General features: G+C 40.9%; 1 long non-coding RNA gene across 2 annotated transcripts; it reads left to right on the top strand.

Annotated features, from left to right (window-relative positions):
• The first annotated feature begins 11,394 nt into the window (after positions 1-11,394).
• Positions 11,395-52,022, top strand: LOC143650887 (uncharacterized). Of its 2 annotated transcripts, none has more exons than XR_013159719.1 (4): positions 11,395-11,682; positions 12,984-13,128; positions 50,400-50,521; positions 51,453-52,022. It is a non-coding gene; the product is annotated as an uncharacterized LOC143650887 (long non-coding RNA). The 2 variants fall into 2 exon arrangements; XR_013159718.1 differs by lacking the exons at positions 50,400-50,521; positions 51,453-52,022 and adding exons at positions 37,661-37,708; positions 38,214-38,608.
• The last annotated feature ends 20,067 nt before the right edge of the window (positions 52,023-72,089 follow it).

The raw sequence follows: 72,089 nt of genomic DNA, 5'->3' as shown, positions 1-72,089 counted from the left end.
AACCCTCAAATATACACTAACCCTACACCAATATGCCGCCCTAAACTTAACCCTAACACCAACCCTAATAATAACCCTAACCTTGACCCTAGTGCCAACCCAAACACCAACGCTAACCCGAACCCTAACTCTAACCCCAATGTCAACCCTAAACACAACCGAAAACTTTATACCAGCCTTACACCTAACCACACCCCTAAACTTAAACCTAACACCAACCCTAACCGTAACCCTTACCCTAACCTTAACCCCAACACTAGCCCCAGCCCAAACAGCAATGCTATCTTCAAACCTAACCCCAACCCCAACACCTACCCTAAAACCAACCCTCAAATTTATACAAACCCTACACCCAACTGCAGCTCTAAACTTAAACCCAAAACCAACCCTAGCCCTATCACTATCCATAACCCTAACACTACCCCAACCTAAACACCAGTGCTTACCCAATCCCTAAACCCAAACCCAACACCAACCCTAACCCCAACCCTCAACTTTATACAAACCCTACACCCAACCGCAGTCATAAACTTATCATGAACATCAACCCTAAACCTAACTTTAACAGTAACCCAAACCCTAACTCTAGCCCCAACCCTACAATCAATAACAACCCGAACCCTAACCCCAACCCCAACCCCAGACCTAAACACTACCCTCAATGTTATACAAACCCTACACCCAAATGGGTTCCTAAACAAAACCCAAACCCCAACCCTAACCCTAACCCAAACCCTAACCCTAACCCTAACTCTAACACTGAGTTAGCCTTAACATAATTTCCATCAGGAACTGAGTAATGTACTTGGTCCACATGCAGCCATACATATTTTTAGGTCAAAATGGTATTGTCCAACATATCTCCCCATATTCTTGCTGAAAAAAAGTTGGTGAAAGGGTTTGGAGAACTGAGTGAAATTCTGGTTCCATTCATATGGACACACATCTTGTGTGAAAACTCCGGTTTTCACTGAAAACTCAACAATTGCTATTGAAATCACTTACCTAATACTATTTTGAAGGCTAAGGGACATACGGAATCCATTCACTTCCATGCACCTATTGGACTGAAAGTAATTTCTTCAGAGAACACTATCCTTAACCTATCCTAAATCTAGCACTAGCACACCCTGTAAATGTACAACAACCTCAAAACCAACATTCAACACAAACCTACATGAAATTCTCACCAATCTTATTCCCACCCTAAATTGAATCCAAATCCTAACCCTAGCCTAAGCCGAACTTTAACCCACAACCAAACACTAATGCTTGCCAAACCTTAACCCTGAACTTAACCCTGAGGCTAACACTAACATGACTATAATCTGTTTCAAAACCGATAATTAATAACATCTGCTCAGATTTCCAAGCATTTTTCATGAAAAACACCATTGCAAAGTAATGTTCCCAAGGTAAATAGGAGAACACTTTGTAAAAGTGTTATGAAAGCTCTTTGACTTACCAGCTTCACTCACTTTCAAGCAATTTAGTCAGAGAAAAACAGCATTTCTATGGAGCACTCACCTTCAGCAATGCAAACCATTACCTAAACGTGTTTTGTAAACTTAGAATGGTCCTGGTGCCATTCACTGGGATAGGATTTTTTTCATAGAACTGCAATATTTCAGGGAACCCTCAGTTTAACTTTATTTAAACATGACACTTAGGCAATCAGAAACATAACACAAACCAATACCACAAAGAAACCATATCAGCACAAATCTCAACATCCAAACACTGTCCTGAAATCGACCCCAAGCCTAACTTCAACCCAAACACTCACACTAAACCGATCCTAAACCTAAACCAAACCCTATACTTAACCCTAACACCAACCCTAACCTAAACCTAACCCTAACAGTAGCCCTAACACTAACACTACCCCTAAAGCTACAACAAAATCAAAACCAGCAGAAAACCCAAACCAACCCCAAGCTTCACACCAATCTTAATCCCACCCTAACCATAATCCAAATCCTAACACTTGCCTAAACCTAACCCTAACCCACAACCTAACACTAATGTTATCCCTACTTTAACCCTAAACCTAACCCTGAGCCTAACACTGACACCAATATAATCTCTTTCAAAACCCAGTAATCATATGTTCAGACATTTCCATGCATTTTTAATGGAAAACAGCAGTGAAAAGTAATGTTACCTAATAAAATATGAGAACAGTTTAGGGTAAATGTGTTTTGAGAGCTCATTGATATACCACTTCCATTCACTTTCAAGCAATTTTTTGGTGAAAAACATTTCTGAAGAACCCACAACTACAACTATGTGAACCATTATCTAAACATGTTTTGAAAACTTAGAATTGTCTTGGTTCCTTTAACTTGCATAAGGTTTTGTACTAAAACTACAATATTTCAGAGAATCCTTACCCTAAACTTAACTAAAACATAACACTAACACAAACAAAAACACAAACCAGAAAACCAAAACAATAACACCAGCACAAATCCGAACCTCCAAACCCAGTCCCAGAATCAACCACAAGCCTAACTTCAACCAAAACCCTCAGCCTAACCCTATCCAAATTTAACCCTAACCTTAACCCTAACCTAGCCCCAACCCTAACCCCACACTTAACCCTACCCTTAACCCCAACCCAAACCCCAACCTTAACCCCAACACTAACTGTAACCCTAATCTTTCCCCAACCCCAACACTAACCCCAATCCTAACCCAAACCCTAACCCTAACCTAACTCTAACACTGAGCCTAGCTTTAATTTAATTTGTTTCAGAAACTGAGTAATGTACTTGGTCTATACACATCCATTTATATTTTTAGTGTAAAACAGCATTGTCAAAAATATCTCACCTAATTCTATTTGAAAAAAGTTTGCAAATGTGTTTTGAGAATTGAATGATGTACTGGTTCCATTCACTTCCATGCACATTTTTGCATGAAAAACAGCATTCTCGCAGAACACTCAACTAGTGCAATGCAAGATCATTACCTAAGACTGTTTTGAAAACAGAGTAAAATTATGGCTCCATTCGCTTCTAGGCACTTTTTGAGTCAAAATCAGTGTTTTCATTGGACACTCATTTAATGCTGGGTGAAACCTGTTTGTAAATCATTTCACAAATCTGAGGGATAGAATGGCTACATTAAACTTTTTAAAGTGAAGAACAGCATTGTTACAGAAAATTCTTCTTGTGCTCTTGAAAACTGGTAAGTTCTGGAAACATTCTCAAATACTGCCTCCATTCACCTCCATTCAGTTTTCTAAGTGAAACTCAGCAATTTCCAGAACACACCCCAATATATGATAATCCCAAACCTTATTACAACACCAACATCAACCATAACCTAAACCTAACCCTAAGACTAACCCTAACCCAATCTAAACCAAAACCCTAACACTCGACCTGACATAATCTGATTCCAAAACTGAGTAACATACTTCCTTGATTCATTTCCATGCGTTTTTATAGTGTAAAACAGGATTGTCAAGGAAATCACTCGTGGTACTATGTGAAACAAGTATATAAATGTGTTTTGAGAGCTGAGTGACACACTGGCTCCATTCATTTTGATGAATGCTTTGCTTGAAAAATTCCATTTTCACAGAAAAGTCAACAATTGCTATGCAAAACCCTTACCAAATAGTGTTTTGAAGCCTACGAGACTTAATGGATCCATTCAGTTCCATTCACTTTTTGGACTGAAAGTACTTTCTTAAGAGAACACTAACCTTAATCTAAACCTAAAACTAACACTACCCTAAACCTACAACCTCAAAACCAACAACAAAACCAAACCAACCCTAAGCTTCCCACCAATCTGAATCCCACATTAACCATAATCCAAATCCTAACTTTAGCCTAAATTTAACCCTAACCCACAACCTAACACTAATGCTATCGCTACCTCAACCCTAAATCTAACCCTGAGCCTAACCCTAACATTTAACATAATTCAATGTAAAAACCAAATAATGATACTATATGCAGACATTTCCGTGCAACTTTAATGGAAAACAGCATTGCAAAGTAATGTTTTCTAGTAAAATATGAGGACAGTTTGTAAATGTGTTTTGAGAGCTCATTGACTTATGAACTCCATCAACTTCCAAGCAATTTTTTTGGTGAAAAACAGCTTTTATGCAGAGCCCTCAACTACAGCTATGAGAACAACTACCTAAACCTGTTTTGAAAACTTAGAAATGTCTTGGTACCATTAACTTACATAAGGTTTTGTACAAAAAGTACAATATTTCAGGGAACCCTTACCCTAAACTTAACTTAAACATGACATTAAGGAAAACAGAAACACAAAATCAAATCAAAACCCAAAAATACCAATACCAACACAAATCCCAACCTCCAAACCCAGTCCTAATATCAACCCCAAACCTAAGTTCAACCCAAACCCTCATCCTAATCTTAACCCTAATGCTAACCCTAACCTTAAACCTAATCCTAATCTTAACCCTAATCCTAACCTAACCCTGACCCTAACCTTAACTTTACCTGAACCCTAACCCTAAACCTAACACTAACCCTAACCCTAACTTAACCCTAATCTGAACCCTAACCTTAACACTAACCCTATCCCTATTCCGAACCTGAACCCAAACCCGAACCCAAATCTGAACCCTAACCCAAACCTTAGCCATAGCCCAAATCCAAAACCTAACCCGAACCCTAACCTGAACCCAAACCCTAACCCTAACCTGTAGAGAAGCCTTACTTTGATCTGAACCAGTTGCTCCCATGAATATGTCAGTGAAGTTTCAAAGAGCCATCCAGTGAAGCCCTTGCTCTCTGGGAGCCTTGAGTGAAGAACTGCTGCCATCAACCGAAAAAGAAGCCAAGGGGAAAGGCACAGCCCCGGGGCAGCCACAGCACATAGGACTGTGGGGAAATGTAACCTTAAACACCCTGAGAATGTGTGGTCAGAGACTAGTGAGCAGGATCAAGTTCTGGAAGGGTCAAGAAAACTGAATTCAGGCAGATGCTATTTCAGTGGCCTCAGACACCACATGACTCACAAAGTTTTGAAAAAAGTTAAGTACTTAATTTGCATTAATTCGATCTTGACAGCACTAATATAATCTCCATCTCAAACTACACATGAAACCAGTCATCTTAAAAATTGTAAAAATTCAAACACATATAATTTCTTTAAACAGCCTTGTTTTTAACTACTTAGTTATGCTGACTTTTAAAAAATATTTTTATTGACGAATCATAACATACTACTGTAAAGTTTCTAGAAGAAATTGTAGGGAAACATTTTCAGGGCCTAGAAATAGGAGGTAGCTTCCTAAACTTTATGCACAAAAGCACAAGCAACAAAAGATAAAATAGATAAATGGGAATTCAGGAGCAAATGCTTTTGCGCTCCAAATACTTTGTTAAGAAGGTGAAGAGGCAGCCAACTCAAAGTGAGAAAATATTTAGAAATCACACAGATAAAGGTTTGATATCCTGTATACAACTCAACAACAAAAGAACCCAATTATAAAATGTGCTGAAAATATGAACTTTTTTTCTGAAAAGCAAATATAGATGGTTAAAAAGCACATGAAGAGTTGCTCATTTTCATTGGCTATTAGAGAAATGCAGATCAAGACTACAATGAGATACCACCTCACACCTATAAAAATGTCTGCTATTAAACAAGCAGAAAACTGCAAATGCTGGAGAGGATGTGGAGAAACTGGAACATTTATGCACTGATTGTGGGAATGCAAAATGGTATAGCTGCTATGGAAGACAGTTGGGTGGTTCCTTAGAAAACTAAATATCAAGTTGCCCTATGACCCTTGGTCATATACCTAGAAGATACATGCCTATGCTTGGTATATATCTAGAAGAGCTGAAAGCAGCGACACAAACAGACATTTGTACAATGATGTTCATAGTAGCATTATTCACAATTGCCAAAAGATGGAAACAATTCAAGTGCCCATCAACAGATGAGTGGATTAATAAGACGTGGTATAGAGATACAGTGGAATATTATGCATCAGTAAGACAAAATGACATCCTGAAGTACATGACAAGATGGATGAGCCTTGAAGACATAATACTGAGTGAAGTAAGCCAGATACAAAAGGACAGATACTGTATGATTCCACTTTTATGACTATGGTAAAGGTAAAATCATAGGCTTATAATATAGAATATAGGTGACTTAAAGATACACAGAGGCTAGACGTGGGTGAACCATTAGTTAATGAGGTTGAACTACAATGTAAGGGAATAGATAGAAGTGAAGGTGGTTCTCTAGTGGGTCTAGAAGTAATATTACCATATTGAAGATGAACATGATAGAAAGGGATTGTATAGACTTGTGTCCCACTGATTAACACTACAAATAGAAATACATTCTTGCATGAACTACTGCAAAAGTATGAGTCTTGTACAAAGAGTGTATAAATTTGGGGTATGGGGAACAACTGCTATTGCTGTTATGAGCTGCTTAACAGGAAAGCATCAATAGTACCACAGTAACACCCGGAGTAAATAATGGGGGAAGGGACAAGAGAAAAGGGGGGGTGTTAGATTTTCTGTTTGGCGAGGATGCTTTTTGGTGTTCTAGTTTACTAGCTGCTAGAATGCTAGAATGTTGGAATGCACATGGCAAACTGCTGTCATCTGTTGGCTTCCTCTCCAGCTCCCTGAATACGTTTTCCTTTTTCATCTCCTAAAGTCGCTGGCTGGTGGACTCTGCTTCTCATGGCTGCATCATTCTACTCTCTCTGAATCTCTCACATTCTCCAAAATGTTTCCTCTTTTATAGGATTCCAGTAAATTAATCAAGACCCACCCAAGGGTGGAGACATGTCTCCACCTAATCCAGTTTAACAACCACTCTTGAGTCACATCTCCAGAGAGCTGATCTAATTAGTTTCAAATATACAGTACTGAATAGGGATTAGAAGAAGCGGCTGCTTTTACAAAATGGGATTATGATTAAAACATGGCTTTTCTAGGGTAGACACATCCTTTCAATCCAGCACAATTGGTTACCTTTCTTTGGGGGACAATAAAATTATCTAAAATTGAGAGTGCTGATGGACTGTACATGATGCCCGATGAATGCAAGTGGCTGAACAATGCACTGACAGAGTAGATTGACAAATGATGGTGTATACATATGATCAAGTAGTGTGCTGCTACAAAAAGGAATGAAGTCGTGAGGCATGCTACCTTGTGAATGAACGTGTGGGACATTTAATGAGGCAAAACAAGCCAGGAACAAAAGAGCAATTATTGTATAGATTCACTTAAAAAATAGTTATAACAGGCCTAGTTTGTAGACTCTTACAGCAGTCATATTTAGCCCAGAGTGATAATTATTATTTCTGGATTTTGAGAGGCTGTTCTATATATGTATAACTTGGTATTTAGAGCTAAGAATGAAGCTGATCAGGTCGGGATTATGGTAATTCAGAATACACGGGTAAGGAAGACAGTGCCTATTCTTTAGAACTTCATCTATTCCTTGAGATCAAAGAAAGAAGGATTTATGTTGTCCAGAACCTAAATTTTCCATAGCACGCAATCTAACTCAACTTGTCTGGATAGATCATTTATACAATCCAAACACAGGGAGCCCAGAATAAGAGTAAGGGTCTTTAATCCTGCATAGCCTAATGTAATGCCTGGATACATCCCAAAGTATCTTAAGCAGATAATTAAAAAGTATTGGCAAAGACCCCTTGAAGGATGTTACAACTGATGAAAGCATAAATTATTATAATAACTATAGTCCAGTTTAACTCAGCACTCACTTTTCATGTTGTGCAGTTCCAGATTTTAAAAATTTTTTTAAGAAAGCAAACAGTACACTTAGAATCACTAAAAATGGATGTCTTAGTTGGCATAACGGTAGGCAGCTTTAATTAAAGTACCCATGTAATCACTGCAAAGCCCGTGTTTGCTGCTGGAAGCCCCCAGCCCCTGCAGGCCAGCACCTGTGGTCCCTGCCCGTGCTGTGTGAGGGTCCCTCTCCCTGAGCCTAGGAATGAGAAACAACAGAAGCAAGTGGCAGTTCTATTGAGGTGTGGTCAACCTGCCACAGGTCCCCCAGGGGAGGCATAATTTAGGGACAGGACCTGGTGGAGAGAGCAGAACCGCATGGAGCTTGCAGGTGGGCTGCAGACACAGGGGTTGGTTCCCAGATGGGACAGCCCCAAAAGCCAAGGAGGGGTCCCTAGTGGTCCACAGAGCCTGTTCCTGAGGTCAGTTGCTTCATCTCCTCTTCATCCATGCCCAAGTGTACGGGGGCAGTGAGCACAGGGTAGAGGTTGGTAGCAGTTAACCAGGATAGAGGTTCAGCTGGGGATGCTCTTAGCGGCTGGGTGGACAGGTCAGGGCTGGGGTCTAGGCTGTGCTCTAACAGGGGCTGCAGTGACCCTGGATCTGGCTGAAGGACATGATTGTTCCACTGGCTCACAGAAAACTGCAGCCTACACTCAGATGGCAGGTGCTGTGGCTGGTCCCCAGATAGAGGTTTGTGTGGCTAGGGGGCCTCATCTGAGGTCCTAACCCTAAACCTAAACCCTAAACCCTAACTCTTAACCCCTAATCCCTAACCTTCACAACTGGTCTTATCTGTGAATGGTAGAGTTACTTTCTTAGTGGGAACCATTCTGATTTCTAGAAGCCAGTCATGGTGGAAGAGCAACCAAGGAAAAGAGTGAGTAAAAACTTGAGAGAGAACTAAGCTTGGTTACTTCAGGCATAGAAGAGAATCTAGTGAGGCTGGAACAGAGAAGCGGTCAGGAGCCAAACCTTCAGGGTCTAAGTAAGGTCTGTACCAGGGGGCCAGACTTCATGCTGGAGTCTAGGTACACTGAGGTCATTGGATCAGGAGGAAGATGATCTGACTTACATGACTGCTGCTGTTGCAGTGGAACAGCAGGAGGCCAGAATGGATGTAAGGAAGACTATTGCCAGGAGGCAAATGCAGTAGTCAGGGTGAGAGATGTGGCCAGATCTCAAATGCGTAACAATATAGAAAAATCTTTGCAAATTTGAGGTTTATTTTGAAGACAGAGAGGATGTAAGTAGTTGAAGTATTAGACATACAGAGTGGGAAAAAGAGCAACTGAGGACACACCTGGGGTCCACATATCTATTTGGTCTGGAATATAAGCTTGGAAGTCTTCAGTGAAGATGACATCAAACTTGAGGATTAAGTCACCTTAAGAGTCTGATTCAAAAATGTACAGGGCCTGAACTGAGCCCTGGAATAGCCTATCTTCACAGAGATGGCCTACTGACACCTAACCAGTTTTTGATTGGAAGTACTAGGGGTGGGAAGCTCTTTGTTCGTAATAACAGAGCCACTAAATGTGATGCTCACTCAGGAAAAGAAACAAAAGACACACTTTCAAGGACTGTGAGTCTAGACCCAGCAGTGTCAGCTGCCCTGTCTGTACTTCTCTGACACAAATGGTTAGTACTCTTTACTCATTAATCTTTTTTCAATTAAAAAATAGAGATTTATTACAATGATGTGGCATGACATAAAGCAATCCACTGACAGGGAATCCTTTCAAAAATAAGCACCAGTGTTCAATTACGTTATCAAAAATGTAGTTAAGCTAATCAAATATGAAATAGAATATTTTTTTAATAACATACTAAACACTTCATTTAATTGTAGAGGTTTTTCTAAATGCACTTCTGCCTTCTGGCAGGATGGATATTTCATAAGAAAACCTACAAGTGATGTCTGTGCTTCTCCATCAGTGACACCATATACTGGTCTTATTTCTGCCCAACAAACATAACATCAGATTCACCAACCAGCTAAGAATGGACCAAGCCCACATCAACCCAAAACAACATTCCTGGAAGAGTTCTGTACTACAACAACCTCCCATAACCACTCTAGGGAGAGGCTTTGTTCCAGGATGAGGGGCACAAGCTAAAAGAAATTGAACTTAAACTCTTCATCAGGAGTATCCAGGAAGGCCTTGGCTGCCCCCACTTGGCAGGGCCAGCAGACCCTTTGGCTCTTCTTCTGGTGGCCTCATCTACAGGCCTTACCTGTGCCAAATGGACTGCTGTAGAGGGAAGGAAAAAGAGTTAGAACTGAAAAATAACAGCTAACACTAACTGTGTTCTTATAATTTCCTTAAGATTTTAATATCCTTGGAAAACTTAATATAAATCAACTAACTGATTTCTGGAACTCATGAGGTAGGTATTATCACCACTCCCAACTTTAGAGTCAAGCAACTAATGTACAGAAAGAACTTGCCAAAGGTGTGACAGCTACTAAGCGGAAGGCCCAGAAACTGAACTCAGGGTGTGTAGCTGTGTCACTGAACTAAATGGTCAGCAGAGAAAGCCAAGGTAAAAATAGGTGAGGCTTTCCCCTACCTTAGGAACAGGATCTGGCTGTTTCCTCACCCCCCAGGACCTTTTGCCCTGGTCCAAGCCCTAGTTATGCGTTCCTGAGTGGTCCAGGCTTTTCTCTCCCTTTTCCCCTGGGTTTCCCTAAGCCCACTTCCTTCCATGCACCAGCCCTATGCTCTGAGTTTCTTCCATTTCACCACTAGTCTTCCCCTCCACACTTTTGAACTAGGCCATCCTGAATCAATCACATTCCAGCCCCTTACTGGCCCTGAGAGCACACAGGGCCTCCCTCTGTTATTCTTCCATCTGAGCCCTGTAGTCTCTGAACAAGGAGCGCATGAGCTGCCTCTTCCCAGACAGGGGGGTTCTTTCACTGCAGTGTCTGGATTGCTCCAGTAGCCTGCTCTTCTGTGGGTAAGAAACACCAGTGACTTTCTCTCTTCTCATCTCCCATCACCCTACCACAAAGGCACCAATTCCATCCCCAGGCAGCACCTGCAGGCAATACCGCTGTCCCCACCTGCTTCCCCCCAACTCAACAGGAGGGCTCCTCACTCCGTTTTAGGCTGGGTCTCTGGGTCCTGAGACCAAGCTCTAACTGCTCCACACACCAGGCTAGTTCCTGGGCCAGCTGCTCAGCCTGTGATGGTTTTGGCGATCCGGGGATGGAGAGGAGTAGCTGGGAAAGGGCACTGGGATCCCAAAGCTCAGGCCTTGGTTCCATCCCGAAAGTAACCCCAAAACCCCGGCCATCCACCCCTTCCCTACCATAAGTCCGTAGACCGCAGGCCACAAGACCTCGACCACACCTGCCGTGGCCTCGACCCCAGGATGCACCCGGGGATTCCACCCTTCTTGCCTGGGACCGGCTCTTGCCTGGGCCTCAGCGCTTAGTGGGGGCTCCTCTTGGAACACTTTTCTGAGTCCTTCTCACCGCCGTCGGCCACAGAGGCGCCGTTCCGGCGTTTCTTCTTTCTCTTCTTCGAGGCCGCGCCTCCGTCGCCACCTACAGGGTGCACCCCGGAGTCAGTGTCCTAAAACGTGGGGTGCCCCTAGCAGAGACAGGAACCATGGGGCGCGCAGGAACCTAGGGCTGGGGCCGCCAGCGTCATCTCCTGAGCAGCGCGGACAGGGGCCTGGAGAAAGGGGAGCAGCGCAGAGGTCATCAGAGGCCGCAAACAACCCGCAGCCCCGTCACTCTCGTGGCCTCTCCACCGGCTCTCACCGCCATGCATGCAGTCGCCACCGGAACTCACTTAATGCGTAGCGTCCGGCACCGAATTCCCTCCTCCGGAAACGCAGCTGCGATGGGGTGTTCTGCAGGGCACAGAGAAGTGAGGTGGGCGGGGCCGCGCGGGGTGAGGGTAGAGAGAACAAGGGGGTCTTAGGTTCCTATCAGGAAAAAGGGTGAAGAGTGCTACTTCCTCGGATTCTGGGATGAGAAGCGTAGTGTAAAGGGTCAGAAGCCCTGAGGCAGGCTCGAGCCCTAGGAGGACGGGGGAGGAGAGGCAGTGCGCGCTGGTCTTCTGTGTCTCGGGCTTTGCTGATTTTCTCTCTCAGCAGCCGGTTGTCAGATTGGCTCTGCACTCCCTTCACCCCGAAGCCAGGCGACCGCGGGGTCCTTCCTCAGACAAGGTGCCGCAGGGGTACCCCAGCAGGGTCTCTGCTGTGGGTAAAGGGGTCTGAGGCTCCCGGGGGTGCCCAGCTTTACCAGGCACAGAGCGGGGCTCTTGCTGTGTTGTGGGGCACACCAGAAGAGAGACCACACAAGTCAAAGCAATTTGCAAGCCAATTAGGAGTCTTTATTAGCCGGCCAGTGACTGCCTCAGAAACTCAAGAAAGAGGAATCAAAGAGCAGTCCCGAGGAGTTCTCAAGGGGGGCTTATAAAGGTAAAAACCACAAGCGTATCCACAGAAGCAGGAAAAAGGACATTATCTTTTTGAGCCACATCTTGGTTTGCAGCTGTAAGCAAGCAATTCAGAGAAATGCCATTTGCTGTTGCACAATACATCCCATTCTTTTTGTTTCTTAACAATGATTATTGTTCAATTTTTAACTCCTGGGAACTTCCTGCCCTGGATCTTGTGACTCCGGATACCTTCTTTTTGTTAGGGCCTGGTTTATTGCCTGATTTATTGGTCCTGACCCCCCACAGCTGGGCATTGCTCTTAAGAGCTGCCATCAGTGTTTCTCAGCCAATGCGGGACTGGATTCTCATGTAAGGGGGCTAAACCACTCCTGTGGCCCTGCGGTATGATCTGGAGAGTCTGAAAAATGACTCAATTCCCTTGCACTTTCTTGTCTGCCCTACAAATGGCATTATTCAATAATTTAGTTGTCCAGAGGGAACCCAGGCTGTATCTGAACAGGCTGAGCTCAAACTGTGGGTGCCTTGCCCCTCAGGTGCTGGACAATATCTGGCTCAATGTGTCTGTATTCCCCACTTAATTTGTGGCAGAGAGCTTCCCCGTCTGTCCAGTTTTCAGCCACCTCCCAGGCAAGGATCAGGCTGCCCGCTGCTGTTTCCCTCGGGTACAGGAACAGCTTTCGAACCCAGGGCTCGAAACAGACTGTCCACATTTTCTCAGACTCTTTGACCCTCACTGACCTGGACTGAAATGCCCTCCCCTCTCCCCCAGGTCTCCAAATGGTGGGAGTATCTCTCACTGCTGTGAGAGAATATTCTGTGACCCAGTGGGAGTGATCCCATATGCTGTCTCTGTGCCCTTCCCATTCTGTGTGATACTGAGTACCTGGAGGGGAGAGCACCAGCCTGTCTGAGACGTAAGTTTCCTACCTGATTTTCTCTATCTTCAATTTGGCATTTGTGGGGTCCTTCTCCATGAGATATTCCTCTAGAGTCCTGAGAAATTCAGAGCTGTCCTTTAATCTCTCAGGAGAGAGACATTTTCAGTAGCTGTTTATGTTGTGATGTTGATGACATCACTCCTCTTCCCACACTATCCCATTTTAATACTTCCTCTAAGGTTATGATTTTATGATGTAGTAACAGATAAACAAAAAGATTAATGCCCATATACATAGAGTACTATTATAAAGCCATTAATATATGGTTATTTGATACTTGACAATGAAATAAAGTCTAGCCAATGGAAAAAGAATAATACTTTTTTAAAATTTTTTTATTTTTTTCATTTTTTTATTAATGGAAAGAAAAAAAAAGAAATTAACACAACATTTAGAAATCATACCGTTCTACATATGCACTCAGTAATTCTTAACATCATCACATAGATGCATGATCATCGTTTCTTAGTACATTTGCATCGGTTTAGAGGAACTAGCAACACAACAGAAAAAGATATAAAATGTTAATATAAAGAAAAGAAATAAAAGTAGTAATAATAGTAAAAAACAACAACAAACAAACAAACAAACAAGCAAACAAAAACAAAAAAAACCCTATAGCTCAGATGCAGCTTCATTCAGTGTTTTAACATGATTACTTTACAATTAGGTATTATTGTACTGTCCATTTTTGAGTTTTTGTATCTAGTCCTGTTGCACAGTCTGTATCCCTTCAGCTTCAATTACCCATTATCTTACCCTGTTTCTAACTCCTGCTGAACTCTGTTACCAATGACATATTTCAAGTTTATTCTCGAATGTCCGTTCACATCAGTGGGACCATACAGTATTTGTCCTTTAGTTTTTGGCTGCATTCACTCAGCATAATATTCTCTAGGTCCATCCATGTTATTACATGGTTCATAAGTTTATCTTGTCTTAAAGCTGCATAATATTCCATCGTATGTATATACCACAGTTTGTTTAGCCATTCTTCTGTTGATGGACATTTTGGCTGCTTCCATCTCTTTGCAATTGTAAATAATGCTGCTATAAACATTGGTGTGCAAATGTCCGTTTGTGTCTTTGCCCTTAAGTCCTTTGAGTATATTCCCAGCAATGGTATTGCTGGGTCGTATGGCAATTCTATATTCAGCTTTTTGAGGAACCGCCAAACTGCCTTCCACAGTGGTTGCACCGCTTGACATTCCCACCAACAGTGAATAAGTGTGCCTCTTTCTCCGCATCCTCTCCAGCACTTGTCATTTTCTGTCTTGTTAATAATGGCCATTCTGGTGGATGTGAGATGATATCTCATTGTGGTTTTGATTTGCATTTCTCTAATGGCCAGGGACATTGAGCATCTCTTCATGTGCCTCTTGGCCATCCGTATTTCTTCTTCTGGCAGGTGTCTGTTCAAGTCTTTTTCCCATTTTGTAATTGGGTTGGCTGTCTTTTTGTTGTTGAGTTGAACAATCTCTTTATAAATTCTGGATACTAGACCTTTATCTGATATGTCGTTTCCAAATATTGTCTCCCATTGTGTAGGCTGTCTTTCTACTTTCTTGATGAAGTTCTTTGATGCACAAAAGTGTTTAATTTTGAGGAGCTCCCATTTATTTCTTTCTTTCTTCAGTGCTCTTGCTTTAGGTTTAAGGTCCATAAAACCGCCTCCAGTTGTAAGATCCATAAGATATCTCCCTACATTTTCCTCTAACTGTTTTATGGTCTTAGACCTAATGTTTAGATCTTTGATCCATTTTGAGTTAATTTTTGTATAAGGTGTGAGATACGGGTCTTCTTTCATTCTTTTACTTATGGATATCCAGTTCTCTAGGCACCATTTATTGAAGAGACTGTTCTGTCCCAGGTGAGTTGGCTTGACTGCCTTATCAAAGATCAAATGTCCATAGATGAGAGGGTCTATATCTGAGCACTCTATTCGATTCCATTGGTCGATATATCTATCTTTATGCCAATACCATGCTGTTTTGACCACTGTGGCTTCATAATATGCCTTAAAGTCCGGCATCGCTAGACCTCCAGCTTCGTTTTTTTTCCTCAAGATGTTTTTAGCAATTCGGGGCAACCTGCCCTTCCAGATAAATTTGCTTATTGGTTTTTCTAATTCTGAAAAATAAGTTGTTGGGATTTTGATTGGTATTGCATTGAATCTGTAGATGAGTTTAGGTAGGATTGACATCTTAATTATATTTAGTCTTCCAATCCATGAACACGGTATGCCCTTCCATCTATTTAGGTCTTCTGTGATTTCTTTTAACAGTTTTTTGTCATTTTCTTTATATAGGTTTTTTGTCTCTTTGGTTAAATTTATTCCTAGGTATTTTATTCTTTTAGTTGCGATTGTAAATGGGATTCGTTTCTTGATTTCCCCCTCAGCTTTTTCATTACTAGTGTATAGAAAAGCTACAGATTTTTGAATGTTGATCTTGTAGCCTGCTACTTTGCTGTACTCATTTATTAGCTCTAGTAATTTTGTTGTGGATTTTTCTGGGTTTTCTACGTATAGTATCATATCATCTGCAAACAGTGATAGTTTTACTTCTTCCTTTCCAATTTTGATGCCTTGTATTTCTTTTTCTTGCCTAATTGCTCTGGCTAGAACTTCCAACACAATGTTGAATAATAGTGGTGATAGTGGACATCCTTGTCTTGTTCCTGATCTTAGGGGGAAAGTTTTCAATTTTTCCCCATTGAGGATGATATTAGCTGTGGGTTTTTCATATATTCCCTCTATCATTTTAAGGAAGTTCCCTTGTATTCCTATCTTTTGAAGTGTTTTCAGCAGGAAAGGATGTTGAATCTTGTCAAATGCCTTCTCTGCATCAATTGAGATGATCATGTGATTTTTCTGCTTTGATTTGTTGATATGGTGTATTACATTAATTGATTTTCTTATGTTGAACCCTCCTTGCATACCTGGGATGAATCCTACTTGGTCATGATGTATAATTCTTTTAATGTGTTGTTGGATACGATTTGCTAGAATTTTATTGAGGATTTTTGCATCTGTATTCATTAGAGAGACTGGTCTGTGGTTTTCTTTTTTTGTAATATCTTTGCCTGGTTTTGGTATGAGGGTGATGTTGTGCTTCATAGAATGAATTAGGTAGTTTTCCCTCCACTTTGATTATGTTGAAGAGTTTGAGGAGAGTAGGTACTAATTCTTTCTGGAATGTTTGATAGAATTCACGTGAAGCCGTCTGGTCCTGGACTTTTCTTTTTAGGGAGCTTTTGAATAACTAATTCAATCTCTTTACTTGTGATTGGTTTGTTGAGGTCGTCTATTTCTTCTTGAGTCAAAGTTGGTTGTTCATGTCTTTCCAGGAACCTGTCCATTTCATCTAAATTGTTGTATTTATTAGCGTAAAGTTGTTCATAGTATCCTGTTATTACCTCCTTTATTTCTGTGAGGTCAGTAGTTACGTCTCCTCTTCCATTTCTAATCTTATTTATTTGCATCCTCTCTCTTCTTCTTTTTGTCAATCTTGCTAAGGGCCCATCAATCTTGTTGATTTTTTCATAGAACCAACTTCTGGTCTTATTGATTTTCTCTATTGTTTTCATGTTTTCAATTTCATTTATTTCTGCTCTAATCTTTGTTATTTCTTTCCTTTTGCTTGCTTTGGGATTAGTTTGCTGTTCTTTCTCCAGTTCTTCCAAGTGGACAGTTAATTCCTGCATTTTTGCCTTTTCTTCTTTTCTGATATAGGCATTTAGGGCAATAAATTTCCCTCTTAGCATTGCCTTTGCTGCGTCCCATAAGTTTTGATATGTTGTGTCTTCATTTTCATTTGTCTCTAGGTATTTACTAATTTCTCTTGCAATTTCTTCTTTGACCCACTTGTTGTTTGAATAATACTTTTTTAAAAATTGATGTGGAAGGTCCATGCATAGTTCAGAGGTAGAATGCTCGCCTTTCATGCTGGAGGCCTGCCTTCGATTCCTGGTCCATGCACCCCCCCCCCCCCAAAAAAAAAGTTATGTGGGAACATTTGGACATCCATGTGCAAAAAGGAACTTCTTCCTAAACCAAGCATTAGACACCAAAAATTAACTCAAACATCAATTGTAAATTATGTATTTTTATTAAAATCGTAGAATAAATTCTTCATGGATAAGGATATTCCAAGTCCTCTTAGAATTGGCAGCAAAGTTCAAATCATGAAGGGGAAAAATACATGGGACTTCATTAAAACTTTTTTTAAATTCTCAGAATGAATGAAAAGGCAAAGTATAGATTGGGAGAAATTACTTTTAAAGCCTCTATTTGTGTCCAGACTTGTAGCCATACATAGAAAGAAAACACTCCAGAGAGACAAGATAAGCAAAACAAGTGAAAATGCACAGACATTTCATCAAGATGATAAAGGATTGGAAATATGCATATGAAAAGATGTTCAGCAGCAGTAGCCATTAGGAAAATGCAAATTTAAACTAACTTAAGAAACCATAGTTAAAATAAAATATGACAACGATACCAAAATATCCCAAGGATTTATGACTAAACTTCTCTCACAGTGGTCCATGTCAGCTCCTATAATGTTTATCTATCATATGAATCCTGTATATGCTGATGGCATGTAGATGGTGGGCCTTACTACCACCCAGCAGGAAAAGAAAATATATATTAGTAATCAGAAATGTACAAAGGCACCAATAGAAAAACCAGAACTCGAGAAGATTTTAAATAAGAGGGTGTTGTTCAAACACTTAAGTGTAAGTATCAACATAAAACCGTGTTCTTTTATATGCAATATTAATGAAAATAAGAACTGATAATGTATGCAGTGACTGACACTGCTACTTGGATTCTTAAGAGTTGTATTAAATAAAAAAAAATTCTCCCAGGCCTTCCTAGTAGGAGGGATTGTAGGTGGAGGCAGCCCCTTAACTCAACTTTTACTTTGGGGCTGATTTCTGGAAAAATTCTCAAAAACAGCTTAACTGGTAGGACACAGCTCACACTAACACTCTGCCTTCCATCTTTCCAAGTGTCTGAGCCATGGATGTAATGACCAGAGCTGCAGTGCTTGTTCCCTTACTTGGGGAATCTGAGCCTCTCACTCGGGATACTGAAAAAAAGCTATGGAAGCCTGGATGCCTAGTGATGTTTGGAGCTGGCATTTCAACTCTGCAATTCTTTAGTGGGGCAGAAAAGTGAAGCCTGTTTTGCATAAGCGACATTTTGGGGGATGTTCTTTATTCAAGAGACTCATGATTCCAAACTGATAAACTAAACCACCATATTACAGCAATGATAGAGAAAAGATTTGAAAACCAACAGGAGGAAACATGGAGACATTTCCTCATACTATATAATGGAGCACGCATCTCTATTGTCCATGACCTGAAGCATAATGGTAATATGCAAAGCAATAGAGATTAAAACCTGCTTTAGTTTGCTATAGTTGCCAGAATGCAATATAATAGAAATGGATTGGCTTTTATCAAGAGGATTTATTTACCTACAAATTTACAGGAAGGAAAGGCAGCAGTCTTTCATCTGGTTCCTCAATCACATGGTGATGTCTGCTGACCTTTTCTCCCAGCTTCTGGATTCAAACAACTTTCCCTGGGACATTTCTTCTCTGCAGCTACAAATATCTGGGTCTATTTTGGCTATGAGCACTGAGGTTGGATTTGATGAACTCTCCTGAGTTGCTTTTCTCTCTTCTGACTTCTCCTTTTAAGCCTCCAGCTAATTAAATTAAACATAACTCATATCAGTAGGCCCTCACCTTAACCTAGGCAACTGCAGATATAATCATCCATAAATGAAATTCATGTGCTAATGATTTAGTTCCACAGCAACAGAACAAGTGGACAACATTACCTGGCCAACTTGACAGCTCAAATGAACTATTACAAAACCTATTTCATGTGGAGAAATCAAAACCTATTTCAAAAAATTCAAGAAAAAGAAACCAAAGACTCTTAATGTGCTAAAAGAGTTCATAAGTATTCTAAATTATCATAGAGGAAAACAAAGACCACACAAAACACAGAGAGCCCAAATAGAGAAACTACCATGGTTGAATGTGAATAGACTTTCCCCAAAGCAACGCAGTGCATGATTGAGAGTTTCTGTTATTTCCACATAAATAATTAAATTGACTGGAAATTAATGCTTGGGTGTAGGCTCTGAGACAGATTTTTCCCAAGATCATAGTTCTATGTGCATATTTTATTTTATTCAACATTGTATTAAAATTTACAAATTATATAATAACTGTAATGCTATGAAGCACAGTAATATCACCTGAACTGAATTTATTAATGCTAAAATAATATTTTATCTATACATATATGCTTACAAGTTTATACATATTCTTTCAAATGTTTCATAGAGTACACACACTGGTTTCAAGAGTAATTATCATATATATCTATGAATATGTATAATTTCTAAAACTCTAATAAACATCTTTTTCTCAAAGCACCAAAGACTTATTTGAAAGAAATATTTTTTTTAATATTAAACATTTGAAAGTTTCTTGTAGAAATTCTGACATGTTTTCCTTGAAAGATGGGAGAAGGATCAAAGAAGAAAAATGAGTCATAACAGAGAAGATAGGATTTAATAAATGAGTATGACTGCAGAATCATTATATTGGTATTTGATATTCTTATAGGTAGACTGGTGTTCTTTCAGACTCCGTTGTCTTGGAGTAATTAGAAGGAAAAACCTAAAATTATGAACGTGTAAGCCATCCAAACTATGAAATCTGTTCTATAACTAATTGTTACAACACACTTAGAAATGTGTTGCTTTTTTGTATATATATTTCACAATAAATAATGCTTTTAAAAACCTATCAATAGCAAATGTCCCTTATAAAACTTCTTGGGCTGTTGAAAGGACCTCTTTAGCTGTACCTGAGGAATCCAGATCTCATCCCAGGCTCAAATGAGTGAACAATTTCCAGGATTTCATGCAGTTAAATAAGTGATCAGATTTTATTTACTGTAGGTACAGAACTTTAGATGAAACAAGGCTGCCAGTGTGTTTAATGAACTTCTTTAGGATTGGCTCTGGGAGAGGCCAATGCAGGAGTCAAAAACAAATAGCTCCATCTGTGGACCTCTTTTCTCTGGCCTATGCGGTGTGGTTTAAAATTTTTGAATTGGGCGCCAGCGTTTTTAAAAATCAGGAGATTTACATGAAAATTCAGAATTCTAACATCTTTTGAATGATCTGAAGATCTGACAACAGTAGACTTACTTTTTGTATGACACCAACTGGGAGGAGCTAAATAGCAGCCACTCTAAGAATATATTCTTCCCAGCCCACCTGCCCTCCCAGCCCATCTGCTCCTTTCATCCTGTTCCCTTGTATTCTAGTTTGCTAGCTGCCAGACTGCAATATACCAGAAATGGAATGGCTTTTAAAAAGGGGGATTTAATAAGTTGCTAGCTTATAGTTCTAAGGCCAAGTAAATGTCTCAATTAAAACAAGTCTATAGAAATGTCCAATCTAAGGTATCCAGAAAAAGATACCTTGATTTAAGAGGGCCAATGATGTTCAGGGTTCCTCTCTCAGCTGGAAGGGCACATGGTGAACATGGTAGCATCTGCTAGGTTTCTCTCCAGGTTTCTTGTTTCATGAAGCCCCCCTGGGAGCTTTCTCCTTTTTCATCTCCAAAGGTTGCTAGCTGATGTACTCTCTGCTTCTTGTGGCTAAGTCATTCTGAAGCTTTCTCCAAAATCCTTCCTCTTTTAAAGGATTCCAGTAAACTAATTAAGACCCACTTAGTGGAGACACATCTCTGTCTAATCAGGTTTAGTACCCACATTGATTGAGTCACATACCCATGGAGATAACCTAATCAAGTTTCCAACCTATAATACTGAATAGGGATTAGTAGAAACTGTGGCTCCCACAAGTTGATTAGGATTAAAATATGGCTTTTCTAGGGTACATGTATCCTTTCAAACTGGCACAGCTTGCAAGCCTGTAACTGAGCTAAAGGAAGCAGTTCATTTATTTGACAAATAAGTGTTTCATGTGTGTCTAAGGGGAGGATTGGTTAGATATTGTTTGGAGATTGACATGGGCCTTCCTTTATTGTCATTAACAATCTATGTGTGGAGGGGGCATGACACACAGCAATTGCCACTCTGCTTTGGTTAAAGGGAAACACTTCAGAGAGGCTGTCATTCAAGCCAGATGAACTCTCCACCTCTGGAGAACAGCAGGTGCAAAGGCCTGGGAGAAGAGAAAACTTGAATATATCAATAAGTGGCTTCTTCTAAGGCAACTCTGCCTATTCAGGGGGGCTTTTCAAGAATCCTATGGTGTTTTTATATAAGGTTCATGTTTTTCATTCAATTTTCTTTTGTTTAACTTTTTTGGTTTTTTAATTATTACTTTTATTGATATATTATATATTCACATACCATGTTATTATCCAAAGTGTACAATCAGTGGTTCATAATATCATCAAATAATTGTGCATTTGCCATCACAGTAAACTTTTTTCTTTCTTGTGAAAAGTAGTATATATACAAAAAAGCAATAAATTCCAAAGCACATCACAGCAATTAGTTATAGAACAGATTTAAGAGTTTTGTATAGGTTACAGTTCCATGATTTGAAGTTTTTACTTCTAGCTGCTCTATGATACTAGAGAATAAAATAAATATTATAATGATCCAGCGATCATTCTTGTTTGTTAAACCCTACCTTCTCTGTATAACTCAGCCATCACTTTTGATCTTTTTACACTCTTTAGGAGTATTTGGCCTATGCCCATTCTAACTTTTTCAGGTTGGAAGGGGCTGTTGATCATATGGGAGAGGGGATGGAAATAGTTGATGTTTTGGAGAGGCTGGCTCCTCTAGGTATCAGGACTTTTCTGGTCCAGGGACCCATCTGGAGATTGTAGGTTTCTGGAAAATTATCCTAGTGTATGCAACTTTGTAGAATCTTATATGATTCCCTAGGTGTTCTTTAGGTCAGTGAGAATGATTTTTCTTGGGTTTTGGCAAGCTATTGTAGGTCACACTGTGTAACTGAAGCTTGCACAAGAGTGACTTTCGGAGTAGCCTCTTGACTCTATTTGCACTCTCTCAGCCACTGATACTTTATTTGTTATACTTCTTTTCCCACTTTTGGACAGGATGGCATTATCAATACCTTGGTGCAAGGGCCAGGCTCATCCATGTGAGCCATCTCCCATGCCACTAGGGGGATTTTCACCCCTGGATGTCATGTCCTATGTAAGGGGGAGGGCTATAATTTCACTTGCAGAGTTGGGTTAAGAGAGAGAGGCTGCATCTGAGCAACAAAAGAGGTCCTCCAGAAGTAACTCTTAGGCATACATATAGATAGGCTAAGCTTCTCTACTACATACATGTTCTAGTTTACTAGTCATCGGAATGCAATATACCAGGAAAAGAAAAGCTTTTAAAAGGGGGAATTTAATGAGTTGCTAGTTTACAGTTCTAAGGCCAAAGGAATATCCCAATTAAACAAGTCTATAGAAATGTCCAATCACGGACATCCAGGGAAAGATACCTGGTTCAGGAAGGCCGATGAAGTTCAGGGTTTCTGTCTCAAGTGGAAGGGCACATGGTGAGCACAGTCAGAGTTTCTCACTCATCTGGAAAGACACATGGTGAACACGGCCAGGGTTCCTCTCTCATCTGGAAGGGTACAAGGCAAACACAGCATCATTTGCTAGCTTCTTCTCTTCTGGCTTCCAGTTTCATGAAACTCCCCAGGAGGCGTTTTCCTTCTTCATCTCCAAAGGTCACTGGCTGGTGGACTCTCACTCATGGTATTACAGCATTCTCTGCTCTCTCTAAATCTCTTATTCTCCAAAATGTTTCTTCTTTTATAGGACTCCAATAAACCAATCAAGACCCATCCTTATGGGTGGAGACATGTCATCACCTAATCCAGTTTAACAACCAGTCTTGACTAAATCACATCATCCAAGGAGATGATCTGATTAAAGTTTCAAACATACAGCATTGAATAGGGATTATGCTACCTTTATGAAGTGGGATTTTGATTAAAACATGGCTTTTCTAGGGGGCATGCATCCTTTCAAACCAGCATAATGCAAAAGCTTCAGAAGAGCAAGCTTCAAGATCAAGTGCTTGGCCTACTGATTTTGGTTTCCCCAGGGTCTCCCTGGTGGTAAAGTTGAATAGCTTCACATTTTTTCTCCCATCCCCCAAGGAACTTTGCCAACACTTTCTCATTTATCTGCTTAATATACTCTGCTTATATCAAGGCATTACATGAAGCTAATCCAGATTAAGGGCCCTCATTCTTATTATGGGCTCCTTGTGTTTAGATTGTTCAAATGATCTATCCAGACAGATTGAGTTAGATTAGGTGCTACAGAAAATTTAGGTTCTGGACAAAGTAAACATGTCATCATTTTGCTTCAAAGAGTAGATGAAGTTCTGAAATATAGACAATGTTTTCCTTACCCCGATATTCTGAATTACCCTAATCCCAACCTGTTTGGTTTCATTTTTACCTCTAAATACCAGCTTTAACAGATATAAAATAGCCTTTCAAAATCCATAAGTAACAATTACCACTCTGGACTAAATGTGACTGCTATAAGATCTTGTAATCTAGGCCCCTGTTTTATTTTAAGTATTTTATGAATGAGACCAAACAATATTTGCTCTTTTGTTTATGGCTTATTTTTGCCCCACCAACTTTTCCACAGGTTCATTCACAATGCTGCATGCCTCACAACTTTGTTTTTTTTTTTTTGTAGCAGCACAATATATAGTCATATGTATGCACCATCATTTGCCATTCTACTGACTGAGAAGTCAGGGCATCCTTCAGCAATCTCTATTCATTGGACATCAGGTATAATTTTCAAAGTCAACAGACCATCAAAACTCCCAATTTTAGATAATTTCATTTTTCTTAAAAGAAAGATAATCAATAAAACCACTGTCACCAAATAGAAAATCTAAACCTCCCCTTAATTCTTGGCCCACCCCTCCCACTCCCCACCATTATTTACCTCTGGTGTTGCTGTGGTACTGTTGATGCTTGCCTCTTAAACATACCCCATTGCATGTATTAGCAGTTTCCCCCCCCTATATCCCCAAATTATATACTCTTTGTACAAGATTCATACAAAACATTTTTTCCCATTGAGTGGGTGGCCTCTTCACCTTTTTGAGAAAGTGTTTTAAAGTGCAAAATATTTGATTTTGAAGAATTCCCATTTATCTATTTTTCTGTTTTGTTGTTTGTGCTTTGGGTGCAAAGTTCAGGAAGCTACCTACTATTACTAGGTTTTGAAGATGACTCCCTACATTTTCTTCTAGGAGCCTTATGTACTGGTTCCTATATTTAGGTATTTGATCCACTTTGAGTTAATTTTTGTATAAGGTTCAAGATAAGAGTCCTCTTTCATTCTTCTGGCTATTGATATCCAGTTCTCCCTGCCCATTTATTGAAAAGACCATTTTGTCCCAGTTCAGTCGATTTGGTGGCCTTGTTGAAGATCAGTTTACCATAGATTTGGTGTTATTTTCCTGTACTCTCGATTTAATTTCATTGGTCAATATCTTTGTGTCACTACCATGCTGTTTTGACCATTGTGGCTTTATAAGTTATAAAATCAGGAAATATTAATCCTCCTACTACGTTCTTCTTTTTTAGGATACTTTTAGCTATACGGGGTCTTTTCCCTTTCCAGATGAATATGGTAACTAGCTTTTCCAAGTCTTCAAAGTAGGTTTTTGGAATTTTTTGCATTTTGTTTCTTTTTCTATTTGAAGTCTTTCTCAGGAAAATTTAATATTTGAAGATGGTTATCACATAATAAAAGAGGGAGGAGCACCTAATAATTCTACCCAAGCAACCAACTTGTAGCTATCTCCCAATTAACATAATTATCATTTTACAGGAAATATTAGGTATACCAGATAATTATACAATATATCTTAGGTGGGGACAGCTCCTGGCAGGGTAGTGTCACCTTTGAGGTTAGTTCTTTGGTGGGGCTGCAGGTGGCAGTGGAAGGTGGAGGGCTGGTGGTAGCTTCTCCAGCAGAGGGAGCACACCTAGGCACTTAAGGCTTCTCTCCTGTGTGGATTCTCTCATAAGCCTGCAGGTTGGTTTTGTGGCTGAAGGCCTTTTCACACGTGCTGCACCTGAAGGGCTTCTCTGCTATGTGAATCTTCTGGTGCATATGTAGATCTGATGCCTGGTAGAAACCCTTGTGACATTTGGCACAAACAAATGGTCTCTCATTCCTGTGCCTTCTCTGGTGGGCTTCTAGTTGAGAGAAATATGCAATTTTTGGAATTTCGATTGGTACTGTGCTGAATCTACACGTCAATTTGGGTAGAATTGACATCTTAACTATATTTAACCTTCCTGTCGATGAGCAAGGAATGTTTTTCCACTTAATTAGATCTTCTTCGATTTCTTTTAGCAATGTTATATAGTTTTTGGTGCACAACTCCTTTACATCCTTAGTTAAGTTCATGCCTAGGTACTTGATTCTTTTAGTTGTTATTTTGAATGGATATTTTTTTCCTCAACTGACTCCTCAGTTAATGTCATTGCTTGTGTATAGAAACATTACGGATATTTGCACATTAATTATAAATCCTGCCACCTTGCTGAATTTGTTATTAACTCTAGTAACTTTGTTGTAGATTTCTCAGCATTTTCCAAGTATAGTATCATTCCATCAGCAAATAATGAAAATTTTACTTTTTCCCTTCCAATTTGGATCCCTTATATTTCTTTTTACTAGGTTGTTTGTTCTAGTTAGAACTTCTAGTACAAAGTTGAATAATAGTGGTGCCAGAGGGCATCCTTGTTTCATTCTCAATCTTAGGGGGAAATCGTTCAGTCTCTCTCCATTGAATATGATGCTGGCTCTCAGTTTGTCATATATGCTTTTGTTCTAGTTTGCTAGCTGCCAGAATGCAATATACCAGGAATGGAATGGCTTTTTAAAGGGGGGATTTAAGAAGTTGCTAGTTTAACAGCTCTAAGGCCAAGAAAATGTCCCAATTAAAGCAAGTCTATAGAAATATCCAATCTAAGGCATCCAGGAAAAGATACCTTGGTCCAAGGAGGCTGATGAAGTTCAGGGTTTCTCTCTCAAGTAGAAAGGGGCATGGTGAACACAGTCAGGACTTCTCTGTCAGCTGGAAGGGCACATGGCAAACACAGCATCATGTACTAGCTTTCTCTCCTGGCCTCCTGCTTCATGATGCTCCCCAGGAGGCATTTTCCTTCTTCATCTCCAAGGGGCACTGGTTGGTGGACTCTGCTTCTCGTGGCTGCATCATTCTCTGCTCTCTCAGAATCTCCCTCATTCTCCAAAATGTTTCCTGTTTTATAGAACTTCAGACACTAATCAAGACCCACCTGTTCTAGTGCTAGCTGCCAGAATGCAGCACACTAGAGATGGATTGGCTTTTAATAAAAGCGGATTTATTTAATTTGTTCTTCAGAGAAAGGCAGCTAATTTTCAGCTGAGGTTCTTTCTTTCTTTTTTTTTTTTTTTTTTTTAAGAGAGAGGGAGGAAAGGAAGGAAAGACAGAAAAGGAAGGAAGGATGGAAGGAAGGAAAGGAGGAAGAAAGGGAAACATTTTTAAACATTTTCTTGTTTTATTATATTTTGTTTGTTTGTTTGTTTTTTACATGGGCTGGGGCCGGGAATCGAACCGGGGTCCTCCGGCATGGCAGGCAAGCACTCTTGCCCGCTGAGCCACCGCGGCCCGCCCCTGAGGTTCTTTCTTACATTAGAAGGCACAGGGTGATCTCTGCTGGCCTTCTCTCCAGGCCTCTGGGTTCTAACAACTTTCCCTGAGGTAATTTCTTTCTGTGTCTCCAAAGGCATGGGCTGAGCTGAGATTGCTGAGATGGGGTATGCTATGCTGCTTGGGCTGTGCTATGTTAAGCCCTCTCATTTAAGCACCAGCCAATTAAACCAAACACAATTCATTGCAGCAGGCATGCCTCCTAGCTGACTACACATGTATTACTGTACGTCTACTACAGATTACATCTGTAGTAATCAGCAACAGATGAGGTTCACATACCATTGGCTCATGCCCACAGTAACAGAACTAGGCACCTTCACCTGGCTAGGTTGAGACCTGAACCTAACTATGACACCACCCAAAAGGGTGGAGACACACTGCCACCTAATCCATCTTAACAACCACTCTTGATCAAATCACATCTCTAGGGAGATGATCTAATTACAGTTTCAAATATACAGTGCGGAATAGGAATTAGAAGAAACAGCTGCCTTTACAAAATGGGATTAGGATTAAAACATGGCTTTTCTATGGTACATACATCCTTTCAAACCAGCACAGCCCTTTATCATATTGAAGAATTTATCTTTGATTCCTACCTTTTGAAGTGTTTTTTTAACAGAAAAGGATGTTGAATTCTGTTGAATGCTTATTTCAGCATCAATCAAGATGATCATGTAATTTTTTACTTTTCACTTTGTTAATATGCTATATTACATTAATTTATTTTCTTGTGTTGAACCATTCTTGCATTCCTGGTATAAACCCCACTGATATATGAAGGTGGAAGCACTTTATATCTTTGTTGGATTTACCTCCCATCCTCTGACACACAAATGCCTTACCAGTAAATCTAGAGTAGTTGCTACTTCTTGCTCACTAGGCCCAATCAACATGATATCATTCATATAATTGGCCGGTGTGATGTCTTGTGGGAGGGAGAAATGATCAAGTTCCCTGCAGACAAGATTATGACATAGGGCTGGAGAGCTGATATACCCCTGAGGTAGTGATATACAGTGAAATATATATACAGTGAAAGTATATTGCCAGCTGAAAGCAAACTGTTTCTGGTGGTCCTTACTAACAGCTATTGAAGTAAAAGCATTTGCCAGCTCAAAAGCTGCATACCAGTTACCAGGGGATGTATTGATTTGCTCAAGCAATGATACCACATCTGGAACAGCAGCCACAATTGGAGCTACCATCTGGTTGAGCTTACAATAGCCCACTGTCATCCTCAAAGACCCATCTCGTTTTCTGCACAGGCCAAATAGGAGAATCGAGTGGGGATATAGTGGGAATCACCATCTCTGCATCCTTCAAGTCCTTAAGAGTGACAGTAATCTGTGCAATCCCTCCAGGTATCCAGTATTGTTTCTTATTTACTATTTTGTTAGGTAGAAGCAGGTCTAGTGGCTTCCATTTGGCTTTTCCCACCATAATAACCCTCACTTCATGAGTTGGAGAGCCAATGTGGGGATTCTACGACTTGCTCAGTATGTCTATTCCAACTATGCATTCTAAAATTGGGGAAATAACTACAGAATGGGTCCAGGGCCCCACTAGACCCAGTGTGAGATGGACCTGAGGTAAAACTCCACTGCTCACCTGACCTCCATAAGCCCCCTATCATGGACAGGTTCATGTGTCAACTTAGCCAAGTGGTGGTACCTGTTTGTCTGGTTGGGCAAGTGCTGACCTGTCTGTTGCAATGAGGACATTTTGCATGATTAAATCATGATCACATCGGCTGCATCCATAGTTGATTTCATTTGTAATCAGCCAAGGGGAGTGTCTTCTGCAGAGTGATGTTTAATCTAATCACTGGAAACTTTTTAAGGTGGATTCAGAAGAATTAGAAGTATCTTCTGAGCCATTTGCTTCAGGGCATTCACTGGCAGTTTTATCTGATGAAAGAGGATTAATCACTCTAGGGTTAATTGCTTCAGGTGGAGGTTGGGTGGCCAAGTCCTCAAGGCAGGAGGTGGGGCAGCTATGACCTCTGGGCAGACTCTTATAGGGTTTTCAAGAGAAGACTCAGAATGACCTAGGGTTTTAACCTCACCACCAACATCATTATCAATCCAAATGTCGCCATTCCATTTTTTAGTGTCCCACTCCTTTCCAATCAATGACCTCACTTTAACAGAAGATGCCTTTCAAGATTGAGATTTCAGTTTATGTTGTAGAGTTGCTACTCTAACAATAAGATTCTGAGTCTTATTATCAGAGATCTCAAGTCTACAGCTACAGGAATAAGATTTTCCTTCAGAACATGTTTACATCTGTCAGATGGCACTTAAGTTTCTCATTTGAAGACTTAAGCCCATCTCTTTTACTCATTAATGTATACAGTGTATCTAACAAAAACCAGCCAACATCTCTATACCTCCTATTTACATAAAACTCTGTAAAGGTGTCAAAAACATTATCCCCCAGAGCCTGGATTCATACAAGTGAAGCATTAGAAGAATTGAATGATAGTATTTTGACTATTTCTTTTGCCAACTCACTCCCTGGATTGGCAGTGTCATTCTGTTTATGGGAATCAGAGCCCTTAGTGCCTCTGAGTCCAGTCACAGAAGAAAACCATTTATAAAAAAACCTTTTTTAAGGTTCTGTTTCCTAAGAACTACTCTTGGTACCAAGTTGTATTTTGTGGGGCGCACCAAAATAGAGACCGCACAATTTAAAACTGCAAGGCAATTTGGAGTCTTTATTAGCCGGCTGGTGACTGCCTCAGAAACCTCCAAGAAAGAGGATTCAGAGAGAAGCCCCCAGTGATTTTCAAGGTGTCCTTATAAAGGCTAAAATCATATTGTGGTTTTGTAGTTACTAGCAAGCAAGCGGGTCATAGAAGCAGAAGATTGCCATTAGCTGTTGCCAAAGCACATCCCGTTCCCTCAGTTTCCTAACATTGGTTATTGTTTAACTCTTGGGACATTCCACCCCAATGTTGTGGGGACTTTCCCTGCTTGGGCCTGATTGATTGCTCCAGCTTGGGCCTGATTAATTGCTCCTGGCCCTCCACAGAATTAGTTAGGGTTCTCTAGAGAAACAGAATCATCAGAAAATATTTGTAAATATGAAATTCATTAAAATGTCTCACATAGCCATGGGAATGTAGAGTCCAAAATTCGCAGGGCAGTCTGTGAAGCTGATGATTCTGATGGAGGGTCTGGATGAACTCCACAGGAGAGGCTCACTGGCTGAAGCAGGAAAAGAGCCTGTCTCTTAATACTCTCCTTCAAAGCCTCCTTAAAAGGCTTCCATGATTTAGATTAAACACCACTCATTAAATAAGACACTCCTCTTGGCTGATTACTAATGGAATCAGCTGTGGATGTAGCTGATGTGATCATGGTTTAATTCTATGAAATGTCCTCATAGCAACAGACAGGCCAGTACTTGCCAAACCAGACAAGCAGGTACCACCACCTGGCCTAGTTGATACATGAATCTGACCATGACAGATATTTTTGGAATGTTTGATAAAATTCCCCTGTGAAGCCATCTGACCCTGGGCTTCTCTTTGTAGGAAGATTTTTGATGACTGATTGAATCTCTTTACTTGTGATTGATTTGCTGAGATCTTCTATTTTTTTCCTGAGTCAGTGTGGCTTGTTTGTATGTTTCCAGGAATTTGTCCATTTCATCTAAGTTGTCTAGTTTTTTGGTGTATGGTTGTTCATAGTATCATCTTATGATTTATTTTATTTCTTCAGAGTCTTTTGTAACATCCCCCTCCTCATTTCTAATTTTATTTGCATCTTCTCTCTTTTTTCCTTTGTCAGCCTTGCTAGTGGTCGATCAATTTTATTGATTTTCACAAAGAAACAAATTTTGGCCTTATTAATTCTTTCTATTGTTCTCTTATTCCTACATTCATTTATCTCTGCTTTAATCCTTGTTATTTCTCTTCTTCTATTTTCTTTGGGGTTAGTTTGCTGTGCTTTCTCAAGTTCCTCCAGGTAAGCAATTAAGTCCTCGAATTTTTGCTTTTTCTTCTTTTATAATATAGGCATTTAGGGCAACACATTTACCTCTCAGCACAGCCTTTATCACATCCCATAATTCTGATAAGTTGTATTCTCTTTTTCATGCATCTCCAGATAGTTACCTATTTCTCTAGCAATTTCTTCATTGACCCATTGTTTAGGGGTGTATTATTTCATCTCCATATATTTGTAAGTTTTAGTTCTTTAGTGATTATTGATTTCCAGCTTCATTCCATTGTAATCAGAGGAAGTGCTTTGGATAATTTCAGTGTTTTTAAATTTATAAAGACCAGTTTTGTGCCCCAGAATATGATATATCCTAGAGAATGTTCCATGAGCACTAGAAAAGAATGTATAATCTGGTGTTTTGGAGTGTAATGACTTATATATGTCTGTTAAGTGTAATTGATTTATCAGATTGTTTAAGGTCTTTATTTCCTTGCTCATCTGTTGTCTAGTTGTTCTATCTATAGAGGAAAGTGGTATATTGAAGTTCCCTTATTATTGAAACTATTTATCACTCCCTTCAATTTTGCCAATGTTATGTGCTTTGGAGCTCCTTTATTGGCAGTATGAACATTTATGGTTGTTATTTCTTCTTGGTCAATTGACCCTTTTATCAATATATTATGTCATTTTTTGTTTCTTATGATGTCTTTACATTTAAAATCTATTTTGTCTGATTTTAGCATAGCTACTCCTGCTTCCTTTTGGTTAAAGTTTGCATGTGACATCTTTTTCCATCAATTCACTTTCAATTTATTTGTATCACATGACAACCCCACCCCTAGCCTCCAGTGTGCCTTCCAAGTGGCTGCATCTCTCATTTCCATACTGACAGTGAAAAAGTACATCTCATTCTCCATATTTTCTCTAGCACTTGTTTCTCTCTTTTTATTTATTTATTTATTTTCAATTTTTTAATTGTGTAGTATAATAATATATAAAGCTAAGAAATAAAAAGCAAACAGTAGCTTTCAAAGCACTCTCCAAGAAGTAGTTACAGGACAGATCCCAGAGTTTGTCATGGGCTACCATACAATCCTCTCAGATTTCTCCCTTTAGCTGCTCCAGAATATAGGATGCTAGAGGGCTTAAATATTTTTTATCATCCCAATCTATTTTTTCCCCTTCCTTTTTTGCATGAAAAAATATATAAAAGTTATAAATTTCAAAGCACAGAAGCACAATTAGTTGTAGAACATATTTCAGAGTTTCAGAGTTTGTCATGGGTCACCATTTCACAATTTTAGATTTTTACTTCTAACTGCCCTAACATACTGGAGACTAAAAGAGAGCTATTTGGGGTCTCTTTCCCTTCTCGATGAATTTTGTAATTAGCTTTTCCAAATCTTCAAAGTAGGTTGTTGGTATTTTGGTTGGTACTGTGTGGAATCTGTAGATCAATTTGGGGAAAATTGACATCTTAACTATATTTAACCTTCCTATCCATGAGCAGGGAATGTCTTTCCACTTATTTAGATTTCCTTTGATTTCTTTTATCAATGTTGTGTAGTTTTCTGTGTACAAGTCCTTTACATCCCTAGTTAAGTTCATTCCTAAGTACTTGATTCTTTTAGTTGCTATTTTGAATGGAATTTTTTCCTTAACTGACTCCTCGGGTAGGTCATTGCTTGTGTATAAAAATGTTACTGGTTTTTACACATTAATTTTATACCTTGCCACGTTATTGAATTTGTTTGTTTGTTCAGGTAACTTTGCTGTAGATTTCTAGAGTCTGCCAAGTATAGTATCATCTGCAAAAGAGAGTTCTACTTACTCCTTCCAATTTGGATGCCTTTTACTTCTTTTTTCCTGCCTGATTGCTCTAGCTAGAATTTCTAGCACAATGTTGAATAATAGTGGTAACAGTGGGCATCCTTGTCTTGTTCCTGATCTTAGGGGGAAAGCTTTCGGTCTCTCACCACTGAATACAATGCTGGCTATGGGTTTTTCATATATGCTCTTTATCATATTGAGGAAGTTACCTTTGATTCCTACTTTTTGAAGTATTTTTTCTAACAAAAGGATGCTGAATTTTGTCGAATGCTTTTTCAGCATCAATCAAAATGATCATGTGATTTTTCCCTTTCAATATGCTATATTAAATTAATTGATTTTCTTGTGTGGAACCATCCTTGCATTCCTGGTATAAATCCCACTTGTCCATGGTGCATAATTCTTTTAATGTGTTGTTGGATTTGACTTGCTAATATTTTATTGAGAATTTTTGCATCTATATTCAATAGGGAGATTGACCTGTAGTTTTCCTTTCTTATAGCATCTTTACCCAGTTTTGGTATTAAAATGATATTAGCTTCATAAAATGAGTTAGGTAGAATTCCTTTTCCCTCAAGTTTTTGGAAAATGTTGAGCAAGATTGGCATTAGTTATTTTTGGAATGTTTATAAAATTTCCCTGTGAAGCCATCTAGCCTTGGGCTTTTCTTTGTAGGAAGATTATTTATGATTGATTTAATCTCTTTATTGTGATTGGTTTGTTGAGATCTTCTATTTCTTCCTGAGTCAGTGTAGCTTGTTTGTGTGTCTCCAGAATTATCTATTTCATCTAAGTTGTCTAGTTTGTTGGCATATAGTTGTTCATAGTATCCTCTTATGATTTCTTTAATTTCTTTAGAGTCTGTGGTAACACACCCTTTCTCATTTCTGATTTTATTTGTTTGCTCTTTTCCTTTGTCAGTCTTGCTAATGGCCCATCAATTTTATTGATTTCCTCAAAGAACCAACTTTTGGTTTTATTGATTCTTTCTATTGTTCTTTTGTTCTCCCATTCATTTATCTCTGCTTTAATCTCTGTTATTTCTCTTTTTCTATTTTCTTTGGGGTTAGTTTGCTGTTCTTTCTAGAGTTTCCTCCAGGTGTGCTGTTAAGTCCTCATTTTTTACTTTCTTGTTTTTTAATATAGGCATTTAGGACAATAAACACCCCTCTCAGCACAGCCTATGCCACATCCCATAAGTTCTGATAAGTTGTATTCTCATTTTCATTCATCTCCAGATAGCTTCTGATTTCTCTAGCAATTTCTTCTTTGACTCACTGGTTGTTTAAGAGTGTGTTATTTACTATTCATAAATTTGTGAATGTTCTTATTCTTTGGTAATTATTGAGATTGAGCTTCATCCCTTTGTGCTCAGAGAAAGTGCTTTGGATAATTTCAATGTTTTTAAATTCATAAAGACAAGTTCTGTGCCCAAGCATATGATCTATCCTGGAGAGTGTTCCATGAGCACTAGAACAGAATGTATGTCCTTGTGTTTTGGGGTGCAATGAACTTTATATGTCTGTTAGGTCTAATTTGCTTATCATGTAATTTAACTTCTCCATGTCCTTGATCTTCTGTCTAGTTGTTCTATCTATAGAGAAGAGTGGTGTATTGAAATCTCCTACTATTGTTGTTTAAACATTTATCACTCCCTTCAGTTTAAACATTTATCACTCCCTTCAGCCAATGTCTGTCTCATTGTCTGTACTTTAGAGCTCCTTGATTGGAATCATAAACATTTATGATTATTATATCTTCTTGGTGAATTGACCTTTAATTAGTATATAGTGTCCTTCTTTGTCTCTTAAGATGTCTTCACACTTAAAGTCTATTTTGTCCGATATTAATATAGCTACTCTTGCTTTCTTTTTGTTACAACTTTCGTGGAAAATTTTTTCCCATCCTTTCACTTTCAATCTATTTGAATCCTTGCATCTAAGATGAGTCTCTTGTAAATAGTATATAGCTGGATTATGTTTCTTAATCCATTCTGCCAATCTATATCTTTTAATTGGTAAATTTAGTCTTTTGACTTTCAAAGTTATTACTGAAAAGGTGTTTCTTGATTCCACCATCTTATCTTTTTTATTTTATTTGTCAGATCTATATATTTTTTCCCTCCTTCTCTTTGTAGTCTTTACATTATCCTTAGTGGTACTCTTCGATTCTGTGCCCTCCTCCAGATCGCCCTCTCTTTTTATTTTTCTTCAACTGGAGGAACTCCTTTCTTGAGGGCTGGTCTCTTGTTCACAAATTCTTTCAGGACTTCTTTATCTGTGTAAACTTTAATCTCTCCCTCAATTTGGAAGGACAATTTGGCTGGGTACAGAATTCGTGGCTGGAAGTCTTTCTCTTTCATGATCTTGAATATATCTTACTACTGCCTTCTTGAATATATCATACTACTGCCTCCAGTGTGCTAGTTGAGTAGTCTGAACACAGTCTTATTTGGTTTCCCTTGTATGTAGTAGATTGTTTTTCTCTTACCACTTTCAGGATTTTCTCCTTCTCTTCAATATTTCACAGTCTGATTAGTATGTGCCTTGAGGAAGGCTTATTTTGATTTATTCTGTTTGGAGTTCGTTGGGCTTCTTGACTTATATATTTTGTTCTTTATGAGGTTTGGGAAGCTTTCTCCCATTATATCCTCAAATATTCTCCTTAACCCTTTACTCTTCTCTTCTCCTTCTGGGACACCAATGGTTCTTATATTTGTGCACTTTGTTTTTGGCTATCATTTCCCTGAGATCTAATTCAATTTTTCCATCCTTTTTGCATTTGCTGTTTTGAGTCTTCAAAATCAGTTATCCTGTCCTCTATATCAGTTATTCTTTCTTCTGCCTCTTCAAATCTGGTGTTATATATACAGGGTGGGGCACTCAGTGCAGTGATTTGTTTCAGGGCAGGTATAGGTGCAGGTTGGGAATGGGAGCAGGTGATGGGGTTTGGGTGCAAAGGGGGTGTGAGTCACTAGTCACAGGGCTTCACTGGTGAGGGTCGTGCACCCAAGGAATGTGATCTGGCTTACTTCCTAGTTTCTGGCTCCCATCCATGCACTCCCATGGGCTCCGTGCCTCTGCGCTAGTCTTCAGCTTTCTGCCTCTAAGTTCCTTGGTCTCTGCAACCAGGGCTGCTCCATGTGGTGCAGAAGGCTCTCCCAGATCAGCCATACTCCCAAATTGCTGCCTCAATTGCACTTCTGTCCTTTCTCTAACTTTTATATGGAGCAGGACTAATCTTAAGATATTGTATTTGACCATCTTCCACGGAGCCCTCTCTGTGTTCATTTTTAAACAGTTTTATTCACACATGATACAATCCAACCTGAGTACCTAGACAGGCCTTCACCACCATAATCTATCTGTAGACATTTCCTTTTCTTCCACAACGAATCCATACCCCTTCCCCACATCCCCCATCTGTTGACATTTAATTTTGGCATAATGACTTTGTTACAGTCAATGGAAGTGTATTACAATGTTATAGTTATCTATAGACCTTAACTTGCATTCATTGTACTTTTCCCCATATGCTTCTATTTCAACATGCTACAATATTGACATTCATTTGTTCTCCCTCATGCAAAAACATTTCTTTATTTGTTCTTTTAATCACCATCATAGTCCATTCTAAGTATTAATAAATTATATCATCTTAGTCTTTACTCTATCTATTCTTATGGTTTATATATAACCCCAGCCCAACTCTATCATACTCACAATCAGCTCCATTCAGTGTCCTTACAGTATTGTGCTACAATTAGGTAGCATTTTGCTACCCATTGCTGAATTTTTACAAGCAGTCTTGTTCCATAATCTGTATTCCTTCAGCACCAATTACCCAATTTCTACCCTATTTCTAACTCCTGAGAACATGTGTTCTTAAATTCAATTCCCCAAGTTTACTCATTAATATTAGTTCATATTAGTGAAACCACACAGTATTTTTCCTTTTGTTTCTAGCTAATTTCACTCAGCATTGTGTCCTAAAGTTTCATCCACATTGTTATATGCTTCAGGACTTTATTCTGTTTTACAGCTGCGTATTATTTCATCGTATGTATATACCACAGCTTGTTTAGGTCCCTTCATCCTTTGATGGACATTTGGGCTATTTCCATTTCTTGGCAATCATAAATAATGCTGCTATAAACATTGGGGTCCAAATGTCCATTTTGGTCCTTGCCCTCAGGTTCTCCAAAAATATACCTACTTTTGGGGTTGCTGGATCATATGGCAATTCTAAACTTAGCTTCTTGAGGAACCACCAAACTTCCAGAGCAGTTGTGCCACTTTATATTCCCATGAATAGTAGATGAGTGTGCCTCTTTCTCCACATCCTCTCTAGCACTTGCCATTTTTTGTCTTTCCTTTATTATTTATTTATTTATTTATTATATATTTATTATTTTCATAATGGCCATTCTAGTGGTTGGTTTTTATTTCAATTTCCATAATGACCAGTGAATTTGAGCATCTTTTCATGTGCCTTTTAGCATTTGTATTTCTTCTTCTGAAAAGTATTTGCTTATATCTTTTGGCCATTTTTAAATTGGGCTGTTTGTCTTTTTGCTGTTGAGTTGAGGAATCTTATTATATATTCTGGATGTTAAACTCTTATCTGTTATATGGTTTCAAAATTTTGTCTCCAATTGTGTAGGCTACCTTTTTACTTTCATGATAAAGTTCTTTGATGCACAAAAGTGCTTAATTTTGAGGGCTTCCCATTTATCTATTTCCCTCAATGCTTGAGCTTTGAGAGTAAGGTTTAGGGAACCACCTCCTATTACAAGTTTTAAAAGATATTACCCTACATTTCCTTCTAAAATATTTATGGTCTTAGATTTAATATTAAGTCCTTGATTCATTTTGAGTTAATTTCTCTATAGGGTGTGAGAAATGAATCCTCTTTCATTCTTTTACATATAGATTTCAAATTCTCCAAGTCCTTTTATTGAAGAGGCTGCTCTGTCTCAGGTAGGTTGGCTTGATGACTTTATTAAAGATCAATTGTCTATAGTTGACATTAGTCAGTATATCTCCTTTTATGCTGGCACCATGTGTTTTGACCATTGCAGGTTCATAATATGCTTTAAAAAAAGGTAGTGTGAGACATTCCACTATTTTTTCTTTCAAATAAAAGCTTTTTTAAATTGGTTATCAGGGCACTCTTACCTTCCAAATAAGTATGGTTATTAGTTTTTCTATTTCTGCAAAGTAAGTTTTTAGGATTATAATTGGTATTGCATTGAATACATAAATCAATTTTGGTAGAATTGATATCTTAACTATATTTAGTCTTCCAATCCATGAACACAATATGTGCTTTCATTTATTTAGGTCTCCCATGATTTCTTTTGACAATTTCCTATACTTTCATGTTTATAGGTATTTAGTATCCTTATTTATTTTATTTAGTCCTAAATATTTGATATTTTGGTTGCTATTGTAAATGGAATTGCATTCTTGATTTTCTCCACAGATTGCTCATTACCAGTGCATAGAAACACTACTGAGTAGGGGTGTTGGTCTTGAACCCAGGAAGAAAGATATATAACCACAGGTATAGGGGAGAAGTAAAGGGGCCACCAGGAGGCACCAGACAAGCTATACCCAGGGTCCAGAACAGGGTGCCTCAGGGCCGTCAGTGGGAGTCTATGAAAGTTCAAGCCACCCTTTGGGAGCCTTCATATTTGGGAGGACCGATGCCTACACATGATGGGGGGACAAGCTGAGAAGCTGGCCATGGAAATCCCCCCAAAACCTCTGATAATCCTGGTTTGCTGTGGCTATTCCTCCCATGTGACTCATCTAAAAATGGGAAGCAAAAGAATTGAACAAGCGAGACCTTCTGTGCAGGGCCTCGATGGGAGGGCAGCTTCTTAAAAGGTTTGTGGATATGGGGTGTGGGTGACTTGTCCCTCATTGCACGTCAAGGGGGCAGGTGTCAGGTAGAGGTCATGGGTATCCACGGAGGCTCAGAAACCATTCTAAGTAAATCTCGCCCCCAAACCCAGCTCCTCCAGGACACAGAAAGTGCCCATCAGTATAAATAATGAGAGAAGTGATTCACCGCACAGTGCCCATCACAGAAGGGGTGACGACAAACAGCCACAGTGGAAGGAATAACCAGATCACAGAACCAAAGGAGGAGAAGAGGGATCTAGGTGTGTTTGTGACATGGACATGTTTAATAATATTTAAGAGGTGAGTTGGAGCCACGGCTCCAATCACATGGAAAGGACACGCGCCCATGACCAGGCTGCTGGCCCCTTCTCCTTGGAGATAACCTCATCTTAGGAGCACCCACCCTCAGGCTGGAGAGGAGGGGCTGAGTACCCCACCCCCCAAAACGTTGGATCAGGATGGAAACCTGGCTCTTCTGGGTGCCTAAACCAACCGTTTCAAACCCACACATCACCTTCACCCAACCGAACAAACAAGTAGAGCTCTGGAGCTGCGAGGAGGACCAAGGCGGTACATGGGGCTGTGGTGCACCTTTTCCAAGCAGAGGAAAGGAAGAGACTGGAAGGACACTCCTGGGACGTGTCAAACCCACTGGCCTGCAGCCTTGGAGTGGAATTTCCATCCACATCACCTCTCAGAAAGGGGGCTCAGAAGGGAAACAGTTAGCAGGCCAGCTAGCTAGCTTGGAAATATAGATCGGTTATGGTGTGTGCACGTGTGCGTATGTGTGTTTGTGTGCACGCGTGAACCTGAGTAGGAGAACGATGTGGCAGGCATGGGCAAAACGGTAGAAATCTCCAAACGGAAAGCATCTAAAGTAGAGTCATGGGAAACCACCTCGCACTGATTTTCACCTCTTCCCGCCATAGAGAACTTGTCCAGGCTTTGAAGAATGGATTGTTGGCTGGATGGAGGAGCTCTATGAGCTTAGGGGTTTCCGAAGAGAGCCCCTGGGACAAGTGCTGCTGAGATTTCCCTGGGGCGGGTGAGTTTGGTGGTGTGGGGGGCCATCTGGAGCGACCACACCATGCGCCCCTCGGAGCGCCCATCAAGGGCTTGCAGTTGATTGGTGGAGCCCAAGCCGTGCCCAGTGGGCAGGGCCAGCCAGGAGCAGCTCGAGGGAAGGCGGCCGCCCCCAGGTCCCTCAGTCAGTCGCAGACCTCTCTCCGAAGCGGGAGCATCGCTCTGGACCTCGCGCTCCCCGTGAAAGCTGACAGCCTCCTAACCTCTCTTCCCACGGGCATCGGGTCTCCTTCTCCCCTCCTGGGAGGTGAGCCCGCCTTCCTCCTGGTTCCCCACCAACCCACCCTCCATCCCGCCACCGCCCAGCTCCGCAGAGTCCCCTCTCTGGCCCAGGAACCGGCCGCGTCGCCGCAGACACGTCGCCGCCTGCCTGAGGGATCCGCGCCCGAGCCCGCGGCCGCGGAGCCTCCTGTGGCGGGGAGCCTGCGTCCGGCCTGCAAGAGGCTTCTGGTCATCATGGCAGGCCTCCGCAACCTGGGCAACTCCTGCTACCTGAACGCCGCCCTGCAGTGCCTGACCTACACGCCGCCCCTGGCGGACTACCTGCTCTCCCCGCGGCGCTGCCGGTCCTGCCCGGGCCAGGGAGGCTGCATCGCCTGCGCCCTGAGCGCGCACGTCGCCCGGGCGCTCGGGCACCCGGGGGAGGTGATCCGGCCCGCCCCCGCGCTGTCCGGGGCCTTCCACACGCAGCGGCAGGAGGACGCCCACGAGTTTCTCATCTTCATCCTGGACGCGCCTCAGAGGGCGCGCTGCACCAGACCCGGGCCGGGGTCCGACCACCGCAGCTCCGCCGACGCCTCTCCGGTCCGTCACATCTTTGGCGGCTCCTGGCGGTCGCGCATCAAGTGTCTGCGCTGCCAGGCCGTCTCTGACACGTTCGACCCTTACCTGGACATTGCCCTTGACATCCGTGAGGCTCGGAGCGTGAGCCAAGCCTGGGAGGAGCTCGTGAGGGCCGAGGAGCTGGACGGCAAAGACACCTACCTCTGTGGCATGTGTGAAGGGAGGGGGCACATGTCCAAGGCCCTGAGCCTGCACACCTCCCCACAGACCCTGACCCTGGTCCTCAAATATTTCTCGGACTTCACTGGCCAGAAGTTCAACAACATGATCTTCTACTCTCCTTTCTCCCTCTGCCTTCCACCTTGTCTCTGGTCTCCACCGTGGCCCCAGGCCCTGTCATCACCTGCTCTCTCCAAGCTCAGATGCAGCCTGGCCACCTGCCCCAGGGGCCAGAGTCCTAACACAACGCACCCACGGACAGCAGCTTGGGCTGGGGCCTCTGCTCTTGTCCCCGCTGGGTCAGGTGAAGTGACCCAGGGACCGGCCACGTGCATGCCCGCCAAGAAGCGTGTCATTTCCCTCCACCCACGCCTTGTGCGTGACTCCGTCTTCCACCTTCCATCCCTGGGAAACCGCAGCGTGCACCGCACCGCTACCTCCTGTGTCCCAGGATGTCTCTCCAACGTCCCGGAAGTCTCTGTCTTAAGAAGTTGTGAGTATGCCATGACCTGTCAACACCGTTTTGTCGATAATCCATGAGTATAGTGTCCTTGTTTGTGAAAAGTTTATCTTTTCAATTGTAATGGTTGATCAATATACCTCTGACTATGAACACTGAGAATAAAAGGTAATCAGCAATGGAATGGAAATTACATTATACTTTCCAAAATAGAAAGGTAGGAAAGTTAAATATATGGTATTTGAACATCCCACAAAAATAAGTAGATGAAAAAAAAGAGAATAGGTTTATGTACGTGTGTAAAATGTGTAACATGCAAAAAGTAATAAAGAAGGAATAAAACTGAATAGTTCAGCTATTGTATTAAATACCAGAAGGTTATTATTCTTTCATTAAAGACGGAGGTAGATTATGGTTTCTAAGAGTGCATGTATAGCTTTTTAATTTTCAAATAAAAAAGAATAACAAAAAGATAAAGAAAGATTGGAAATAAGGGTCAGAGAGATAGCAAAGCAAAAAACCCAAAACAAAACCCACAGTGTTTGAAATGGTAACATCAGACAAGGTCGAGTTTGAAGCTAAAGCATAAAACATGTTAGCAGAAATGTGAAATAATGTTTAGAGGCACTATTTATGAATAATCTATCCATGTTAGACACTGCACTCCCCCCCCAAGAAAAAGAACAACAGATGAACAATGTAGGACCAAACAGTGTAGCAGGTAATGCAAATGCTATTTCAAATACAAACAAGCTTCATCAGTATATCATTCGAGCGGGGCAGTTTTAGGTACTTGTCTTAGCTTTGCACAACTGGTAGATCAAAATGTGACAATGTTTCTGGTCACTAGTGCTGCTTGCTGCATGCTTCCTTCAGCTGCTCCAGGTTTAGACAGGACCATGAGACTGTCTCAGTCTGGTATTCCCAACTGCAGCGTGTCAATTGACTGCCATTTTTTCAGATAACTAATAAGATACACATTTTGAAATAACCTTTCAATAAAGAAAATTAAAATAAAAATTATGCAATATCTTGACATTTAACCTATGGGCTACAGTCATAGCTGTATTCGAAGGGAAAGGGTTTGCTTAAATTCTATTATTAAATTGCACAGCTTAATACAAAGAAATGAAGAATATACCATAAAAAATTAATGCAAAGCAGAATAAGCCAAAAGAAAATTATAAGTGAAAATTAATAAAGATATAATTTAAAACTACTGATGTAGAAAATAGTAGAAAGGATAAATAGATTTTAGGAAATTTCTTTGAAACTACGAATAAGGAGAAACTTGTGAGCTGCATCAAGGGAAAAAGGAAAAGAAATATAACCGAGATAAGGCATATAAAAAAAGAGATAAGAAACAAAGGCTAAACTCTATTGGGCAAATGGAAATACTAGCAGTCAGTGTGAGGGAGGGGTAAGGGGTATGGTTCTTTTCCTGAATTAATGCAAATGTTCTAAGAAATGATCATGGTGATGATATTGTGAGTTTTTATTATATAACAAAATAGAATGATCATATGGCAAGAATGTTTGTGTTTGTATGTTGCTATGTTTAAAAAAATCAAAAAATTAAAAAAATTGTTGATTCTTTGAGAAATAAGTGATATGAACACAAAAAAAGGTAAATCTAGGAGACTATTCAATTCAATGGCATCAAATTTCAAACTTAGAGGAAGTAGGAGATTTTTCAGCAAGATAAATTCAGCAACACTCCCTCTAAGAAAAGTGTGAAACATCCAAATATCATATAAAAGAATTGAAAGGCAGTTTAACACGCACCATTATAAATGACCACAGAACTGTATGGCTTTCCAGTTGAACTTTATCATGCCTTTACTGAACAAATTATTCCAATGTTAATAGACCTTCCAGGTCATCAGACATGCCTTCAGCCTTTGTGGTGTGTTGGAGGTACCCACTGCCTCTCAAGAGTGGCTAGGCCTGGGGGCCACCCCAGAGATTTCTGTAGGATGTGTGCTTCGGACATGTGGCCTGGCATCTGGTTTTCTAAATTCCTTACATTCTTCTAATGTGCGGCTAAGGTTGAAAATCAAGTTTGTTTTAGGCAAACTTGGAAAAAGAATAGAAAGTCATTTTTTCAAACCTGCATTCTTTCAACCCTAAAATCTGACTTTAAAAAATAGTACCAGAGAGGACATGACCCAGAGGGAAGAGCATGGCCCTGGCACCATGAGATCAACAATGCCTTCCTCAGCAAAAGGGGGAAAGTGTAACAAATAATTTAAAAAATAGTACCAGAGAGGACATGACCCAGAGGGAAGAGCATGGCCCTGGCACCATGAGATCAACAATGCCTTCCTCAGCAAAAGGGGGAAAGTGTAACAAATAAGGTGTCAGTGGCCGAGAAACTTCAAATAGAGTCGAGAAGCTACTCTGGAGGCCTTATGCAAGCTTCAAGTAGATATTGCTCATTTCCATGGTTTACTAAATCTCAACCAGCAGCACTCCTGTAAACCCTAAGCCACACCCAGGGCTCCATCAGAGACTCTATGAAAGTTTTCATGCACTGTTTATTTTTCTGAAACCTAAAACCTCCAGATGGTTCCCAGACTGGATGAGACCTGAAAGCTGGAGTTCCCAGTCTCTCCAAGAGCTTCAGTCAGCTCCATCCCCCAACCCCATTATATTGACACCCCTTTTCATCATGAAGAAGTTAGAATGGTCATTTCCTGAATGTCCCTAAAGGGTGGAGAAGGAGCAAAAGAGAAGAAGTTACAATAACAACTTAATAAATGAGTCTGATTGCAGAATCATGACTGAATTTCTTTTAGTCTCCAGTGTTTTGCAGCAGCTAGAAGGAAAACCTGAAATGGTGGAACTGTAACCCACACCAAACCTTGAAATTTGTTCTATAGCTACTTATTAAAATGTACTTTGAAATGTATTGCTTTTTTGTATACATCTTATATTTCACAGTAAATAAATAGTACCAAAGAGAAAACTATAGATCTTTCTCACTGTAATAATTGCATATATTCTGATTAAATATCTAAAATAGAATATTGCAACATATCAGAAGTAATGCAATGAAGCTAAGCAGGGTTTACTTCAGGATGCAAGGATAACACAACATCAGGAAATTTAACACATGATTCACTACATCAGTAACTTAAAAAAGGAACTCATATGACCACAGTAGTAGACACAGACCAAAATTCATTGGTTTCTTCCAATCCCTCAAATAAAACTCTAAGTAGTATGTAAATTGAAGGAAAACTATTTAACTATAAGGAGTGTTTATTAAAAGCCAATATGAACTTTGTCTGAATGCCAAAAAATTAAAACAATTTTAGTCAGAACCGAGATTTAGGCAGCAATGCTCCAGTCAGCATTATTATTTAACATGGTTGTGAGATGTTTCAGCAAATGAAATAGTTTAACAGAAAGTGAAATAAATGACATTAACGTCAGCAAAGAAGAGATAAAATTATATAATTAGGTATCTAGAAAATTTTGAAGATGTGCAAAACTACTAGAATAACTGACAGAATTGTATAAGTTGAATGAATTTGGTATGAAGTGTCTTTTTTCTGATTTTGTAATAAGCACACAAAACTGGAAATTAAGAAAACAATCTAGCTAAAAGAATAATAAAGAATAAAATTTGGGAGAATAAGCTTAACAAGGAAGGTAAAGAATCTTTATGGAGAAAACTATAAACTTCATTGAAAAGTACAAAAAAGATATCTAAATAAGTGTTCATAGATAGGAAGATTTAACAATAAAATTTCAAGTGTCTTAAAATTCAATATGCAAGTAAAATACAATTATATTAGAATACTGTGCTGGTTTGGAAGGATGTATGTCCCCTAGAAAAGCCATGCTTTAATCAAAATCCCATTTTGTAAAGGCAGAATAACTCCTATTCAAAACTGTATGTTTGAATCTGTAATTAGATAATCTCCCTGGAGATGTAACCCAATCAAGAGTGGTTGTTAAGCTGGATTAGGTGGCGACATGTCTCTGTCAATTTGAGTGGGTCTTGATTAGTTTCTGGAGTCCTATAGCAGAGGAAACATTTTGGTGAATGAATTAGATTCTGAAAGAGCAGAAGGACATTAGCCATGAGAAGTAGAGTGTCCACCAGCCAAAGACCTTTGGAAATGAAAAAGTAAAACACCTCCTGGGGAGCATCATGAAAAGAAGCCATGAGAGAAAGTTAGCAGATGATGCCGTATTCTCCACATGCCCTTCCAGATGAGCAAGAGGCCCTGACTGTGTTCACCATGTGCCTTTCCATGTGAGAGAGGAACCATGAACTTCATTGGCCTTCTGGAACCAAGGCATCTTTTCCTGCATGCCTTTGATTGGCATTTCTATAGACTCGCTTTAATTGGGACACATTCTCAGTCTTAAAACTGTAAACTAGCAACTCATTAAATTCCCCTTTTTAAAAGCCATTGTATTTCTGGTATATTGCATTCTGGCAGTTAGCAAACTAGAACAAATACTAACTATATATTTTGTTAAGTTGAATAAGGGGTCTTAAAGTTCATGTGGAAGAATAAACGCACAAAGATAGCTAAAAATGACAGGATAAAAAAGAACAGTGAAGGGAAATTTGTTTTATTTCAGAACATGCGCAGAAGCCACTATGCTTCGATCAATATGTTATTGGTATGAGAAAATAATCAGTGAAAATGAATGCAGAAATAAATTATATGCATGAGTATTTCATAAGGCCTGATCTATCAAATTAAGAGACGAAAGGATGATAATTGACTAAATATCTGGTAGGTGGTGAAAATGAATGATACAGTTAACAACTAGAATGATAAAAATATTCCAAGACTCTAGGAGACTCCACGTGCAATCTAGGAGTGGGAGAGCCTTAAATGGGTACCTAACACTTTAAAATGGAGGTGGACAGCTAAGTCAGCCACATGCTGATGAGATGAGAGGTGACATAGGCCACTTATTGGGATTGAGTCCTGCTCAGGGCAACACTGGCATGTGAGCCCTTTGTGAGCGAGTTCTGGAGGGGCTGGTTAAGGTCTCCCCAGATGGAATGAGCGTGTGCCTTAGCCCAGGAGGGCTGGATCCCTGTAAGCAGGGAAAATGGACATGGGAGTCACCTTGGGAAGCAGCCGAGGCTGGAGTCAGTGGACTTGGAGAAGGAAGTGGCACCAGGTCCATTGCCATGCAGTGGGAAAACCAGAGAACTGCAAATAGCACCAGCCAGACAGGTACTGACCCTGGGGGAGGCATGCCTTCTGGTCCTCAGACCATGAACCCTAAATTCCCACCACTTAAGCCTTCCACCATGTGGAGCTGCCAGTCAATAAATAAATGATGGGTCTGGGGAGGGTACCCAACATCCGTATAACAGATGTAGAGTTACTTAACATGTACAAAGTGCTCTTACAAATTGAGGAGAAACATGAAAGAATCCAAAGTGATCAAAGTGTATATGCTGATAATTCCAAGTACAAATAACTCCATTTGGCACCCCCAGAAGAAAAATTTCAGCTCAAGTTCACTGGTAAATCATGGAAATGAACATTCAATTAATAACAGTGAAATAGCCCTCCATATTCACACAGCAGTAAAAAATCAATAAAATGATCTATAGCTTTTGCTGGTGGAAACTTGGGGAAAAACGACTCATATTTTTATAGTGACAAGGTTAACTGTTCATCTATTTTTGGAAAGCAATCTAATAACTTCTCTTAAAATAATATAGAGCTTTTGACTCAGAAATTTCAGTCCTGGGAAAGTTTTCTCTTAAAACTACTGCAGTATATAAGAAACTGTGCAAATTGATACTTATTATAGTATTGTTGATAGTAGCGAAATTGAGAAAGAAATGCAATGCCCTTCAAAAGACAGCATTAGGTGCATACCTGATTAATACTTAATTTGGAAAACTATCCATGAGGTAATTTTCAGTAACAAAATGAAGGGGGAAAAGACAAAAAGAAGAGGGGAAAAACAAAGAGGGGGAAATTCAATTATTATAAAATGGACAATGACTCCTTTCCAATAAAACACAACTGTATGTGAGTTTGTGTGTGCACTAATTAATGTGCATGTAAACTGTCATTTATATGTATAGGACTAAGGCAAATACATAGAATTAAGTGTCATTGCAGTAAATTAAGTGTATATTAGATTAAACATATGTTTATGTGTATGTATCCAGAACAAAGTGAGTGTGTGACTGAGGACATATATATGACTAAGTGTGTGTGTATTTGGGGTTGATACAGTTAATGTAACAAGTGAGTGCCATGCATGTCTTTACCTGTACCAGTAGGTGTAGGGAGGCACAGATTCATGCAGGGCTAGTAATATGTGAGATTATTGGTGTATTTGATGTGTGAACATGTGCTGTGTGGCCCGAGTGGAGAGTGGGACTCCAGACGAAGCTGAGGTGCAGTGAGTTTAGGGTCGTGGTTGTGCTTGTGGATGCAGTGGAGTTAACGATGTCTGTGTGGGGTTGGGGACCTGGAAATGGATAGGAGTAGGGACAAAATCTGGATACAAATTTGGATCTAAATATGGATTTGGGTGAGATCAGGATCTATTTTCCATGAATTATGAATAACAATTTATAGATGTGGCTCCATAGTATTATAATAAAGATTCTGTGACTAGGATCATGAATTGGAATTTTTACCTGTACTTGCAAAAGATTTTAATTTTTTAAATTTATTTTTATTTTTAATTAGAGAATTTATAGGTTTCCAGGAAAACCATGCCCACATAGGCTGCCCTGTTTGTGCGGCACTTTGTGTTACAGCTGATGAAGGAGTATTGTTGCGATGGCACTGTTACAGGTGTGTGGTTTACATCGGGTTTCACTGTTGTGTTGCATGGTTCTTTGGTTTTGGTTTTAATTTGTAGTCTGGTAGCATATATACAACCCAAATTGTCCCCTTTTAATCACATTCAAATATGCAGTACAGCAGAGTGAGTTTCTTGTAGGGCTATGCTGTCAGCACCACCAGAGCCTGCCTGGGGTTTGATTCCTGCTGAAGCCAATGTGTAATTATGTCAGTCTAATTGGGTACAGGCATACAGAAATGGATCTGTGCTTTGGATTATGGAATTATGCAGATTTTTCCCTTTATATAATTTTTAATCAATAGTAGTTTGTAAATAGATCCATGTAGAATTTCTTGCATGGCCTTATATAAATTTCCATCTATCTGTAGGCATATCCACATGACTGTTTCTGCAACAAATTATATAAAAGCATCTTTTTCTTCATAAGGGATTATGTACATGAAAGGTTTTTGCATTGTGCTGAGATTATGTATATATAATCATGTCTTCATAGGGTGAGGCACATTTTCATTTCTCCAATTCTGTATCAGATTATGAATGGATTACTTGTCTGTACCAAATCATGTATATTGACCTATACTTATAGAACACTAGTAAATGAATAGTTTCTAAATAAGAACTTGTAAATGTCTGTTTAATAGTATAAAATGCTACTATACAAGTAGCTACATCTCTTCAGGGACACATAAGTGTATGTTTATAGGTTTTGGAAATCAGTTAGGATCTATAATGCTATATGTTTGGGAATATGAAAGTGCTGTCTCATCCTGGTAGTGCTTGCATTTGCTCCTTTAGGGGATCATGAAAATGATTTCTCTATTGGTATAGAATAATGTAAATACAGCCATAGCTTCTGGGATTATGACAATGCACATCAATGGCACTGTGTGGGACAGCAAGCATGTTCCTGGCTCTGGAACATGTTTAAAATTAGGCAAATGGACATGTGTGTTTAGATGTGCAGGATTGCACATCCATGTTTGTACCTGTGTGGGAAAATGTAGGTGCATCTAAGTATGCATGATAGCTGTTGCCCCCAAGAACGTGCAAGCATATTGATATCTGCGTGCAGCTACACACATGTCAGACAGGTCAGTTTCTCTCTCTGGTTCTAACACTTTGAAGATGAGGTAAATCTCTGCATCAAATATTTATGAAGCTCCATGTTTATTTTATCTTTGGTGTTGTGTAAACATACCTTCATAAGGGTTTGTAAAACTATTTTAATCTAAATTATGGACTTAGATACATTTTTTTCCTTGAAATGTCTTTACTTTGAATTCATTTTAGATGCAGACTCTAGATGGGTGCCTGTGGCCATACAGCAATGTGGACAATATTCACATCTGTGTGGAAACATAAGCAGATTTCTGTATTTGTAAGCATTATTGGATATCCTGAAATTATAAATATGTGACATATATGTAACATGCATATGCTATGAAAAGTGTCTCATGTGACTGTGGATATGCAGAGTCCAAAATCTGCAGGGCAGGCTATGGAGCCAACGATTCTGATGGAAGGTCTGGATGAACTCCACAGGAAAGGCTCACCAGCTAAAGCAGGAAGAGAGCCTGTCTCTTCTGAATCCTCCTTAAAAGGCTTCCAGTGTTTAGATTAAGCATCACTCATTGCAGAAGACCCTCCCCTTGGCTGATTACAAATGGAATCAGCTGTGGATGCAGCTGATATGATCATGATTCAAGTCCATGAAATGTCCTCATTGCAACAGACAGGCCAGCATTTGCCCAACCAGACAAACAGGTACCACCACTTGGCCAACCTGACACATGAACCTGACTATGACACTTCCTAATCAAAAACTACATGAAATGTTCCCACCCCCACCATGGTCTGCATGTTTCTGCTCATAGACTTCCTTCCTGAACTGCACAGCTGGCAGAAGTGTTGTCCTCAACAACACCAGTTGTCTGACTGTCAAATGACCATTCCAGTCTTCTGTTCCTTGGCTTCCTATGCGTGCCTCTCTGGAACTCTCCTGCACAGGTCTGTCCACTTCCTTTGCCCTATCACCTGAGGAGTGACCGCAGGCAGCAGGGACTGTTAGATGCTTATGGGTGGGGACGTGCGTGGACACTGGGGCTGGAGGGGCACTGCCCATGGCTCATCTTTCATGTGCTCACACTGGTCTGCCCCGTGCCCTGGGGAGTTGCACACATCTCATGAATGGAAAATTCAGTCCATCGCCTGTGGCCCTAATTACAGCCTTACTGACAGATGGAAGTTGTTAAGAGCACATGGTGGAGAGAACTATCTTTAAGATTAATGCTTTAATCTCTTGCTGGCAAAGCTCTTGCCATCCTATAAAACTGCTCAGAGATTATATGCAATTTGCCTCTATTTTCTCTTCTGTGTTAATTTTTTCCCTTTATATTTTAGATACTTAAATTCAATGGAAAGGATTTTTGTGCATGAGATTGGATTGGAATCCACTGTAATTTTTTCCACATAGATGATTAATTATTTCAGAGTCGACTGAATATTCTGTCATGTCCTCCATGGTATGCAATGCACCTCAAATACTTACCAACTTCCCATGGACATGTGGCTTTGTTTCTGGCTTCATGGTTGTGTGAGTGTCAGTTTGTCTGTCTGTGCTGGGATCACTCTCTGTAGCTTTAATTCTGATGGCCATGCCCCCACTTTACTTTGCAAGTTTCTTGAAAAATGCTATTGATATCTAGATGGGAATGGCTTTAAATCTATAGATTAATGTGGGGAGAACTGACATTGTTATGATATTGAAACTTTTTATCCATAAACATGGGATAGAAAGAAGGCTAACTACATTATTCAGTAGAATTTAGTACATTTCTATACAGGTCTTGCACATTCCTTTAACTTATTCTTAATTTATGGGGGTGTATGAGTGAATTTAGTTTCTTTACTCTATGTATGTGTATACACCTACATACATGCAAATGCCATATATATATGTGTGTGTGTGTGTGTGTGTGTGTGTGTGTACTGCTATTGTAAATGACATTTTAAAATCACAGCTTTAAATCATGTGGTCTATAGAATTTGCAATGAATTTTTGTGTATTGATCTTATTTGAACATTGATTAGTTGTGGTTTTCTATGTAAACAGTCATAGTTTCTAAATAATGATAGCTTAGTTTCTGTCTTACTAAATTTTCCCTTACACCTTTATTTTAAAATCTACATATTTGTTTATTTACCAGTCTGTTTGCTTGACTGTTTTAAGTGGATGTGCATGTATGTCAGTATGACTTTTTGCCTTAAGTGGGACATATAAGAAATCTTTGAATAGAAGTGGTGATAATGGTACCCTTATCTTGTTTTTATTTTAAACTGATCAGTAATATTTAATCTTTAAGTAGGATATTTGAAATAGGGTTCTTTTGTTGTAGAAACACTTTAAACACTTCATAGGTGTAAATTTCCTCTCTCTCACATTGCACATTTCAGGAATTGGATGAGACACTGCTCCATGTCTTCTTCACTCAGACTGATGGGGCAGCTTCCACCTGGACACTGGTCTCAAGAAGAGGGAAAGGAGAGTGTCAAAATGTGGTGGACATTAAAATTTCCATCCATAAATAACATATATTTCTTATGCTCACACTTGACTTGTCAAAGGAAATCAAGTGGCTAAGAATGACATCAATAGTGCTGGATGCCTTTGCAAACTCTGAGAACAACACAATCCAATGGAGTCATCTTCCTTCTCTGGCTCATACAAAATCCACTCACCAGTTCCCCATGAAAAACAACCCAAAATTCTGTAGTCATTGGATGAGGCTCAAAGTTCAGGACCTTATGGGATATGGGTCTTCCCTCACAATTCTGACATCTTATGTGCTGATATCAGGGGCCCTTTCTCTGGGGAGGGAAACGTCCCTTGTTTGGGTTGAGTTTGCACTGCCCTCCATATCTATTGTCCCCTAAGGCTCTTGGCTCTGTCCTTTGGGAGGCTCTTGCTTTCCCATGGTTCTTCTTGACCACACCTCAAGAGCCCTGAGAAATAAGCCTTCCTGGAGACTGATGTCTTTCTGTGTCAGCCTCCTGCCCATGGGGAGTTGTTTCAAGCAGTGGTCAGTCAGTCTCTCTTAGTCCAGGTTGTTGGCTCTTGTATCAGTCAGCACTCCCCACAAGATATTTATAGTAAGAGATTTATTATCACACTAGCCCCTGTGACTGTGGGGATTCCATTAGGCAGGCCACAACCTGGAGACTTCCATGAAGGTGAAGGTGTGTTCCCCTCAGTGAAGGAGAAGCTGGCTGGCTGAAGGAGAGGCAGAGAGTCTTCTTTATGACATCTGAAGTTCTCAATTCTAGCTTTCAGATCTCAGACTGATTGGATGAGAACTGTTGCATAGCTGAGGGCAATCCCTTTGTTCATTATAGATGCAATCAACCATAGATGCAATCAACTGACCAATGATGTAAATCCATCTGCAAAATGCCCTCACAGTAACAATCAGGCCTGTGCTCATGCGAGCAAATGACCAACACCACCACCTGGGCCAGCTGATATGTGGACCTAAATCACAGGCTCATTGATGATGAAATTCTAAAAGCTGGGTTGGTTTTTATCTTTGTGATACTAGTTGGCCCACATGCCAATAGTTGCACACTAAATTACTTTTGAGACATTTATATCTCAAACCTATTGACTTTTGTGAAAGAAGCATTACCTTGTTCTCTTTTCATGAATCATTCTGTCCAGTCTAAATAATTTATCAAGGGCTCCTTATGCAGAGATTCTAACACAAAGTACCATGTCTGAAATAGTGTGATCTTATCTCAATGTCTAATTTGTATTTTAACTTTTCTTTTGAAACATTTCAAGAAAAATGAGGTAGTAAGAGTAGTACAAGGAATTACCACATATCCTTTGCTTCTCTTCTCTAATTGTTAATGTTTAGCCATGCATGCACTTCCTCTCTTTCTCTCTCTTAGGCTCTCTCTCTTTCTCACTTGGTTGACACACATCCCAGTGCTATTGCTGAATTATTTGAGAGTAAATTGTGATCACCATAATTTTTCCTCCTTAATATTTCAGGGTTTAATTACTAAGAAACAGGACAATCTTTTACATAACCATGGTATAGTAATCAAATTCAGATGACTGAGCAAGAATATGACACTCATCTATAATATATTGTTCATATACATATGAACTCATTATTTTTCTAATCCAATATTACCAATTGCCTTTAACTGTCATGTCCCCTTTAATCCCAGCCTTCCTTTGTCTGTGGTGATGTTGAAGATGGCAGTCTGTGGTTGTGTTATGGGATACCATGGAAAGGGTGCTGTGTCCTCCCGATTTCACAGCAGGGTGGTAAGTGTGGTCCCTCCCACCAAGGATGGGGTGCCGTTGGGCTCTGCCCAACCCTCAGAGGGTTGGAGCAAGTGGCCCCTTGAATCTGTCATTCTGGAATTTCCAGGCTCTGCCCCTTTAACATGTCACCCACATTGGTGGGTGACTCTGAGGCCAGGGCCACCTCTGTGAGGTTCTGTGGAGCGGCAGCACCCCAGGTATGTGCCAGCACCTTTGGCCAGACCTGCAATCTTATGGAAATGGGCGCCTGAGCCCACTATTCATGACTTTGAAACCAGCACTGCCCAAGGGCATATAAAATAGCATGGGAGCGCTGTGCAGGCTGTAGCCAAGTTCACATCCTGTCCTTCATTCCACAAGTCTCTGAGAAACTAGCCTAGAGAAAGACTTGCACATATGCACAAAGATGTATATACAAGGATGTTTATTTCAGCATCATTGACCATTGTGAAAGCCTGAAAACACCTAAATGGGGGAGCTTGATGTGAAAGTGACAGCACCAGGTAAGGCGTGTACTAGATCTCAAGGGCTGCAGAGGCGTCTGCACTTCCAGCCACAGCTTCTGCTGCCAACGGTGGCTCCCACTCAGCGCTGCCCCTCCGTGCATGGAGCTGGGCTGACTCCACAGGGTGAAGCACCCTCTCTAGAACTGTCTCCAGCACAGCCACAAGTCCTGCAGTCTAGGCTTCCTGTACTTCTGACAAACTGGGCGCACATTTTGGGTTCAGCAATTTGTGAGAATAACTCACAGGACGGATGGAATGCACTCTACTTAAGCTTGCAGCTTTATTGCAGTAGCAGGACAGGAAGAGGAAACAGAGGGCAAGGGGCGGGTGCAGCTCAAGCCTCTGTGTCCTCCCCCCGGGGTGCTAAGGGACCACCCTCCAGGCACGGAAGTGTGCAGTTGGGCTGAGCCTCGGTGGTCTCACGTGGTGCACCCCTGCTACAGCCCCCCACCCACAGCCTCTCTGCAGGGGGCTCGCCACTCAGCAGCTCGCAAGTGTGGTCCTGGGCCCGCCACGAAGTGCAGGAGCTGTCGCAGGATGCTCAGACCAGGCTGCTTCTCTGACGCCTCCCGTGCCAGGGCTGCCATCACCATCTTTCCCCTGTTCAGGAGCAGGAGCTCTGCCTCTGCATCATGCTACGCAACAGCTCTAAGGCCTGCTGTTCAATGGAAATATACAAGTGAATGGAAACATTTAAAACCTGTAATCCAATTTATATGAAAACAAGAGCAAACCACCATATTCTGTGCATGTGTATATAGAATAGAATCTGGAAACTGTTTAAAAAAATGTTTACCACTGAAAAGTAGCATGGGGAATGGGGGGTAGGGAGTGATAAAAGGGAACTTGGTATTTTATTCTAGGTATGGCTCTATTGTTGAAGATTTTATTTAAAAATATGTTATTGGATTCCTTATGCAAATTGATTGATTGGATGGAAACTCTAATTTGCAACCAAAGGGCATAGTGGACATTCAAAGGCAGTAAGGAGTCAGGGTGAGCATGAAACAGTGTGGGATAGAGAGTGTCATGAGCAGTGTTATCAGATGCTGAGGCCCCCCCACCAGGGGAAGCAGCCTGCACTCCATGTGTATGCCCCCAGAGGGCAGGGGCTGGCAAACGTGGAAACAGACTCATTGCCCAGAGCAGTCCAGAGGGGGGGACGACCTGTGGGACAGGAAGTTGAGGAGTAGCTCTACACCCTAATAAAGACTTGGATGGAAAGGCCTTGAATTAGGCAGGTTTTCATCTGGAGGTTCATAGACAGCATTTGAAGCCTCAATGGATGACACCTAGAGAAACCACACACTGCAATGCTGGCTCTTGGAGCTGCAGCTTTGGCTCATGGGGTGCTCATGGGGATGCTTGAGCTCTGGCGGCTGATCTGCTTACTTGTGAATCTATTCATGGTGCCAAATCCCTTCAGAGCTGTGCAGCAGGAACTCAGTCTCCAACCCTAAGTCACCCAGCCTATGCAGGAAGAGTGTTAGCCATCAGGCCTCCCAATGGGCTTCAGCTCCTCAACTCAGCACTCTAGGTGCCCAGAAAAATCATGAGGAGCCCCAGGGTATGGGTTTTAAATTGTTTTACACTCTTTCTTGAGGCACACATGCATTATCTGCCACACATGCATCGACATTTCATTGGCCAGTCAAGTCAGTTGGGAAGCATTGCTCTCTTGTGTCAATGGAATAACCAGAAATATAAGTGAGCACAGTAACATTTACCATAATCAGGCACTCTCACCTCTTATTATGTGAGGATTCATGGAGCCCTGTGCTTTTTCATTCCTCCTGTGTTGAGTCTTAAATTCACAGAGCAAGTGCTATTATGGTGCTGAATCTCATTTAACTTTGAGCTGAGTTACACAATAATATACAACACCATCCAATATCCTCAATGGACAAATGAGGCTCCAATTAAGATAGTTTTAGTAGGTTCTGTCTTAGTTTGGGTTCACCCAGAAGCACATGTTGCAATGTGAATTTTAGTGCAAGTATGTATTTGGGCATAACAGAGAATAGTAGCCATAACCAGCTTTGTGGATCCTGGGTCATGGGTCCTGTAAGGCTGGAAATGCCTACAGCATCTCCCTGGGAGAAGGAACCACATTGGGGCCTGCCTGGAAGGGATCAGCCTGGGCTGTGAGGTTGCAGCTCAGATTCAGTGATCATGTAAATCTAGGATTATCCTCTGTCTTCTAGAAAGTGTTGCTATTCAACTCAGCTCTTGAACCTCTTGCAGAGTATACCTTCTAGGGGCAAAGGTTCTTGCCTGGAGGTTCTTTCTTCTGACCACTTCTGCATGATCACAGTTTAGCTGAGGCCTGCCTTCAGTCTGCAGCATGCCAAGCTTCTGTCACTTCTGAGTGCAAGGCTGCTGCTCACCCTTCCTTTGAAATCCCTGCTTTCCTCCTCTTTGGGGGACTATCTTTTTCTCTGCCTCTTGCTTTCTTCTGTGTTTCCTTATTTTTTCCCTGTTTTATATCTCCACTTTCCCTTCCTCTCAGTGTCCTCATCTTGCTCTGTTTTTGTCATTGTCGTTCTCTTCTTTTTGCATCTTTGGTCCCATACTCTATCTTTCTCTTGATGTCATCTTCCTTGTTGTCATTCAGCCACAGAGATATTTTCTCGTGGGATTTGCTTGGCCAAGGAGAGGTGAGAACTGTCAGAACATTTGAACCGGAGGAAATCTTAAGAGGCAGCTAACATGACCCTTGTTTTCCCTGTTGGATGTGACTTGCACTCGTGAGTCAGAGCATTACCATGTACTGTGGGATATTCAAGCCCCAAGTTTCCTTCTCATCTGGGAAGTAGGTACTTAGAAAACAAGTGTCAGTGATGCGCCAGAGCACAGAGATTCTCCGCAGGCTGTGGCCAGGAATGAATATGTTCATTTGCATCATGTTTACTGAGCTTTCTGTCCTTCTGGTCATGAACACCCACTCCCAATTCACCCACGTGGCAGTCCCTGAGCTCACATGGGCTCGGGCAGGTGTCTGTGGGTGTCGGTACATCAATACAAGTATAGAAACAACACAGATCTGCTTCCCCGTGAAGGCGTCTTGCCTTGAGGGAGACGTGCATCAGTGCTCAAGTTGCCCTCTGGGCTTCAGTGGGTCAGAGCGAGCAGAGTAGAATAACCTGTGCTCTCACTAGCATCCTTTAGTCTTACATTTCTAAGGGATGCAACTTCTCAAACTGGACTTCATTCTTATAAAGTCAGAGCTAAAGCCTCCTTGAACAAATCATAATCCATCCCAGATGAGAGTGATGTCTTATCCCAAAAAGCTGACAGTGATTCTGACAGATTTAACTACTTGTCTCACATTGTCCCATTTCCAGAGAGAGGTTTCTGTGTCTGTAAATACCAAGCACCTCATTTACTACAGATCACATTTATCTTATACTGTGAAGAAAATTAACATTATTGAAAGACACTACATCATATTTGATAATAGTCCCTTACCCTACAATCACCTCCCATTGAGTGGCCTTCACTTTAGTTTCAGAAACTGAGACCTAATTTCTCCACTGAGTACTAGAAAAGGCTTCCGATTTATATATATATGTGTAAATGCACACACATGCTTATATATATATACAGTTTATTTGTTTCAATAAAGGATCTAAATCTGTCCAACTGTATGCAATAAAGTGATGACAATTCAAAAAACACTTAGCTTTAAGACCTTACAAATAAAGTTATCATAAAAAGAAACTAAACATGAACATATGTACTTGATCACTGTGTAAGTCTTTGAATTGCATTCTGCCTCTTAAATTGTATGAGTTCTCATTTCAGTTTAAAAGAAGTTTTGCTTTAGAGGAATTGGTTTTGTAAATGTGAAGCAGTTCATGATTTTTAAAATCAAGACTTCATTTATGATTCATGTTTTGCTAAAGTGGATAATGTAATGCCTTAATGGATGGAAATGGACCGTGGTGGGGAGGTCAGAAAGCAATTACCACCATTAATAACTCACATTCTACAAGGCCATCAGCCACGGGGAGGAGGCAACCCCTTGGGGGCCCAGGGCTGATGTGTGGGGTATAGACAAGAACAGCAGCTGATTTTAAGAACAGCACATGTAAGAGAAGCAAACATTTCTGTGTGAATGTTATCAAGTCTTTGCCTTCAGCAAATAGTTTTTCTACTCATTCAAAAACTGTAGGCAGTTAACTATTGAAGAATTGCATTTTAATGAAAGAAACCAGGGAAAGTGAAATGTGCTCAAATCCCTGACTTTAGAAGCTCTGGGTATGACAAATTTTTGCTGGATGAGTTATCATTCATATTTGCCCCAGGTCTTTGCTCACAGTTCATGCACTTGATTATTTACTTTCATTGTATTTGTTATTATTTATTATGTCCCAGAAAATGCTAGAGGCCAGCTGTGAATGGTGTTTGAGAAGTGGACATGGCAGCCTTGGGGCTCATTTGTGGCCCTGGAAGTGGATGCAACAGCCACTGTCATGCAGCATCTGGCAGGGAAACTGAGGTACAGATGGGGCACTGGCTTGCACACTGTGAAGCTGACTGTGAACCGGCTGCCTAGCCCCTTCTGGGATGGCTGCTGCCACAGCCAGAAGTCTGGAGGAGCAGCTGCTGGGAGCTCAGCACCCTGCTCTTCTTGCTTTCCTCCTTGGCTGCTTCAACAGAAATGATTTACAGTGTCAGTATTCCTGAAGATTTAAATAATGAATTGATAAGCTCAGCCCAAAGAACCTATGGTCAAGGGGGTGGTTATGAGTAGACAATTCAAAAGGGAGTAGACACAAGCAGGCTGATCAAACGGGGCAAGTCACCAGGCCAGATGACACCGCAGTGCCTGCTCACCTTCACTGGTCCACTTTCCCAGTGGTTCTGCCAAGCCTGGTACAGAGCCTGCTGGTGAGGAAGCAGGGGCACAGGGAGGGTTCAGTGACCTGTCTGAAGGCCTCAGAGCTCTCAAGGACCAGAGATGGCCTCCACGTTTAGGTCTGGTCCAAAACTTTCACTATTTGCACTTACTCAGGTTGCCTTCTCTAGTAAAATATGATTTCTTTTTATAAAAAGTCAAACTAAAGTATACAAGCTTGCTCTTCCACAACACTGAGGAAGAAGGGTGGATGAGGTGGATAAAACTGTGATGGACTTAGCTTTTCCAGAAAATATGTTGGCAATATGAAACAAGACAAGAGCCTTAACAATGCTCATGTTCCATGGCTATTTATGGAACTTTAGCATAAGAAAAAAATCCTACCTAAGAAACAAGCCTTATCCTTCAAGATGTTCACTGAAGCTTTATAGAAAATCATACAAGTTTGCAAGCAATTTACATCTTCAATAGCGATGAAGTGGGTTAATAAATGATTCTAAATGTAAATGTTGGAACATAACATAATCACTAAAAAGATGCTTACAATAAATGTTAAATACCCATCCTATTACATTAAGTAGGAAAAAGCAAAATAGAAAGTTGTACATATAGCATAGTCACAACATTGGAAATACGTAGTATGTAGAGAAAAATGACTGGAAGAAAACATACTGTAACCCTGGCAGAGTGATTCTTTTTTCCTTAGCTTTAATTTTCTCCACAGTGGATGTATTATCTGAGAAGATGCAATAAATTTTAACGGAAAGAATACATTGTGGGTTTAGAATTAGAGAGATAGGGGTTCCAGTCATGAAGAATTCATTTAAACACACCCAGCTTCAGTTTCTCCCTCTGTTATATGGGGTAATGATCCCTTTCTCATAAAAACTTAAAACTTGTGTAATAAAGAAGATCCTCAATAGATGTTCATTTTCTTCTCCTTTTAGTTTCCAGCATTCTTGGCATAGGTGGTTAGCTTCTTGGGCCCTGTGACAACCCACCACATTCTGTTCCAGGGTGGAGAAACAATTGTCCTTTTGTCCACTTGAGTCAGGAACCTGGGGGCACGAGTCACTGCCTATGCCTAGACAGGAGCGCATCAGCACCACCTTTCAGGCACCACTAAGGCAAGCCCCATCAGCCACTCACTTGGCATAGCTGGTAGTTCTCAATCTTCTTGGGAGTCATGGAAACATGGGAGAGTCTGTGAAAATGATTCCTGCCCAATATGTGCCCCTAAGCATGAGTTGCATGTGCAGGGTGGGTGTGCATGGGCGGGTGAGCCCCATGGCCCTAGGCAAGCCCCTGCAGGCACATCCACTCCAGGAAAAGTGAGAGGTGAGCCTGGAAATGTGGAGTGCAGTGCAGAGGAGGGCCTTCCTTCTCCTGGCCTCACCCCAGGTGAAGCTTAAGCCCAGCGAGTCCTGGAGGAGTCAGCACCACAGCACTGGTGGCCAGCAAGGTGTCCCGTCTTCCCACCTTCCTGCAAGGAATGCCGAGGCTGCAGAGACCTGGAGGGCTGAGGGCTGAGGTGTGTGAAGTCACCACTGCTCTGCACCCATTTAGAATGAGACCTCCATACCATTCTGGGGGTGGAGAGGCCCCCCCAACACTCAGATGGGCCCATGGATTCCTAAAAGCCCAGAGCAACAAAAACAAATAATTGAAATTAGGGAGCAGAGACTCGTAGCACCAAAATGAAAATCTATAACCAAGTCTTATCTCATACTCAATTTTTATGCAAAATATTCATCCCCTCCTGCACCACAGTCACAGCCACACGTGCCCCTGAGGATGTGTTGGATAGAAGGTCTCCTGGAGGATTTATCCAGCACCATTCAGCAGAACAGGGAAGGGACTGAGACAGGGGTCAGCAGCTTTTCTCTGTAAAGGGCCAGGCTTTGAGGGCCTTCCACAGGATGCCCCATGTGGTGCTTTGTGCTGTTTTTGTTTGCCATATTATAAAAATATGAAACACTCTTAGCTTGCAGGCTGTTCAAATCAAGTCTTGGTCACAGTTTGCTGGCCCCTGGCCAGCCGGCATGGGTTCAACTCCACTCCTCCACTTCCAGGCTTGGGAGCTCCTTAGATGCAAGCCTCGGGGGAGTGGCCCCTTCTCAGTATCTCCCTCCACAGGGGCTGGGAGGAGTCAGTGACTCAGCATGGACAAAACACTGGGCACTGCAGTGGTCTAACTGGCAAGCATCACCAGTCACTGTCCTCAGCAGGTTTGGAAGTAAATCTGGACAGGGTTTGTCTTCCCAGAGTTGTCCAGGATTGAAACTTCTGAGAAGGATGGCTGCTGCATAAACATCAGCCAACTGAGTGCTGGTTGCTTGATTGCACAGGGGAAGGACACACCGTGTGCTGAGAGGACTGAAATAGCCTCCATGCAAAGTGAGATAAAAACAGCCCTTACCTTACAGGGTTGTTTGGCAGAATAAAAGGAATGATCAATAAGAATTTGTTTTATGATATACAGCTCAAGTTATTATTACAGAAGACACCTGACTCTCGTGGCTAATTGGACAGCCTGGGCAGAGCATTTCCAAAGTGTTTCAGCACATTCAGTCACTTGTCCCTTCTGTTCTCAGGCTTGGCACCTTCTAGGGTGAGAGCTGGGTCTGGCCGAGACAACACCATGTGCCCCAGTCCTGAGCTGTGGTGAACAGATGCTTTCACGTGGTGGCAGCATACCTGTGAGGGTCATGTCAAGGTTTCAGGCTGGCCTGGGCTAGCATGGGTGAGTGGAACGCTGTCCCCATGGGGTCACCTCACAGGAGGCTGCATCCTACAGGCAGCAACAGGCCCTTCCCACAGAACTGCCGTGGGGACACACCCACAAGCACAAGGTCAGAAAGAAGAATGCTCCAGACATCAGGGTTAGAAAGCCTGCCAGCCACGACATTCTCGAATGAATTATTGAAGGATGCACCTCAAGAAAACAAAATTAATACACAGAATGTATAAAGACGTTTGTTTCAAAAAGAAATAATGGAAATGTAGGGAAAAGTCATGAACAAGTGGTCCTGCTCCTGTAAGAAGGAGTACAAGTGACTAATAAGTAAAGGAAAAGATGTTCAGGTCACCAGTAATGAGAGTGTAAATTAGAAGAAGTGCAATTTTTCACTGATCACAGTATGACAATTAACCATATCAAATATTGATACCTTTGCAAATATAAAGAAATTCATACTCTCATTCACTGCTTTTATGACTATGAATTTTTGCAGTTCCTCTCTAGTAAAAGTCTGCCAATTTCTACTATTATGAAAAATGTATGTACCATATGATTCAGCAATTCCTTTTCTCAGTTTGTACCTTAGAAATACACTTGCAAATGCAGCAATGTTCCCTGCAGCAGAGTTGGCACAAGTAAAACTGGAAATACCGTACACGTCCACAGCACCAGAGCCTTAAAGATCTGTACCTACTGCTTAGAAGGAATTCCAAGACATTGCTATGTGAGAAAAATACAAATTTGCAGGACAAGAAGTATAGTGTAACAATATTTAGATATCAATCACCCCCCATACACACACACACACACAAAGCAGAGACAAAGAAAGACACAGAGACAGACACAGCTGTGCACAGGACTGTGCGATTTCCACACAGTCACAGGAATAGAAGACCTAAATGACACAATCAAAGGAGTAAAAGACCTAAACAATCATGGCTGCTGGACCACCTGGCTCTATCGCTCTCTCTAGGCTTTTGATACATATCTTTGTAAGATACATACTGTATTTTTGATATATTTTTTAAAATGAGAATGTATTCTTACTTTAATTATTACTTAAAACTTAAATAATTTTTAGAGAGTAATGCTGGCTCAAGACAGAAAATTAAAGCAGAGAAAACACAAAAGGAAAAGGGCTCTAATCCCGTGGAGATAGCCGCTGTTGACATCCCTTCATTTTCCTCCACAAGGGCAGACTCAGCTGGCAGTTTTGATGGGTGGTCGTATCCCCATTTCGGGAGTATATATTAGTGCTGGTGAATAAATACAGACTTCAGAGGAACAGGTAGCGATTCCTGACACCTTGTGGAGAAACAGGCAGCCATAAGGAGACACTTGTGGGAAGGTCAGGGCCCTGGAGTGTGCAGGGACACAGCCAGCGGTCTCGGCAGAGATGCTGGGGAGATGCCCGAGTCTGGAGGTCCCTCTCTGCTCCCCCTGGCCCTCTGAGGTCAGGGTGTGGAAATGCAGAAAAGCAGATCTGGGGAGCCCCACAGTGGGAAAGCACCTGGCAGAACAGTGAGCATGCAAAGGGGGGCGGCGAGAGGGAAAGGGTGGTGGAACGTTCAGGAAGGGTGCGGCTGGGCACCATGCTCGGCAACTTCTGAGAACCCTCTTCCTGGTGTTTCTTCTTGCGTTTTTGGTCCAAACCCACAGGGATTGAGGCTGATGGCCAGCTTGCCTGAACCTCCACACTCCATTACTGTAGAAAAAAATCGCTAGAAGGAGCAGATATGGAGGTCAAAACCTAAACAAAGAGATAAGCAGATAAAATAAACCTGTATTTTATATATGCATAAATAAACCTGTATCTTATATATGCATAAAATAAATATACATCATATAGGTTTATGTTTCTCTGGCTTTTGTGTGGCTTTCCAAAAATATGATCAGACTATACATACTGTCTAATCCAATTTCAATAGTCACCATATACAACATGATTTTTAAGGGAAGCACCACGTCCTTCCACTTTCTCAAAATACTGTAATTTATATAGCCAATCCCATATTGTGAAAATTAAGGTGGCTTAAATGATTTTATTGTTCTGATCAATGCTGACACAGAATCCCTTTAGAGTTACATCTTTGCACACATCTCTGGTAATTTTTTCACATGATGAATCAAACCTGGGTCTCTGGCATGGCAGGTGAGATCTCTGCCTGCTGAGCCACTGTGGCCCCCCTCTGGTAACATTTTTAAGATACCTTTTTAGAAGAGAAACTATTGAGTTGAAATGTATGCAGTCTTGACGATTGCTGTTAATACATCTTGTGCAGCCACCGTCCAAAGCATTGCAGTTTCTTCCCACCACCAGGCTACCCCAGCGCCACACTGTCTGTCCAGCATCCTGTTGTCCACTCTTATCTTTACATCTTAACAGGAAAATGAGAGCCTCTGGTCTTATTGCAGATCACTCCTGGTCACTTCTGCAGATCACTGATTGCCGCTGTGATTGGCCATCTTTTTTCAAATAGATACTGGCAGTGAACATATCTCCTCTTTAAAATAATTTGGTTCTCCCTTTCCAGTATTTTAATTCATTTCTTCGATATTGACTTATGGCCAAGACCTGAAGTTTCAGGATCGTGTTTTTAGTTAATGATGTAGATGGAAATCCATAACTGTTTCCAGCATTAATGAGTTCATGGCCAAACATCACATTATCCACTTGTGTAAAAAAATTGTTATGTGATAGAGGAAGAATAACCTGTTCAAGGCAGGAGGTCTTGGACCAATCATGTATCACAAAAAGTTAAGTAACCTCTCTAAGCTTTAATTTCTTCAACTGTGAAATGTAGGTCAAATAAAGCCTGTCTCCTAGAGCTGTGATGAGAACTGGAGGGGATAATACATATGCAACATCTAGTATAGTACTTAGGAGATAATCATTCAACAAATATTATCATTATTATTAGGTTACAGGAGTTTCTCTCTATTTGAAGTTCAACAAAAATATATCTGAGGCTTTCAGGTTCAAATGGTGGGTGGTTTCATGCTGAAATCACCCCTTCTTGTCTCAAGCCCAGACAAATAATTGAGAAATAGAACTTTTAAGAAGTTAGTAAATGCACAGATACAGGTGAAAACAAGAGCAGCAATCTTTGGTATGCAGAAATGAAGATGCAAACAGATGAGACAGTAGAGCTAGAGGTGAGGGTCCCTGGAAGGGCCAGGTCGGGACTGGCTGTGAAGCAGAGCTGCAGACAGGGCTCCCCAGAGCAGCATAGAACTAGAGAACATCAGAGTCAGTCAGTTCTCTAAAATTCCACAAACACACAAGAAAAAGACATGAGATAATCTCCTAGAAATGAGTTCCCTTGTTTAGGTCTATTAGATTATTTTAAGAGAGTGCTTATGTTGTTTTAAAAAGAGTTCTTTCTAGACTCATGAACTGAAACATTTAAGGAAGAAATGTACAGTGTCGGGGATTTGTCTGACATGAATCGAGTGATGAGGGGGTGCCTGGTGCACTTGCAGGTGGCCCAAGATAGGCAGGTGGTCACTGCTGAAGCTACCTGCTGGGTTCATGGGGACTCCTAACACTACCCTCTCTACATTTATTATGTTCTTAAAAACAAGTAAAAAGTTAAAACTTTTAAAAATAAACCAAAAGAGAACAAAAGCAAATAAATTTTGTTTACAAGTCAAGGAAAATGAAAATTGCATTTTTTAAACTATCAGATTGACAAAATTTAGAAGTTTGAAACACTAAGTTTTGTTGAAGCAGTGAGCAAAGAGAAATTCATAAAGATTGGGTGGGGTCAAACATGAGTGTAGTTACTGGACAAGAGCTCATGAGGCTGACAATGTGCGTGTTCCCCATCACCGAGCGCCCCCCTTCTGTGGTCTCTCCTGGGCACCAACACAGGCACAAGAAGATACCCATGAGGAGATTGCTGCAACATGATTTATAATGATGAAAACATTAGCAACTTCCACATTTATCAGTAGGGAAAAGATTACATAAAACAATGACAGTCATAGATGGAATATCATACAGCAGTTAAAATATGTGGGTGAGTTCACATTCAAGTTATATAATAATATATACAGTATGAAAAATCAATATTAGAAACCACACAAGATGATGTTGCATATTTTCTATGAGCAAATATCTTAATGTGTATGTAGGTGAAAATTTAAAAATGGTTTGTAAGGATATATGCTCATCCTATAAGAGAAGGGAGGGGGGAATCAGAGAGAGAAGTAGAAAATTGGAATTAAAGATGGTAGTTTAAAGACCTGGCATCTTCATTGATGCTCCAATTATTTTTAAGCAGTATACATTTATGAATTCTATTTTATTCCCCATTTCCTATGAGATTTTTGAAGTTATAAATACACATCAAATTGTATCAAATATTTTTTCAGCCAATAACAAAAGTCACATAAAGGAAGAAAAGGCCAAGGATAGGCTAGGAATTTGAGAAATCAAAGCAAAGGTAGCCTTACTGCAGCAATTGTAGTAATTAATACAGTATGGCATTGCACAGGTATTACCAGACTGATGGAACACTATAGAAAGTTCAGAACTGAGATGCTGCCAGTGTGGGAATTTGGGCTACTTTTGATTTTTTTTCCAGAAAATTGTCTCTTTCAACTCTATTTTAAAGCTCATTGGTAGACAGTTTTTCATAGTCTCCACTTATAATGTCCAAACCCCTTATTTGTCTCTTTGTCAGTTTTTGGTTTTTAATGTTATTTGTGCCTTACTCTTCTTGGGTCTATTGGCCTATGATTGACCTGTTCTATTAGCCATACAGTATTTTGGTTTTGTTGGACAAATCATTACCAGGGAGGGGGGATCCTTTTCCTTAGTTCCAGCTTTTACCTCATTATTTCCTTCTTCCTAATTTCTTTGCATTTTATTCTGTAGCATTGTCCTGACCACTAATGAACTGTTTTCTCTGCTTTGCCTGTGCATTGTCTGAAGGCAAATTTAAAAAATAATAATAAATAAAAACAAGGGATGAGGAAAGGAACTGTTCCCTGGAGCAAGAGGAGCCAGGAGAAACTTTCCTAGAAATAAGCTGGGAGGGGCTGCCCTTCAGGGACAGAGGCCATGGGAGGCAGGGGTCCCTGGGGGAGGAGTGAAGGGCTCCTGTCCTGTTAGACTGGGAAGCTTGGACACCATGGGGCTGAGACCTTCCTGCCCAGGATGGGCCAGACGCCGTGTTCTCGGTCATTTAATGCAGTCACTGCACTGCTTACTGGCACTTCTTTTGTATTAAGATGAAAGCAAAATTGCTGAGAGTACAAATCTGAGGACCTAGAGGTCCAGAAGACAAGTCAGTAATTTTGGGATTCTGGGAACCGGGTGACATGTCCTCAGCCAAGCTCAACTTGTTTTGCTTTGAGACCTTGAGCAAAGTTTAATCACATTAACCTATTTTCAAAACACCTGTCTCTCCCCACCCTCCAAGAATCACTGTGAGCATTTCCTTTGCACTTTTGGTCCAGGAATGTGGAAATTTCCCCCAGGAAAGGCACTGCAGAGAACAAAAATGTGAGCTCTCAAAGACACTTGGCCATCTCAAGTAGGAAAGAAAAACTTGTGTCCAAACTGGCAAAATATTCTGGCTCATTGTTAATGGAACCACTCTGACTTCGAATTTGTTTTCTCAGGTGGCTACACAAAGCCTTTATTGTAACACTGCAGCACCAGCCTGCTTGGTTTCATTTTTTCCCCCAGTTCCCTCTGCAGCCTCCAGGAGAGTTTTCTTTTCTGCTCTGCTACCTGTTTCTTCCATCAGCCTGTTGCACAATGGACTGGTTTTTACATTAGGGTATTTTTTATAGCACAAAATGGTTTTCTCCATTATATAACAAACTGAGTGCCAATAAACTTTCTCCTAGGTAATGTAAAGCCTATTTGAGCTTGAGAATTATTGCATTTAATAGCCAAAAATAAGCACTTGTGTTATATTCCATAGGAATGTTGCCTCTCAACACAAATTACTGCATCCTACCTGCTGAACCCTTTATGCTAAACCCATCATTACAGGGGTGGAAATGTGGAATTCAGGATTTTGTTAAGTTACTTAAAGAGGAAAGTGTGTGACTCTAATCCCACCATATCCTTACTTGTTAAAAGTGCTTTTAAAAACAGACTGTATCAAACTGACCTCAAATAGAAGCATTTCCAGTGTAAGTGGGGTGACTATCTTTATTTTTATGGCCATCACAATAGTTAGCACTATCTCATTTAATCTTCATAGTCACTTTATGAAGAACATAACAACACACCCACCAAATGAAATCACTCACTCGTTTTCCCCGGGCCCTGCCTCAGCCTAAGCTGCTGGGGAATTTTCCTTTCCTCAGGATGTTGTTTTTAACTGTTAAGCTGTCTGGTCTTAACTAGAAACCGCTGATTAAGAACAGAAAGACATTCACAAGCCATCAATAACTACATTTTTTTAGTGTTGTTTCATATATATATATAATTTTTATTTTAATAAGTGTATTTTCCTTTCAAGAGGGAGGCTTGGAATCCTTTTGACAACTGCCCTTTGTGGCTTGGACAAAAGCTCTGGGGTGGAACCCAAACCATCAGACTGCATACACGATTGCTTGTAAAATCTCGGAGGGGATGTTTTTAAAGATCAGTCAAGAGCAGCCGTGCTTCAGACGAGGAGTCGGGCAGCAGGACTGGTCAGACCCCGCTGCTGTCCTCAGCCCCGAGGTGTGAAGAGGGGTCGCGGCCAGGGGGCAGGGCCGGGAGAGGGCCAGGGAGCCACAGGCTCTTCACCATTCCTCGCAGTCCCCACGCCTCCTCACGGCAACCCGTGGAGTGCAGCCACGATACCCCGCGTCCCCTGCACCCTCCCACGGCCCCCTGTGGCCCCCATGGCCCCCCACAGGCCCTGCGGCCCCCCACGATACCACGGGCCCCCCAGAGAGGGTTCAGGCCCTCCAGCCTGGTCAGCCGGCCGCCGCTCAGGCAGCAGAGCACGCGGTGAAGCGTGAGGAAGAACACTAAGGCGGCTGCATTAGAAGTCACCGTTTCAAGGCCCCAGGCAGCTTTTCCAAACTGGGTGGCGTTCCCAAATACCATGGCTTGAGAAAGAGTAAGTGACAGGGTAAAGGGCCCTCGGTGTCCCGAGGCCCGGGAGAGGGCCTTTCCCGAGCCGCTAGGGCCCTGAAGGCAGCACTGGGCACTTCCCGGGCCACACGCGCAGCCGCTGCGGTAGTTGCCTCCCACCATGGGCTGCTTCTCATTGCCGCGTTCAATGCTGTGACTCGTGACTCGGGGGAACACCTGGCCGTCCCACACACGCCTCGCTCAGGTCCTGCGGGGCCCCGGGAATCAGCCCTCCAACTGCCTTCATTAGCTCGCTTGTAGCAACTATTGCATTGACCAGTTCGTGGAGCAGTGCTGGGACCCGATACGCAGCCGTCCTCACCTTTGCCCCCATGTTCCACTCAGGCTGCAGGTGGGAGCCGCAGGCAGGCGGCACCTGAAGCTGATCCTCGCCCTCACTGGGTGAGCAGCTGGCGGAGGTCAGCGGGGCCGGTCCAGCAGCCCAGGAGCCCCAGGACATCCACAGGCAATGGCCTAGACGAGGGGCTCTGCACACGACATGAGATCATGCCCATTCATTTAAGCCTCGTCCTCACCCATAAAGCATTTAAGGTACACATTTGAAAATTAAGTGGAGTCAACTCTTGGACAGTAGGAAAAGATAAAATGAAAATGTTAGATCCAATTTCCAGTGATACCAGGATTTTCTCTGAAACTCATAATAAAATCCTCAAATGTTCCAGATCTTTAAATAGGCTCTGTCACACACATACACATATACACACATTCTATTTTGGAAACATGCAATAAAAATTCCAGGAGATTTCATCCTTCCCCATTTTACTTATTGGCATTTTTAGTAAAATTATTAGAGTTTCTGGGAAAAAATAATTCCTTCAAGCAGGTTAAATGAGAAACAGTCTTTCAAAAGTCCATTACCAGCAGCCCCCTAATTTTTGCCCCTGTTTTTTAATCCTTTGCAACTCTTTTTAAAACATCATATAAGGAACACAAGTTTATGCAGACAACAAGGATAGGTACTACTAAAGGAATATAAGCAGCCCAGAATGTTGTAGTTCAGAAATAAGCACTATTAAAATTATATTGTATGAATTGAAAATGTTTTTATGAGTATCGAATTATGTATTGATATATAAGTGTAACTGTTCCATAATCACATTTTACTGACAGCTTTTTTCATTGCAGAGGATGTTCTGTTATAAAAATGCATTCACATGAATAAGCATATTTTTATAGCAAAATTTTATTGGAGAAGGAATACGATTTGTGGGGATAATGATTCATTTCACCTGTTGCCTGTTCTTGGACATAGACTTATTTCATACTTTTGTTTTGCTTTAAGCAAACTTATTTCTAATTTTTTGCTAGTATCTTGAATTACTTAGGCAAAATTCCTAGAAATACAAATACTGCATCAAAAAGGAGGTACATTTTTAAAATATCACCAACAGCAATGTTTAAATATGCATTAACTGTAGGAAATAAAGAACAAAAACAAAAAGAACAAAATTCCAACAATAATAATAACCCTTCCATATGCAGTAGCCATGGCTGGGTTTATTTATTTATTATAGATTTATATATAAAGATTTTTTGATGCATATCTATTTAGTTACTAAATACATTTAATAGAATTTTTATGCATGTTTATATTTCAGCTATCTTTCCATCTGTATCTATCTATCATTTATCATTACCTATAATCTACTCCTATCTATAGGTTTACCAAATAGAGGATACTTGGCGAATACTTGTTGAATTAATGAATAAATGAAAAGTAGGATGATTCTGTAGATGCTAGATTATAACCCACTATTTTTGTGTAACAAAATATCTTTAGCATCTATTCACATTGATAATTTTTACCTACAGTATTTTTTAATGATTCTATAGAAATGTATGAATAGAGTCATCTTGGATATAACAGCACACAATTACATCAAAACATATGCCAAACCTGAACTCAGTGAAAAATTTAGAGCATTTGTTATATTTGTTATCAAATTAAAGGGAATTAAATAACTGAAATTGTTACTCAGTAAAAGAAGTTAGAGTATACAAAATTAGATAAATAGGAAAGAAGCAAGGAGTTGTTAACAAAACAGATTTTGATGAATTGGAAAGCTACCTAATTTAGAGTGTATACACATCAGAGCTGGGTTTTTGAGAAAACAAAATAAAATAGGAACCAAACCCTCTCCACACACACCCCCCAAATAAGTTGATGAAGAGGAAGAGTACAGCTCTTCTAAATTCAGTGTTCTAATTTTAACATTTTAAAAGAAAGCACAAATACACAGCATTAGAAGGTGCCTGTAGCCTCAGGCATTGCAACATTAAAGGGACTACCATGTTGAAAATATGATAATGAATTTGAAGATTTTGGTGAAGCACGCGGTTTTCAAGGAAATTATCACAGCTTGTAATTTACTTATGAGGAAGAAGAAAACCTAAAAAGACTAATAACCCTGAAAATTCAACTAATCTGTCATACAACTAACTGTTTAAAAAAAGACAGAACCAGGCAGTTTCACCTACAGCTTGTTTCAAATATTAAAATAATGAATGATTTCTCAGCTCTCAGAAAGTTTGCAGAGAATGGGGAAAGTCAATGCCATTGTTTCCAGAAGCTAGCATTCATAGAAAATCTGACAAAGCCACCCAAGCAGGAAAATACAGATCAGCTTAATTTAAACACACAATAGATATTTGATCTCCATCACTAAATTAAAAGAATGATGCATGATTGACCCGACCCGCGGGACAGACGAACCTGGTCCTGAGGGAGGGAGTGAAAACAAATGGGACAAAAGACACAGAGAATGGAGACAAGACAGGATTCTGATCAAGTCTCAATTTATTGAGGGCAAATCTAGGGTATTTATCCAGCGGGACAGGGAAAGTGCCTTGTATCAGGCGTTTAGCAGGTGATGGGCATTGCACTGCGGCTAGGCCAATCCGCAGGAACTAAGATAGCAAAGGCGGATCAGCCGAGGCTAGTCAGCAGATTTCTGGGCAGAGCAGAGCAGACTTGAGAAAATAGAAACTTAACTTGAGATAAAAACTTAACCTGCGTTAGTACCCAAGATGGTGTTAGACCACAAGGTGGTCAGTAGATGGCGTCAGACACCAAGATGATGGCCGGCACACTGCCGGTGCCATAAGCAGCTTCCCACAGGTCCCCCTTTTTTATTATTTTTAAAAGACGGAGACTGCAACAATGGCCTATCCCAAGGGGACTGTGCCTGTCTTAGGTCGGGACACCACAAAGTAGGCAACCTGCAACCTTACCCGTCATGGAGGTTCAAGGCAGCATAAGGCCAGGCCTCTGTCTTAGGTGGTGGATCGCTCAGACTAAGGTGTCCAGTTGCCCATCATTGGCTACCCAGTCCTGCACTTTGGGATGTGCAGATGGAGTGTTTTTTATGGGTGTTCATTACCATCGCAATTTTTCCGTGGCCAGTCTAAAATAGTGGACCTGAAGGGGCTGCATTTTTATGGCATTTTAGTTACTGTTTCAAGAAGGCCATCACTTTATTGAAGAGGATAGGTCCTAGCGAAATTAGTATTAATAAGCCAAGTAAAGGTCCAAGAAGTGGG

The sequence above is a fragment of the Tamandua tetradactyla genome, chromosome 11, assembly GCF_023851605.1.
Source record: "Tamandua tetradactyla isolate mTamTet1 chromosome 11, mTamTet1.pri, whole genome shotgun sequence".
Lineage (NCBI taxonomy): Eukaryota > Metazoa > Chordata > Mammalia > Pilosa > Myrmecophagidae > Tamandua > Tamandua tetradactyla.
This window is presented reverse-complemented; position numbering and strand designations above follow the sequence as displayed.